The sequence below is a fragment of the Ciconia boyciana genome, chromosome 4 (assembly GCF_034638445.1).
Source record: "Ciconia boyciana chromosome 4, ASM3463844v1, whole genome shotgun sequence".
Classification (NCBI taxonomy): Eukaryota; Metazoa; Chordata; class Aves; order Ciconiiformes; family Ciconiidae; genus Ciconia; species Ciconia boyciana.
Genome location: NC_132937.1, coordinates 60,585,866 through 60,657,954, shown reverse-complemented (window position 1 = coordinate 60,657,954; position 72,089 = coordinate 60,585,866). Strand labels below are relative to the sequence as shown.

At 37.6% G+C, this 72,089-nt stretch overlaps 1 protein-coding gene across 5 annotated transcripts; it reads left to right on the top strand.

Moving 5' to 3' along the window:
* Positions 1-33,913: 33,913 nt before the first annotated feature.
* Positions 33,914-71,323, top strand: RASEF (RAS and EF-hand domain containing). 5 transcript variants are annotated; one of them, XR_012042225.1, is made up of 19 exons: positions 33,914-34,383; positions 46,096-46,242; positions 47,037-47,127; positions 49,932-50,027; positions 51,114-51,191; positions 51,634-51,749; positions 52,546-52,614; positions 53,525-53,609; positions 55,021-55,112; positions 57,973-58,207; positions 59,264-59,401; positions 59,489-59,636; positions 60,606-60,687; positions 61,981-62,095; positions 62,958-63,077; positions 64,093-64,169; positions 66,112-66,150; positions 66,641-66,781; positions 69,223-69,359. XR_012042225.1 is itself a non-coding variant. In XM_072860022.1 (18 exons), exons 1-18 carry the CDS (start codon positions 34,028-34,030, stop codon positions 69,362-69,364), a joined length of 2,226 nt encoding a protein of 741 aa, XP_072716123.1. In that variant the 5' UTR covers positions 33,914-34,027; the 3' UTR covers positions 69,365-71,323. The 5 variants fall into 5 exon arrangements, 4 of the variants coding, with proteins under 4 accessions (XP_072716123.1, XP_072716124.1, XP_072716125.1 ...); XM_072860022.1 differs by lacking the exon at positions 66,641-66,781 and having other exon boundaries at positions 69,223-71,323; XM_072860023.1 differs by having other exon boundaries at positions 66,641-69,366.
* Positions 71,324-72,089: the final 766 nt, after the last annotated feature.

Sequence of the window (72,089 nt, the reverse complement as noted above, 5' to 3'; positions counted from 1 at the left end):
CAGCTTTAACGGGATCAGAGTTTCATCCTCAGCCTCTTAAGGCTAACACACACAAACCTGCACAATCTTTAGTTTCTGTTGATTTTTTTTTAATTATTCATTTAAGAATTTTCAAGGATTAACATAGATTAACAGCGGGGTCATAGTTCCCATATAGCTTTGATCAACCATTGATTACAAAAACTCCTTGAAGCCCATTGTACAGTGATGAAATTGATACAGTGCTCATCAGTATGTTAAGATTTTCCAACAGAAGAATATAGAAAAGTAAAATAAATCCATTGCCAAGGCTTCATATTACTAAGAAAATACAATTCAGTGGCTGCTTTATTAAAATCAATTAATTAAATGTGAGCATAATGTAAAACTGGGGGGTTTAGATCTATAATGGCTTCCCAGAGAACTGCCTCAGAACTAGAAGATGACATAGAGAATTTGGTGTTTTGAAATATATATTATTAGGAGCTATTTTGTGCAATTTGAGTATATTTATTAACAAAATAGCCACATGTTTCCAGAGGAGATGTAGCTAGAGATATTTATCAAAAGTTACAAGAAGTCATTCTACATAAGCAGTAATAAGAGGAAGGTTAAGGAAAAATGATGCTATATTAGGTGGACCAGGAAAGTGATTGACAGACAATGATGTTATATTAGGTGGACCAGGAAAGTGATTGATAGACAATGTGGGAGAAATATTTACATCAATTTTTGCATAAGGTAGCTACAGTCAATTGGATAAAATAATTGATAACAGAGATAAATGGGTAAGTACTCAGCACCTTCTAGGGAAGAAGTAAGTCAGATAATACTTGGGATAACTTAGATGTTTGCAATTGATCAGGCCTTCTGTGCTTCCTCCTGGGCTACTTCTCTTAAAGAGCAGGCGGATGAAACCTCAGCCGTAAGGGTAAGCATTTATCATTGTGGTGGAAGAGGTACTGGAAGACTCTAAAAGCCCTTAAGTAGTGCTTATCTTTGAAAGGAGGAAAAAGAAGGAAGCCAGGAATTATAGCATGCTAAGAATAACTTCAATTCCTGGAGAAATTTTCAGATAAATCGTCAAATTTCACTATTAATGGTGAAGAATGAAAAGAAAAAGGTGATAGCTACCCTTTTCCAATTAATCTAACCCCTTTCTGCAATATGTTAACAGGCCTTACAGAAGGAGTAAGAACAGTAGATACCAAATAGGCTTTTGACACTGTTCTCCATGTTGTTCTCGCAAGCAAGCAAGGGAAACATGCTAGGTGTATATCTGCAAATGAATGAAAAAATGTTTGGAATCTGTTTCAAGAGTAGATGGCAGTGATTTGTTTTCAGTATAGAGAGAATGTTTTGAGCTCTTTACAGTCTTTGTTCTTGGTCCCCTACTGTTGAGAGTTTTCAGTGATGATCCTTATGCTGCTGTAGGCAGTTTGCTCCTTACATTTGCAGTTGACGCTAAACTGAGGGGCTGTGCCGGGACTTTGCCAGTCAAGATTAGATAACAAATTTGAGTATGTATCAGCAATGTCATGCTGCTGCACAAAAAGTGAAGAGCAAAGAAACCAGATAGCTTCTGACATCTTGACTGTTGAAATCTCAGAGCTGCTACTGCTTGTTGTTGTGGTGGAAGATGTATCAAAAAACAGGACACAAAGTAGTGCTACAGACTGATACTTCATATGCAATTGAGTAAATATGCAGTTGCACATACACAGGTATAGACAATTGATTTAACATGCTTCATATATGTATTATACCCAAAATAGGTAGTCTGCACTAGGTACCAGCCAAGTAAAGTGAACAAATCTTTTAGCAACAAAACCAAAGTGTCTGATAAAAGCAAGTATATTGTAAATAGATTGTCAGTTATATAAATTAACTAGTTTTCTTCAGAACATTAGCTGTGGCTGAATACTCCCTAATGAGAGCCTTGGGTTGAATAGTAAAACTATTTTAAGACATAGAGGATTACTAGGAATACTTCAATTAATTTCTGCAGCAGTTCATCTTTTGTGCAATAACCATTTCATTATATGCCCTTTTCTGTAAGTTTCAGATCAGTGAATTGAAAAAAATCTAGTCTGCTAAAGCAGTTATAGGATATATTTAGTAGTATTTGGTAGGATTTTATTTAATAGCAACATTAATTCTTAATTCTGGTGCTGGAAAATTGATGTTTTATGAAATTTGGACTACATATTCTTTCAGTTTTTTCTACTCATTGCCCATTTAATACAACCACATTTCAATATTGGCAATAGACAGGATCCTAGTGGCTTCTGTGGGAGACAGGTTCTTCCTTTCCTCTTAATTCGTAGACTTTGAGGTTCATCTTAAGTTTATATGTGGTATTCTTCCCAGTGTTTTACAGCAAACATAAAAAAAATCTTACTGGTTGCACATCTGTGTAGCAACTTGTTCCTGCATGTGCAGCAGAAACTGTGACGTGGCTGTAAAGCCCCTTTTGAACAGACTCCAGGCCTGGGCTATCTCGATCTCTTTCTTTCAACATTGCTCTTTCAACATTGTATATTCAATGGGCTCTCATTTTCTTAGGGGGCAGTAATAAGAAGGGAGAACAGGAATATACCTGGAAGAATAAGGAAAGTATTGATCAGCAGCACTCAGCCCATTGCGCATGCCTTTAGTCTACCTTCAGTGCCAAAAGCTACCAAGGGAGGAGAGGACCTGCAGCTAAAACTAACTAGGAGATGACAGAAAATGCTGTAAGGCAGGAATTTTCACTAAAGGCACTGAAACTGTGATACAGGAGCTCCTGTGTCTGCTACAGACTTGTTGTGCTATCTTCATGAAACTTCTCAAGAAGAAGTGAAGACTCAAGAATTCCCATATTCATCTCTTCAGTTCACATTTTATTTATTGACTGATAATGACACTTTTGCCCTCAAAGGTCACTAGGAAGATGTGTTCCTTACCTATCAAGTGTTCTGATAACACAGTCATAAAAAATACAAAATTACCTTGGTAGGTGGGTAGAGAAAGAATGTTAGTTGAAAATTATATATAATTTTAGATCTTGCTAATATATCTATCATGTGAAATGTGAAAGCAAGAGAAAGAAAGATGCCTAAAATATTTAACTGGAGTCCAATGAGCCAATTCAATGGAAGCATTTCAATTGTAGTACCTAGTGATTTGAAGATTGCATAGGTCAACCATTAATTGGTAATTGATTTTAAAATTATAGAAAATGCAATAGAAAGCTGTTTCAGCACTGTCTTCCATAGGAGAATAACAATAAACCTTTTATTGATTAGCACAATGGGAGTTTTATGCCAAAATAGAAGTTTTCTTCTTCTTTTTGGAAATTCATGTTTGTATCCTGTCTTATAGAGAAATGATTTGTGGCTACATGGTAAAGTTCTTGGCATTTACAGTTGCTTTTGTGCTACAGGAGTGAATAGGCTTCATAGCAGGAGTAGAGATAAGTCAGTTGCCAGGGGGACAGAATGTCAAGTAGAGAAAAACCACAGGGGATATCTGAGTGAGGCAACCACATAATACCTGGCTGCAGTTCTTAGACGCTGGCACTCAGTGGGCTGTAACCAGGCGAGAGAAAATGGACTTACAAAGGACTTCAGATTGGTTTGTGAGGAGCGATTAGGGACAGCCTCGCAATATGATTATCTGCTGCAAACCTGCCTTCTGTTGAGAACACACAGCGGAACTCAGGTCCCAAAGGCTTCACTGCACCAAAGGCAGTTGGGATGGGGGGTTTAACAGGCTGACCAGGAGGCAAATGAGGACTCAAACCCAGGCACTAGCTATCTTCACACATGCTGTAAATACACACTGGTTGTCCATGAGAATGAATGTGGTGAGGGCTCTCTCAGTGAGAACTAACCGAAGATAAACTGCCAGTGGACTGAGAGAGCAATTGCTCACCATTGTTAGCCCATGGCTCATGCCTGATAACTCCTGGGTATCAAGAGAGAGCAGTGTGGAAGCTACACAGTTCAATTTGCAGTCTGTAAACTGACATCTGTAGCTACTGTAAGATCTACCTTCACCCCTGAGAACAGCAATTCTGCAGGCTCAGGAGGGGCAAATAAAAGGAATATAGAATTAATTACAATTAATTTATTTTAAGCTGAATTAAAACTGCTTTAAACTTATCCGCAGATTTTTGAACTCTTAAAATTGAGAGAATCAAATATGAATCTACAAGCTTCTTCCAGTTATCACTTTATTTGTAACAGTAGACCAAGGAAACAAATGTGATCTTTACTGTCCATTATTTTCTTGTCAACAGCAGTGACTCTAATTAATTAACAAGTTATTCTGTCCTTGAATGTAGAGAACAAGGGCATTGCTATAATATTGCACTGAGGTATAACAACTTCAACCTATACTGAAGTAAAACTCAGCTGCAGTTAACCACATCAAAGAACAGCTAAAGTTTTGCTAAGGTGCACCCTGTTCACACCTACAAAAATACTTATTTAGTTTTGCACCATATAAAAACATGTACCTAAACACACATAAGGTAGTGCAAATACATATTTTTTCACATCTAAGTGTGTACTTTTTCTGTAGAAAATATGTCGTACACTAAGTACATAGGCTTATATGTATATACTTATATATTTTGTAAATGTGCTGCTAGAATCCCATCAAAAAGTGTCATAAAATAGTTTTTTAATTGTGTGGATATAAAAATGAGGATGAAGAGTTGTACTTAAAGAATAGAAGCAGGATAAATATTGTAGTTTGAGAATTCTTCCAAGTTCATGTTTAGTGAAGTAAGCTTTGCCAAGGCCTTCCTCTAGAATCATTCAGCACTGTTCAGCAGCAAGGCTGCTGCTTCTTTTTATATCTAGATATTGAATGTAAGAAGCTGTAGTGGTCCTGTGCTGAGAGGGGACACAATCTTGCTGCATGCAAGCATCTTTTGCAAACAGCCTACCTCTGTGGATAAGTAGCTGGGCAGGTTCTCAGCTGTACCAGAGCTCTGCTCGTTGTGCATGGAAGGAGAGTTTGGTGGTGTTACAGGAGAAGCCGCTGCCTGAGCACTCACACAGCATTCAGGGAGCAGCACACACACCACCCGAGACTTTAACTGCTAGACCAGAGTCCCTTCACAGCAGGCAGCTCCCCTGAGCTGACGGGTGCCCCTTTTCGACTCCTCACTCACACACACGCTCACTCTCGGACGCTTTCTCTCCCCTCTGGCTCGACCCGAGGTTTCCCGAAGCAGAGTCTCCAGTATGACATATGCCAGACAAATTTATTGAGTGGTACAGCTGTGAAAACAGCTCAAGCTGGGTGCCTCTGGAGAAATCCCTGGGCAATTATACCCTTACAATCTAAATTCCCCTCCCCTCAGGGGACAGTTCGGACCAACAGTAATATTAGGGTCTGGGGTCTTCCCGTTCTTCATTGGGTCCCTTCGTTATCTCTAGGCAGGCCGATTCTTCTCTTATCTCTAAGGCTGTAACTTCTGCTAAGGTTGAAGCTTCCTTATCTTTCTGGTTTGCACTGGTTTCGGGGGCCTTCCTTCATGTAGCCAAATAAAAGTTCAATGCATGGTCAGTGAATCTAGGTGAAAATTCACAGCTTGCGGCCTAAGGCTTCAACAAGCCTTGATACCAATGCTATGTATTGGATTCCATTTGGGCTAGAAAGTGACTACTACAACAGTGGCAGAGAACTAATCCTCACTCTTAATTTTCCAGGTCTAAAATCTGTGTACACCCTTGGGAACAGGATCTTTCTGTGAGTAGCTCTCACTTCAGGGGTGCAGCTCCCTTCTGTATGTTCTTTTTGCATAGTGCCACTACATGCTTCCTGCTTAGAGGACTGGAAGAAGGAGGCACAAATATTTACTCCAGTTGAAAGTTTTCAATGCCTTTTCTGGTTGGTTATGCCCAGTTCCCATGCCCTATATGCCTCCTAAGTAATAGGAAGGAGTTAAGTGGGAAGGAGTAAATTAGTCCTGTCATCTGAAGCCAGTAAAATTGTCAGCTTTGGGTTTTGTGGGTTTTGTTTTAAATTTTTTTTTTCTTCCAAGACTGGAAAAATAGCCATTACTTTTTGCATTTCAGTTTTCAGGGCATTTCTGCTAATGGATGCCAGATTACTGATGATGCTTTAAATATTCTTGTTGAAAAGCATGGTAAAAGGTAACTGCCATTCAAACGACCTTGTGCAGTGATATTATCAGTTTATTGTGACAATGGCAGTTCTTTCGGCTCAATGGCAGCTAAGTTTTATAATCTGTGTTAAGCTATCTCAATAAAGGTGTGCACATAGACTGTGTTTACATTGGAAGGTGGGTATTAATATAACTTCCAAGTAAAGTTTTCATAACTCTTCCCCAAATGGGGATGTAGCTTCTCCAACACTGTGCTTGCTTAGTCGAACAATAAAGCAGTATCCTATGCAGAATAACACCTCGTGATAACCTAGTGGTTTTAACAACAGGGTTGAGTCTACCTGAAAGCATTAATCATTGCAGCTGGTTGGAGGTGTGTTTTTCACACTCCAGAGACACACAGCTATGCCAGAACTTTTAAGTGTAGATCAAGCCTTGAGATTACAAGTAAGTGACTTGGCCTAGGGTTTGAGATAAGTCAAGAGAGAGGGCAAAAAACATTAATTTCCCTACTCTCTGCTGTATCTGGTAGTCCATTTACCTCCCTTGCACTGTCCTTAACGTCCACTTCTGAGAGGCCAGGTTTCCTTCCATCTGTGTTTATGAGTTACACATTCAGACTACACAAACATAGTCATAACATGAATCAGTTTTTCTTGGGTATGTCACCATCAAGCTGTTCAGATTTAAGACTGCACACATTTTTCTCTAAGAGGATTCTGTGCTGTAACAGAGCTAATAAAAACTGGAAGAGTAGAACTGAATGTATGAACGGCTTATTTCCTGGCTTTATACAATTTCAATTGGTTGATATGCCGTGTGACAACCTCAATATCAACCTAACTGAATTTTGTGTTTGGGAGTATGTAACATGCATTAGATTTGAATGATTAGCTAGAAAAAAAGTCAAACCCTGTGGAACATAAAGAGTTTGTTAAGAGTAAGAGATATGTTAACATGGTATTTGGGGAAATAAAGCAACAAGATGCACAAGAATGACAGAAGATGAGCTAATTTTTGCAATAATTCAGTGTTTATATATTTTTTATAATATGCAAGTCTAGGAAGTGCAAGGAGTATACGGTGAATCTGTGTGTTACATGTATATTGCTAATAAAAGCAAAATAATTTTTTTACATATGGTATTTTGGCAGTAAGGTATAAGAACGCATGCGCCATGCCATGATAAAAGGATATATTGGCTGTTGGTAGCTAAACAATAAACAGAAAAATCAAGGGCATGAATTGTGACATTTTTTAACTACTCAGACAAAGAGTACTCTGAAGCAGTCTCACTGGCTTGTCAATGAACTTCCTTCTAATACATGGAATCAGAAATCACGTAAATCTATTGGAGTTTTTTTGTGTGTGTGTTTCTGACGTTCCATTTCTTATTGCTAACAAGTGTGATGCAGAGCATAGAGAAGCTCGGCCAGATGAAACCTATTTTTCTTTTGTTTATAGTCAGTGGCCAGTTCTTTTCCTCAGATGTTTGCTTGGAGTGGGGGTGGGGAAAAAAAAATTGTGAATAAAGTTAAGGGTTATGTAGATGTTGATGTAGGTTTCCTCTGAAATGTAGTGGAGCTGAGTTTTAGGCAGAAACCTTGTTTGGCTGGAGAGGAGGCAGATGATGATCTAATAGCTCAGACAGTCACTTAATCATTTTTGTCCAGCAGCAAATTTCTTACTGTGATTTGTTGGGAGGAATATAGGAAATGCTGCTCTCTGACCTTCTTCCCAACAAGGAGTTTGTTCAACTACCTCAGAATGTCCTCAGTGTACAACGAGGTGCTTGGATGAACTAAAATTTGGTCACAAAATCCAGCCTTGACTCCAGCACCCGCCCGATGTTAGGAGACAGGAAAGTTCTCTGATGGTGTTTGGGCAGTAGGTGAAAATACTGGCAAGGGTCAGTCTCGTGAGTGACCTGAACGCAGCCTTTGAACTGAGCACAGTCTGAACTGATAATTTCTGCTTCTTTTGCATGCTTGGGATCTGTACAGGAGCATGGGGGATATCAGTCCTCCATCTTTAGACTGATTTTTCCAGCTGAAGAGGAAAGCCAGCCTATTTCTGTTCAAACTGACCATGGCTATCCATTTGTAAACTAATACATTAGCCAAACAGCTGGATTCACATTTTGCCCCATATGACTTAGTCATGTATGTCTTTTTTGTTCACATCTTCTTGGCAGGACTTTTAAAATTTTGTTTGCTTTCCAGGACTGTAGGAAGTGCTTTATTTTTTGTTGCTTTTTGGGGTGTCTGTGTGGGTACAGTAAATATAGAGTGGTTCTGTGCTTATTAACTACTCAAAAGATGAGCAGTACTCAAATGATCCTATTAATATACATATTTTTAAGCAAACTCCTGTAAGGAAATGTCTTTCTTACTTTTTTAAGCATGTGAACGGTTCCACTTTTTTCAAGCTTAGCTGTAAAATTATATTTTTTATATTCAATATATACAAATATATATGTATATACATACACATATGAATGAATACACATTAAAAGACCTACATTACCTTAAGTGCAAAAGGTAGCACATAATAAAATTATTATTTTAAACTAATGCCAATAACTAGTACATTTTACTCACTCAGGTATGTTAATTAGTAGGGTGAGACTGTAAGTTGCCTGTATTTCAGTTGAGAAATACTAGGTATGTGTGCATAGACACTCCATAGTGGTCAGCACATGGGTAGTAAGTGCAAAAAGGCTTGGACCTGCTGTGTTAGCTGTACCGATCGAGTTTGACACATGCAAAAGTTCCAGTGCATGTAAGACGTGCGGGCTCACTGCATGTGCCCTCTCTATGTTTGCAGAAGCCTGAGATGTCCAGAGGTCTGGTAGCCATACAGAGCAGTAGCTTTGATCAGGCTGCCAGGAATGTGGCAATCCTGTACAAATGGCCAAATTATTTTAAAATCTATGCAAAGTTTCTGAGAAGAAAAGATCTGTTGGGGGAAGATAGTACATGTGGATTACATGTGGTAGTCCCCTACTATCCAGTGCATCATGCCCTTCTTCATTTTAAGACCTGATGCTTTGAAACACACTGTTTGGTGGTGTCTTATATGCCTTATATGTCTTATAAATTTGAAAATTTACACAGTAATCTGTGTAAAAAGCGGAAAATATCTGATCTTTCCTAGGGGAAATTCATAGCTCCTGAAGGTTGTCTTTTGCAAAAATTTATGGAAATTTTCATAATAATGTCAGTTGTCTTCAGTTAAACAAATTGCCAGAAGCTGAGCACTCTGAATCAGTTTTCATCTGTTTGAAGCACATTGTTAATTGTTAGTACTTGAGAATTCAGCTTATGCATCATTTATTGGTAAGGATGACATACTTCAGATATTGTAGTAATATCATTCAATGAAAACTATTACCACTTGTGCTGCTTTTTCCAGAGAAGAATATATTTTTTTTCCAGAACTCAAGAATTTTTTTGTATAGTGCATTTATTCAAATAAATTACACTAGCAAGAAGAAAGGAAAGTAACAGTAGTCAGCTTCACTGTCTTCAAAGCAGTTCTTTAACATTGTGTGCAAAGAATATGTGCTTGAATTAAGATGATGGAAACAAAACCTTGCCCATCTATCTGATTTTCTTCAGCCAATAAATCATGTATTTTTTAAAGCTCTGAGGATGCTTAAATGTTTTCTGTTAGTTTAGCATCTGCCTGATTTTTTTATATAGAATGACATAAAATGTCTTTATATAATGAACTGCTGACCATTCATCTGTCCTTCCTATTTCATATCATGCAATACCATGTACTATCATAAATTAATATAAATCAAAGCTTAGGGCAGGGCTCTGCTCCTCAGTGAATTGGAATTGTATGTGACGGGCTAGATCCCTGGCTAGTGTAAAGGGAACTCAGTAGGACACGAACTGATGTTACAGGAGCATCTGACTCCCCAGACCAACTCTCAGGAGTTGCAACAACTCTCAGGAGTTGGTCTGGTTTGCTTGTGTGTATGGTTTTACATTTCTTCTGTGGCAGGCCGGGAGGAAGGATGTTCTTATTTGTTATAAAAGTCAGAGATTGCAATCCAGGAGCAAAAGCAAACTCTTCAGTATAGCTTCAAAAGTAGGAAACACAGTTATTGGTGAAATAATACTACTTTAATAATAAGACCTTTCTAACTCACATAATGGCAACAGTATCTTCTGTAGTAATTTTGACACAAACTTTAGTCTGTGTTTCCTCTTTCAAGGTTAGACATCTAAATTAGGTATTTACAGAACCACTTTAAGATTGGCCTGATTTTCACAGCTGGTGAACACAATCTGTGTAACCGCCGTGCATCTCACAGGGCAAACTGGATTTCACAGTTTAAAAAAAATAAACACTTAATTGACTTGGGAGATGTCTGCAGTGATGTTAGCAGGTGCAGGTAGAAGTCCTACAGCTAGCTCGAAATGTGAGAGCAGGGCTCCCGCAGGCAACGTTGCAGAGCAGAGCTCTGCCTACCCAGTGGCAGCTCAGTGCAGGGGAAGCTCTTGTGCTTCTCCCGCTCTGGATAACTAAGTCACAGTTATCCCAGGGACCTCTTCGCCACAATTGGTAGTACGTCCTTGAGGCATATCTGTACTGGCTTTAAACTAACTTGGCTAAGCACTGGGATCACCATACAGAGAAATGCAGCTCAGGCTAACTGCACAAATATATATTTAGATCCTTTGGGTGCTTATAGTGACTGCAGTTATGCTCCATGGTGCTGCAGCAATGCCCTATAGTTCATTCAGTGCTAGCTGAGGCACGGCGCACAAGCTGTGATCACAGCAGTGGCTGCAGACATATGTCGAGGACTTGATTGTTGAATTCTGCTTCCACTTCCTATATGTCTATGTATGGCTGCATGACAGAGTGAGAGCAGGTCGTTGCCAAGTGCAACAAAATGTGTAGTTATAAACAAGCCAGCCAGGATCCATATCCTGTAATTAAAGTTTCACTACTGTTCCTGACAGTTCTTCTCTGACTTCTCTTTCACCATTTTCAAAAGAACAGCTGTTCCTCTGCTTACTTGTAGGTCTTGTATTAAATATTAATCCCCTCTTACCTCTGTCCCTCACATTTTGTAAGATAGGAGTGACCATAATGATCTGCAAAATGGGAAAACAGATGGAACAGGTTATGCAGGACACGAAGAGGGGAATTCCTCTCATGCTTAGAAATAGCAGAAATGGCATCAGAGGCAGAGAATACAAAATAACTGATTTTGCCTCTTTTCTTCCTAAAATGGAATTAAAAGATTTGGAATAGGCAAAAAGAGTAATCATGATCATATGGGAGAAATGGGTTTCTAAAAATAGATTTTAAAGTATCAGAGAGAAGGAAAGATGTCAAAGGAAAAAATAAGAACAAAGAATAAACTTTAAAATACTATAAGAAGTATAAGTAAGATACAGTTCTGCTCAAGAGGAATGCTCTTCTCTTTTGTATCCTACTAGATTCAGGAAATGGGCACATCATAAAGTTTCCAGCACACAGCAGGTTCAAACTTATGATGAGAAATTTAAACAGGGACTTTCTTATCTAAGCGTATATTTGCCATGTGAGAGTAGCTATAAAACCTACCACCTTGTCCTGCGGGGCTCCTTTGGGATGAATGAAGAACAATTTTAAGCTGCAGTCTGGTTTGTGCAGAACACAGAAGGTGTCTAGTGAATAATTCTAGTTAGTGACTAACCATACTCCGTATTTTCAAGGCAGTTTGATCCCTACGAGGCTTGAGTTGCAAGTTCAGCTGCAAGTGAGGTCTTTGGTGGCTGCTGTTGCTCAGCAATAGCTTTAATAGCAAAACATTAGAGAAGCAAGAAAAGAGTTGAGACTGAAGCAATGTGTTTTGTCTTCTGTTTTGTTATAGATACTCTGACCTTTGGCAAGTCACCTTTTCTTAAGTAAAAGTAAACCAATATAAGATATTATTTACTTATCTCAGAGGAATTATAAAGAGAGTTTAAGTTGCATTTCAAAGAATTCACATATGTTATTGATGTGATCCTCCAAAGTATCTAAGGGTGAAAAAAAAAAAGTGCTCAGTGCAATGTTATTTTGTAATGGTATAGTGCAGAAACAGAGGAGGAAGGTTTCCTCATTCTCTGACTCTGAGCTGTGTTGAATCATACCACTAAAGGCACCTTATAAGGCCTTGAGGAAAGATGGTGAATTAAAATTGCACATCTGCTCAAGTCTAAAATTTTAAAGCTTCTATAAGTTTAATTTTGGAAACTGAATAGATTTTATTAAATATATTTATGTTTACAAGGAATTAGCTTGCTAATGGACTGTGAAGTAGTCCTTAAATGACCATATATGTCAACATCTGTTACTGCTTTCAAGGCTAACCATGTAACCTTCTTGTTTAATATATTTTTTGTTTCTCCTACTTCATTCCTCTTTTGTAATGGATTGTGTGTTGCTGTAATGTAAGTGCTGGGAGAGGGGCTGAGTCCTTTCAGGTTCTGAGTTACGTTGTACTGGACACTGTGGCTAAAGGGCCTGTTCAGGAGAGAGAGGGTGAGTGTTGATATGTAAGAAATTGGGTGCCATCCTGAGCGATTTACATTCACATTTTCATCCACCAAAATCTTCAGTGTCTAGGATTAAGGTCTATCAGGATGAAAATTTTATATGATTAGGTATCCTGAAGAGGTTTCCATCAGTCTGATCCCCAGAGAAGGAGATTCAGAGGCAGGGACTAATATTTGACTACCTGCTTCTTTCCCTGGGGTTGTTTTAACGGAACAGTTTCTGTTTTGCCTTTTTCTTCCCACATTATACCAGAACTGGACGATAGGAAGTCATCAGTTCTTCTCTATTAGTGTTTGCAACCTTTTTGATGTGTCAAGTCCAGTCTATTTAGGAAAAAGAAAGTGGAAACAATTTAAAACAAAATTTGGATTATTTTTCTTTTTGCATTAGTGATCTTGGATTTGATGTTTCTGTAATTTCATCCTTTTCTCCCCAGATTCAGAAAACTAGAATTATTTGGCTGTCATTCTCTAACTGCCAAATGCATAAGCTACATGGCTAGTGGCTGTCCAGATCTGCAGATACTGAACACTGGGAGAGTTCTGAGCATTATTCATGCACATTCATCACATATTTTGAAATATCTGAGGAAACTAACTGCACACAATGTAACTGGGCTCAATGTGGCAAGGAAGTTTTGATTTCCTGCTCTTGCCTCAATTAGTTTTAAAACAACTAGGTGCAGTTTGATTTATATCTACATTATTTGCATTGTATGCACATGCAACACACAACGTTATGTGTTGATATTTGCTATGCACTTGCAGCATTCTGTGTAATCCATAGGATTCACAGTAATGACTGCACTTCTTGTTTCTCTATAGGCCTATGGGCATGGTATTATAAAAATGGCATAATATAGCGCATGAGAAGGTCTCCTACATATTTTACAACACAGAGAACCCTAAAAATATTGTGATGGTGTCCCCCATTCATGTGCTAAAAACTACACTTCGTTGTAGAGTGTTTTCTGCAGACTGAATTTCATATATAGAAAAGACTAAGTTACGAGGTCTCATTGAATATCAGTGGGAGTCATTACATACAGCTTTAAAAAAAACACAATTGGGGTAGAAAGTGGAAAGTTATCCTCAGTGAGAGGATGTGAATGCTTCCTGTGATAATGAACAAAACACAGGCACTAAGAAAATAAAATAAATTACAATTGGAAGAACTTTTGCTGTTAAGAAAACAACATCTTGTTGCAAATAACTATTGGTTCCTTATTTATTTTGGTAGCTTAAACCAATGTATAGTTCTGCATTTTGCCTAACTAGTGGGGGAATAATGATGGCTCTTGATTTAGCAACAGAGAATGCATTCTTAGAGGTCTTTGGTCAATGAGAAGGTCATGGTTTGGGAAGATCTGCCCTCTGAGTCAGGATGGTCACCACGCTGTAGCAGGCAAAGCTTGTGAGGGGAGGATCCAGCCATGTTATGTATGTGTGTTAATGGAATCAATACATGTTGTAAACTTCAATCCTAACTGTTACTACTACGTATTTTACTTTGTTATCATAACATTTGTTTTTTGAAAAAATGCTAATTTTTCAAGAAGCAAGGACCAGGTAACCCTAAGGGGCTGCAGCGCCAAGCATATTTTGATTATAAAGTTGGGTATAATGCTAACTGTCTACCATTTATCTACAGACAAGTTGTGCAAGCATGAATGGCCCTTGGGTTTTATTGTTTTCAGCTGTCATTCAATGTTCTGGCAGGACATTTTAGGCAGGTATATTTAGGCATATACCTAAAGAATATGTTCATATTTCCTTTTGCCTTTATGTGCTGCATTTTAGGTGAGAGATATTGTTGTCCACTTTATTGTGACTCTGTGTCCTAAACTGGAGTATTTAGTTTTCAGCTCCTCTTCACAAGTGACAGATAAAAGCCTAGTGGACTTCAGCACCTATTTACAAATGATGAGGTACAAATTTGAATGCTGAAGAGAAAATGTTTGTCCATGTGTGAGTCTTGTAAATTTCAATATTTCAGCCATTTGAAAAATCATGTGGGTTTCTTTACTGGAGATGTCACTGTAGTGGTATGCAAGTCCTGAATCAACAGTTAGTCTTCCTGGTTCCAGTGACTGAAAGCATGGATCTTTTGAAAGATGTCCTATTTGGCAGAAGCTGGTTGCATCTCCATAATTGTCCAATTTTTTCAGCAGTTTTGATTTAGAAAAAGGTGCAGACATCAATTTTCCTTGAGACTGTATCTCAGTAGGCTAAGATAGTGATCCTCTGTAGAAATATTTATCTTGCTATGAACAATCAAAACATTATTTTATTACTCTGTAAAGATACTTCCATGATGAAATCATGATACTTTATTCAAGACTGCAACATTTTGAATTACTAAATCGCTGGGGAAGTAATTAATTATTTTCTATATAAATACTGACAAGCAGTTCACTGCTTAGAATATTATTTTTTCTCACCTTTTAAATGTACACGAATGAAAAAAACAGCTACACTATTTATTTAAGGAGTGAGATACTGTGACAACATCTACTTTAGTTAAGCTCTCCTTTTCTACTACAAAATCGTGATTCACTGAAGCTGTAACTTCTCATAATTCCTTCTAACTTTCTGTGTGTTTCTGTGTAATTGGAACCACAGAAAATGATGAGGTAGCAGAGACTGCTTCTGTCCATCTGTCTTGGGTATTTTGATGGTGCCTGATGATAATAATCAAAGTGGTCCTTCCTCACACTCATTAACCACGTTGCAGAATGTTTTAGCTGAGCCTGCTAGTTACTCATGAAAATTGATATCAAAGCAAGAATACAGCATTACTTTCCTAACAGCCCTCTAGCATGCTTACACTCATGAAATTATTGGGCAGACAAATGCTGCTCAGGTTTATAGCCTCCAAATGGGAAGATGATAGTAGACTCCAGCAGGAAGGAAATGTTCTTGCAGTCTCTTTAGAATAATAAGATTTCATGGTGTTATTTGGTACGGTGATTTGGCATAAATTTTATTCTAGCATATGATATATATATATATTCTGATGCAAGACATACCTTAGTAACTATTCTGTCATTTTAGCTCTTAATTGGTCAATTAGTGCTCTAAAATCCCATACTGTTGTGACATAGTTGTAAGCTTCCCAATTTTATTATCCATCTTTGGTGAGATAATTCATGAATGAACACGCACCACTGGGTTTTTGTCTTATGATATAAGACTGACATTCATGAGCTGAGAATTCTCATGAGGCATGAGAATTGCAAGCAAAGCTAGTGGATCTCACATTTAGAATTCAAATGAAGCAACTTATTTATAGAACATTAACTGTAACTCTTGGTTGCATATAATTCATTTATATTCTGGGAATCATTACATTTTCCTTATCAAAAGTGAGTGTGTATATATAGAATCCTGAGGACAAGGTGGAGGAGGTGGCTTAGTATGAGAAACTTTCTTTTCTACAGAGATTATCTCATTGCTTTAGTGACCTGAAAACATTACTCTTTCTTAATTTCATGACCTTGTGCTCATAACAGACATACTTTGGAAGTAATCAGTTGTTTTGATATCTACAAGTATCTTGATATTTGTGGCTGTAAAAAGTGACTGATACAGGAATTCAGGTTTTGGCAGGCAGCTGTCGCCATCTTCATTATCTTGCTCTGAGCTCTACAGCAACAAGCAAAAGAGGGCAAGGCACTTGTCTGAGGTTTAATATGCTGAAAGTAACTAATATTCTTTTTCATTTCCTATCTTTTTTGCTCTAAGAAATATTTTACAATTTTGTTTCTTTTGTAGAATTTTCCTTGCTAATTATGGGCATTCAAACATGGCCTATGTAGCATAACCTTCGGTGTAAAGAATATACAATGGACTTCACTGAAGAATAGATATATGCTAATCACACACTGCGATTGGCACCCTTCTCTAAGTAAGAACTATGCCAGAAATCCTTGGTTAAGGCAAATATTATATCACAGTGTTGCAAATATGAACATTGGAAAGGCACTTGATGTGCAGAGATCTGCAGATATTTGAATGGTTCATTCTCTTCATTACGTTTCTTTGGAACAAACCATTGGCATAGCAAAACTCTGTGCATGCATGGAATGCTGCCTTAGGAATTAGACTACTTGTTCCTCAAATGCACAGACTCATTCTTTGAATGAAAAATTGTCAGTGAGTCAGATTTTCTCTGTGGTCTTCTTCCTTCTATTCTCCGCTGCCTATGCAGTCCCAGCTGGCATGCCCTCACACCGTCCTTGGATGTAACGTGGGGGTCCTCATTGTGCTATCCTATAGGTCACCATTGACTTCTTCCCTAAATATGACCTAGATTCTTCTTACTTTGAAAGTCCTGCATGCATGCCTGTGACAAAAATTTTCTTGGTTCTAGTAAAGCTTTACAGCTGAAGAAGAAATGTTTTATGGCTTGAAGTTTATTGCAATTGCTCTCCTTACGGTTATTACTGCATTAATTTATTTCCTATTTAAAAATAAAAATTAAAGCTCCACCTGCCATATATTGTCTTAGTAAAATCTTCATATATATGAAATAATTATTGGTTTATAATGTATGGAGTTGAATCAAAATACATTATTATTCATCTGTATGTTTAATGCTTTTTCATAAGACAGATGAACTCTTGTATGTAGAAATTTAACAGAAAAGTAATTTTGGAACATTTCTCTAGATGTGTAATCCCTCTTAGAAAATTAATTTTGTATTTATGTATGTGTGTTAGAGAATAAAGAATAGGAAAAATGTCAATAATAATTTCTAGTTATATATATCTACATATCTAGATATATAAAAGTTTTCTATATTTGTAAAGAGTGTTAGTAAATGTCCATGACTTTTATTTTTGATAGCCTGTCATAAGGTGCAAATATCTCATCCCAGAAATGAAAGCAGAGGCTAATAAACTTTTCTTAAAAGGGAGAGAAATACTTCTCACAGTTTAAACAAACTGTTACTCTTGGCTAAAATGACTGATAGTAATTTCTTATTAAGAATAGAGATTACAGAGGAAAGTTTTGCCCTTGCCAGTCATTTGCTCACAGGAAAGGATGAGCCCTGGCTGGTCACTGGATTCCTGGAGGACTCAGGCAGAGCACACAGCAATCTCTGGTCATTGATTCAGTAGATTTTTTTCTTTAAGTATGAATTAGTAACAAATTAGTAACATTTTGCACATGCATCGACCATTTCTTTTCCAATGGTTGTAGGCAGTGATTCCAATATTCTTTTTCTTATTGCTCTGATCTATATGTGTACTAACAGGAAAACAGATGTTTTGCCTATTTGAAGTATTTTCTTCCTGGAAATCTTAAAAACATTTTGTCCTTTTTGATTTTCATATTAAAATTATTAAGTATTTAATTGGGTTTTTTTTAATAGTGACATTCTAAATCAAATTTTCATTTCAGAGAAATATTCAAAGGTGTTGATAGAGCAAACATCTTATAATTTTCTTCTTGAACAAAATGATAAATACTAATTGTTTAGTGAACATGAAAACAGAAGACGGTAGCCAGCATATAATCCACATAACACATGTGATAATTTTCCTTTAAAAATCGTCTTTCAGAAAAACGGTTTATGCACATGTTGGTTTTGTATTACCTAAATGTAGGTGATGTTTCAAATAGTCAGACATGTAAGCATAATCTGCATTCTCATTCAGGCACAACGTTCACAGATTTCATTCAGAATTTACTATGCACTCATACCTGTGATGACAGGAACAGCGTTAGTTCAAATTTCAATGAATATTAAGATAGTGTTGTATGGAAAGTATATAGGCATGTGTTTTCTCATCCTGATCTGCAGTTTCTCTGGTCTCATCTGAGCCCATTCTGTATGTTTATGTATGTGTAAATGCATGTAATAGATATGCAGGTATGCATGTGTACATGAATGCCACATACATACTAAGTTTGCCATAGAAATGAATGAAAATAAGTGGTTCCAATACAGACGGGGTTCAGGGAATTTTTGTAGTGTGTTTGGTACAGACTATTTGATGATTAGCTGCTTCAGTTTCTCTTTTGTATGATGGCTGCCCCAAAACTCAGTGAGAATTCTGGTTGAAAGAGATAAATTTTATTGGATCAGTTCCTGAACCAGCAATGATTTTGGATTTTTTTGTTGGAGTGGGGTTTGAATCTTACAACTGATGTGAGAACTTTTGCAGGTTTTATATTAAAAAAAACCCTTCTAGATGTTTTTTTTTTTTTAAATTTGTCAGAAAAAAAAAGTTAATTGTTGTTGGTGTACTTGATGTTTGATCAGAAGCATTTGTAATTAGGACAAATGCCACCTTCAGCATGTGTTTGCGTCTGTGTATATGTATGAAGACTCAGGTGACTGCAAAACCAAGGAGAGCTACGTGCTCTAGATGACTAGCATATGTGATCTGTAGCATGCTAGCATTGTCAAGGCTCTGTTTATGAGATCTCTTCAGATTACCAGCACTGTTTAATTTTTGGCTCAGCCTCTGCAGAGAAGGCACACAAGCAAAATTCCGTGACATGCTCCAGAACAGATATTAGAGTTGCAATGCAGGTCTGTTTAAGCATAATTTAAAGCCTGATTATAATTGCTGGTTTTGAGAGCTGGGGTCTGACAGGCATGCTTTGGTTTGGTCTCACAATGCTGGAGGAACCTGTAAGCAAGACTGGTATTTCCCTCTTTTTTTCCTGAGAGAGGGCTCTATCCTGAAATGCTGGATGTAATGTTCTTCCACTTCAGGTATTCTTTAGCCACTTAAACCCCCCTCTCTGTGATTTCCCTGTCACGTTGCTGGTGCTTTTCTTTTTCCCTTCTGTAGAATCACAGAAAACAGGTGTTGAAGGGGCCTCTGCCCCAGGCAGGATATCATACCTAGATTATTCTTTAGGGATGTGTCTTTTAATCCCTACTTAAAACTCCTGTGGTAGAGCCTAAGCATGCTTAGGGCTCAAAATGCTTGCAGACTGGGAGAGTATTAATGGGGAAACATCATCTGTGATGTTACCTGTTCTTACACTCGTTCCCGCTCATCTGCTGTTGGCCAGTCAGAGGTAGGATACTGGGGTAGATGGTCCTGATGCAGACCTTCCAACTTTCTTGTGTTATGTTCAAATGTCCAGCAGCGATATATTCCTTACTGCTAGAAGGATTTTCCTTGTGATCAACAGGTTATTCCCCACATCCTTACAATAGCCTCTTATACTGAATATTGTTATACCTTTGCTCAGTGTTCCTTCTCCTAGACAACCTTAGTTTTTTCAGACCTTCGGAATAGGGTCATGTTTCCCAGGCTATGGTCCTTGTTATTCTCCTCAGGATTCTCTCCAACTAACCCATGTAGCAAAAATTGGCATCATTCTCCCATTGAGACCTTATTAGTGCTGAACACAGTGGAACTTTACGTCAGGTGTCTCTGAGGCTGTGCTCCTCTGTATAGATCCCAGTGTGATGTCTGCTCTTTTGCTGATTGATGCCCAGATGATGATTCACACACCTCCAGATCCTTTTCTGAAAAATTACTACCTAGCCAGTTATTTCTCAACCAGTTGGTGCAGTTAATCACACCTGCCTAAGTGTGGTATCTAATTAATGAAGATGATGTCCTAGCTAATTTGTATCCTGTTTTTTCTGCAATTCGCCCAAGTATTTTATAACTAAGCCTGCTATTTCACTTGCCTGTATCTCTTTTAATCTATGTTTCAGCTACAAGTTTAACAAGAATATTCTTTACTCCAGCAGGGTTATCATTGAAAATCTGGATAGTTATGTACCTGTGACAGATCTCAAGTTTGACTTTGAACCCTAGGAAAATACTTTCCAGGTATGGCTTTTCAAGGGATTTTTTCACCTATATAACAATAGTTTCCTGTTATCTATTATTTGATCACAGGCTGGTCTGCAGCTAGTTCCCTCAGTGATTATGAGGCAAATGTCTTTCCCCACATAACTTTTGATTAAATTTCTTGCAACTCTTCTGATTTAGAAAGTCTAGAAAAAGAATTGTTTGCATATAATTATTTATACTATCAAGGCAGTTCCATTTTTTTTTTTAAATTGAAAACATGTATCTCATACTGGACTTTAGATTTCTATTTTTCAGTAGTAAAAAGCTACTCTGTTTGTTTATAGATTTGAAGAGAAAAAGGGAGTGCCATACACTTATTATTGGTCCACTTGTTTACAGTTGTGGATCTTTGTATTCTGATTATAACAAATTGAATCTATTTTTGATGAGAGAATTATTTACATTTTAAAAGATCATCTTCTCTGATGGAGTTGATGTGTGTCACAGGTTTCAGAGCTTCATGTTGAGACAATGGTTACTGGCAGGTATAATGGATACACTCTCTTTTCATGATGATTCCATCTTTTAAGAGGCTAAGTGCCTGCTAATTAAAATACCGAGTAAAATACAGGTAAAAGAACCAAAGGGCTTTTCAGTACATTTTCAATTTCCTATCCTGAATCACAATGTATTAAGATTCCAGACTGTTTCATAGGTAGCTATAGTAACATATATTTTTGTTACCTTTTATGTTTCTTTAATAGAGTCCAGTGCTATAAGAATAGCTATTCTATTTCTGTTTGTTGTTGTCCAGGTATATGTAACTTAATGTGAACTTTTCAGTTGATCCTGAACTTAGTATTTTTTTTCTGTGATGAAAATGAATTAAAGTGCATTTGTGTTGACTGCATGGTTGATTTTTTTTTTTTTTTTGTAATTATACTTAGCTTGCTGCGCATAATAAATTATCGGGATCATTTTAAGGGACCTTCATGCCTATGACTGCCTTCTACTTTACTGACTCAAAGGAAGGCTCTCTGTATTTGAAAGAATCAGACCAAACGTGTTTCTGTTTATGCTATATCACTTATAAATTAGTTAGATAGCATGAATGTTCTAACTCTAAAATAATTACACCAATTTTTTTTGCAAGGGTAGACGCTCTAGTTTGACACTTAAAGAGAAGGAAAGAAAATTTTATTATTTATTTCAAATATAGGAGAAATGTGATTTCCTATATTTTATCAAGCAATAATTCTAACCATTCAAGAGATTTCAAAAAGAGAGATGCTTAGCTGTGATCTTCTCATGCATATAGCGTATAATTTTGGGAGCTGGATTTTGACATGATCACATGTCTAGAATGGAAGGTGGAATCTACCTTGCATTGCATTTGACAAGGGCTCAAATACTGGAAAGCTGTAGGTTTCTCCTTGCTTTCCTCTCTGTTCCAGCTTTCTGTGCCATTGCTTCATCAGTTACTAAAGAAAGCTGACTCTCTTCTTTCCTTATCCATGTGGAGGAGTGGGCCTTCCCTTCCACCTTCTCCTTTCCCACAGCCCTCTTACTCTCCTGTGGAAGTCACTAAGGCAGAAGTTGTCAGCTTTAAACCACTTAGAGAAGTACTTACACATTTCAAAATGTTTTTATTGCAGCTGGGCCTAGGATTGTTCAAATTTGGATTTACGGAGCTCAATATAAATGTCTTCTGGGGGTTATCCTTAATATCTTTCAATTTTATTTTTTATAATTGCCCTGCTTATTCAGCACATACACGATAGGGTTTTATTCCATGGCCTCACCTTAGTTTCCAGGTTTGTAGATTTTACCTGTATCTCACTATCTGCTGTCATTTGTTCTTGTTCTCATTTGTACTTTCAGTATTGCTGCGAACAAGTAGCTGGAATTTGTTTCTGTAAATTGGATTCTTAGATACATTGCACTTTTTGGTAGGATTTCTGTCAGCATTTAGAAAATTACTTTTATTCTCTCTGAATGTAAAGAACAAATAACTAAGCAATACTAAGTGCCACGTGTTGCCAGTTGTATGGTTACAATTTATTCTGAAGTTAGCATTTATAATGGTGAACTCTATGAAATACATGCTTTTTTTTTTTAAAGCTACAGTGGAAGCACAAGGCAGAGACTTGCAATTTTCCCTGTTAGAATTACTTCTCATGGATCATTCTCTTGAATTACGGTGGTGTTATTATAGCAGAAGTGGTAGCCCTGCAGACTTGAAAATGTGTACCTTTTTGACCACAAAGGACTGCCTTACGCTTTTGCATGCTTTCTCTTTCATTTCATTTTCTCTTTCATCTCTTTCATAATGAATAGCGATTCCAAAGAACAAATGTATTTTCTGCCCTTTTTTTATTAAATAGCAGGATGTAGAAAGTATCCCAGTTCTCTGCAGCCTAACCAATATAGTCAAAGGTTTATGTCCCTCAACAGAATAATACACATGGTCTCTTTCAAAAATGTATGCTTTTAAATCTTCCTATTTTCCACAAATGAAAGAGGAAATACGAACATATAGCCTTGAGCTAGCTATCAGCAGCTAACATGTAGCCAGAGCCAAATGTTACCCTTGCTGCTTCCTTCGGCCGCCAATCAAACCACTTTGTTTGGATTTTGTCAGCTGAGTAAGACTTGTGGATTTTAAAAATTTAACATATAGGTGTCCTTGTTGATCTGGAAACCACAATTTTTTCTTCATCAAATGCTGCTGCTGTCAGTAAGCATCTTTAGAGATAATTTAATCATAAGAATATTTACATCAGAGTTCACCCAATTAATAGTCACATTCTGTCAACTGAAAGAATTCAAATGAATGTAGTAATCAGAACTGATTTTAATTTCTCAGTTGTTATTAGTTACAGTTTTACATTTATGTTTTCTATGGAATTCTTTACAGTACTACTACCGAACCCCATTTTTATTGAAAAACAGACAAGTTTTCTTTTATTTGTGTTATTAACTGACATATTGTCACTTTCTAATCTGGTTCCTTGAGTTAAGTGAACAAAATTGAGTACTTAGACATAATTAATGTTCATTGAAAATGAGCACTAATTATAAAAATCTTAATTGAAAACAAGCTGTTACAGCTCACTGCATGATGCATAGGCTTTGTAGTATAGTATGTCTTCATGTTAAAATAGCAATTAAAGTTACACTACCACCCCCCGCTCCTGCATGTGAGAATGATAACTGTATTCCCAACTGCAGGTTACACCTGAGACAGACTGGTAAATTCCTCGTTGCCAGTTATGTTTCCTAAGTTCTTAGATGCTGTGTTTTGAATTACAGTAATTGCTCTTACTTTTTAAATTATGGTATAAAACCCTTTTTTTTTTCAAAAACCAAAATCATGTTACAGCTCTGTTTCTGTCTTTATTTAAATATAATAGAATAAATTTCATTTTTAAATTTACCAGATACACCTGGTTCATTTTGCATTTAATTAATTTGAAATAAAATCTGGAAGAATAGCTGGTACAATGAATTGTCATATATGCCTCTTTATATCAATTAGTTTTGGTCTGTGCTTTTTTTTTTTTTATTTCTTGCTGCTTAAGCTGCCTGGACAGAAACCTGACCCTGCTGAAGTAGTGGCAAGATTCTTGATGGACCTGTGACTCATCTTGCATTTATATGGACTGGTTCAAGTTCAGTTACTGAACCTGTACAATTGCCACAGAACAGTTGTTAGAAACACTTACCACTACTTGCCATTATTGGAAACGGGAACTGTAAAGAAAGGACTTATTTTTCTTTATCCTAGTCATTGATGTATTTATGTATTTTTAGATCCCTTTCCAGACATGTACCACTCGACAATTCTTCTTCAGAATTAATTGCCACCCCAGTGTCCTGTGAGAAAAGCAATAGCTCTTACATCTGTACTAGTAAATAAATGAGTATGCCTGGGAGTATTCCTGGGTACTGAAACCAATCCAAGTGGCACGGCATGTGTCTGTGCAGTCTAACTGCATGCACACTCCATTTTGGAAACAGTCTCTGAACCATTCTAGCTGCCTGGGAATTGTTCAGCGACTGCTAGTTAGAACAGGCCAAATTTGTGCCAAGAAATAGTCTAATAACTTACTAGCAGAAGCAGCTGAATTATAGTGTCTAGGAAGTAGCAGTGACATGCCACAGAAGAGGAAAAGTAGCTATTTCAGTTGGGCACGTGGACAAAATGCCTCTTCCTAACCTTGAAAGTTATACACTAAAATTCATCTTTAGTTAAAAATTTTTACAAATCTTGTTATTATTTCCAGAGGTTTTTCCTTTCCCAGCTTATACATAATTTCCCTTTCTTTCCTTCAATTTTTCTAAAGCATGGAAAATGAAATTCAAACTTCATCAAAATTACTAGGATTCTGCATTTAATATTTATTTATGGTTTTCCAAAAGTAAAGCTGACTCAGCCCTTACAATGACGTTGGTCTGTGTGCCTATAGAACCCATGAAGGTATTTTTAAAGATACCTGGAAGAATGTAGGATTAACTTGTTTTTTGTTTGTGGGTCTCAGGGTGCACCTGTCGGCCAGATTTTGCTAGGTCAGTCTGGAGTGCGTGAAGCTCAATTTCTGCCAAGATGTCACTTTGGATGCAATTAAAAAACTCTGCAGTAACTGCAAAAGGTAAAAGTCTGGCTTTCCAGAAAAAATACCCTTCAGTCTTTGGATACAGCTGCAGCATTTCCTGTCAGATCCTGATAATCTAATGCAAATATGAAAGCATTATTATTCTCATTAAATGCAAAATATACTTTTAAAACCATTCACAGCTAACTTTTAAAATGCAATCAGTTTGTGTTACCCTTACAGGAATTTGTCTGCATTACAGTGTGTTGTAATCATGTTATAGTAATTCATAATGTCTATTGTTAAAGTATTTATTTTATAAGTTGTACATCACTTTTTCAAAATTACAGCTCTCAAGGACAGAGTATTTTACAGCATTATGATGTAGCTATTTTAAGTGGTGTCTTTAATACTATATAGTACAGAAATTAATGAAGAGTAAATTTGTTTACAGAATATTGGGTTTTATTTAAACACCATGTTTTTAAAAAAGTTTATCATGAAACTAAGTATGATTATACACATCTTTGACACTGTTGCAATGAATCATTTAACAAATAGTTTGTTAATTAAAATTAAAACTTTTTCTGTTGTTCTGGATTGCCTGTAAACAGTTTCTCTTTTCTTTTTTTCTTCTCAAATCCATTTACTCAAAATTATCCACTGGATCATCCTTACTTTTAGCTTGAAAGTTATCAGTTCACGATGACTATTTGAAATTAGAGCTGTCCTCACTTCTGCTGAAGACAAAGTCACATGATATGCTTTTCCTCCCTGATCAGATGGGTGAACATGATGGCCCATTTGTGCTAAAAAACCCCCAGCAGTCAGCAGAGCACGTTGTGTTAGCTGTCACATAGCTATAAAGTGGTATGAAATACAATATGACTATATCCAACAGCTTTTAGCTGTGTAGTGTAGTCAGCTAAAGCGCTTAGACCTCATCGCAGCTAAAGCCTAACAATGCAGCCGGCTGAGCAGCAGTTGTTATCTTTGGGTTTCAGAACTCAGGTGCTTTAGGAAGAGGATCAGCCTGCCACTGGAAGCACTTATTTTACCTACACAGAATTAACTTTCCATAGATGTTCTTGACTATTTACTTGATGTTTACTAATATGTAAACATCAGTATACTCACTTTGTAAAAGATTTCTGAGCAATACGATTTGTGGAAGAAGATTCACGTGTAGAAAGATAATGCATTGGAAATAGCTATTTTGTAGTCTTCTCCAACTGTGTAAATATTGAAGATCTGCAAGATAATACACATATCTAAAGGATATATTAAGTCTGTTAATGGATTTGGGCTCCTAAGAACATAATATTTTTCTTTATGCTTTGGAGGCAGGTGGGAAGAAACCTAGTTTTAGTGACTTTTCAGAGAAGGAAACATCCAATAGAATTAATTGTTCTGATTTAATCCTTTCTGATTTTATATTATGTTGCTGAGATGCATTGTCTTTTCTGTAATTTGTACAATGAGAAAAGAGGTTCTCCTAAATTGGTAGAAACTCTGGCAGATGATTTTTCAAGTCTTTTGTCTAAGGCTATGACAAAATCTTACTCCTCTTCAAGATTAACAACCACAGTATTTTCTCATATATTTCAGAAGAATTAGTGTGGCTTTATAACTGTGATTCTTTTATTGTTTGTTTTACTTTTCAGCTCTGAGTCATGTAACCTTTAATCCCCTTTGGTTTAAAAACCCCATAATTTCCTTTAACACTTTCCTATTCAGAAGATCCTTCAGGGATGCTTTACGACACCTTTTTTCTTGTCCAGCTCTCCATTCTTTTATTGCAATATTGTTTGGTTGTGCATTGTAATAAATAATTATTTAATGTTTTTGAATGCACTTATTTATCACATGATACAGAATTAACCTGGCTTAGGTGGAGAAGAGTCAAATTAGTTGTGTTCACATTTATTCAGCACTTAAATTTGAACTATTTTCAAAGTAAGTACTATGTATTCAGGAAGTAAATTCTAAGAAGATTATAATCTCAAATATTATTCTGACCTTTTATAAATAAAAAGGCCTACACAAGCTATTTTTCTACCCTAGTAAATTAAAAATATTAGACCTCTTCTCCGGCACTGAGGCCAGTAGGCATGGCATTGTCCACTTCATTATTATTAAATGACTTACCTTTCAAAACAGGGTGGCCACATTAAAACTGGCTTATCCTATCTCCCAAACAGTGTTCATTAGGACAGAGAAATAATTTGGGAGATGGTAGTTGTCCTGCATCCTGCCAGGGGATTGTTCTAAACAGTTTAACAGTGTAGGTTGTTGAGTTTCAGTGCCTTTGCCTGAGATCTGGCACTTTTGAAATTATTAGTTGCAGCCAAGGAGACTGAGAGACACCATCCAAAACTGCTTTCAATGGGGCCTCGACCAGTTCCGTTTTCCCCAGGAAAGTTACCTAGAAGCCTGAAGTTGTGGGCATGTCCAATAGTCCTGTGGGCACTGAGCAGCTCAACAGCCAAAATCCTCTTGGTAAACCAGAAATGGGACATTCTTCCCCCATTCTTTAAGGGAAGATATCAATACACAGTGTTTGCCTAATATGAACAGGAGAAGGTTTCACACAATGAAACAGTGACAGCCACTTTTACCCAAGATAAAGAGAAAGAAGTACTGATTCTGTGTGCCTTCTTTATAGGGCAGCCTGAAGGTAAGAGCATTGCACACAAACTTAGGAGATGGACTCAGTCTTCCTCTCTGTCTGAGCAGATTCAGATATTTCTTGCTCCATGTAAGAAATCCTGTCCTTTAGGCTGTCTTATAGTTGCTCAAGTGATTGAATATATACCATTGAGCCAGAATCTGTGAAAATAATGTCAGACTTTTTTTGGCCAGATAGAGAGAAATGAAGGATGGATTGGTGATCCACTGGCATAGGGAAAACTGGCATCCAGCATGTGCTCCAAAGACTTTTTTATCTAGTTATAATGCACTGTAAAACACAGATACTTGGAGCAGTGGCTTTGAGCACCTGGATGCTTCTCAATGCCATCACTGTCCCCAGTAGCTTTGTGGTTAGGACACTTGGCTGAGGAAAAAGAAAGGTAACTTGAATTTGCTTCAGGCAGGGCAGTGAATTAAACTTGGTTCTCCTGCTTGTGGGGAAATGTTCCAACACACTGAGCAAGACAGGGAGGTAGGAAGAGAGTAAAACAGTGACCGTTCTGTTTGCAAGGAAAACCTGGACCTTGCTGTGTTTTTGAAAGAGCTTTGGCACCATTCTACAGAAAAAGGTCGAAGCTAATCCTAACTGGAAGGAGATATGTCTGTTTGACCTAACATTGTTCATCTCTGTCCTGAAAAGGACACATGTATCCTCTGTCTTCAGCACTGCTCATTGTTAACTAGACTTGGGGAACTGCATTTTGAGATATCCATTTCTTCAAGAACAGAGAAGGTTCATCAGTAAGTGTAATTTGGTTTTGACTATTAGAATTGGAAAAAGTATGTACACTTTCAAACACAAGGGAGGCTGATGTACCTGATAGCTTGTGTATCTTTCAGTTGAAAAAAGATACTATCTTAACCTAAAAAGCTTGTTTTGCTTGTCTCTTTAGACTATGCTGTCCATTAGAGCACTACCAGCAACATTAGAGCACTACTCTTCGTGGCTTTTGTAGAAAATTTAGGAGCCTGATCAATATGGATTTCACCATCTGTGACTGTGCATGAAGGAATATTTAGTCCATGGTGAAATTTGAACTCCTTGTAATGAGCAGCATGTAATAATATAATAAATGACTTTTCTATTGACATGTTATTTCTCTGTGCACAGAAGAACTGTTTTTCTTTTCAGTTATTTTCATGAATGCACTCAGAGAATTTTGCTTTAGATTAATTTCTTTTACAGCTATGGAGAAAGAAGTAGTAAAAAATTAAGCAGTGGTCAGGTTTTCTCTCCACAGAGCAATGTAATTACTGCTTGTTGCAGCAATCCAGCCTTACCACAAGAAAATGATGACAGAATGGATCTAGCAGCTTTGATTTCTTTGAGCCTAGTGGGACTGAACAGACAAGGGAAGAAAAGCCCCTATTTTCTGAGGCTGCTTGTGGATCTTTCCATGTCAAACAGTCTCTCTTGCCCATTTGTTTCTGAGGAAGTGTTACTTCTATACCTGAAGGTAGAATTTAAGATTTGGTGACTTCTTTTGCATTTCACCCAGCCAATTCTGCGTTTCTTCCATCTTCTTCATTAAAAAGCAAGGTATAATCAAGATTCCTAATGCCTTAAAAATAGGACAGAATAAAAAAAAAAATCAAGATGTCATGAAAATCATCAAGAAAGTCTTCCTGTAAAAGATGAAATTCATAAGCATTTATTGCTAGCTGCTTATGTTATTAAAAACCATTACAGAGTCTGAGAATTAGCAACATGACAGCGTGTCTTTAGAATAGTCTTTTTCTGTTATTTCTGGGGTCAGAGTGCTCCTGTTAGTGCAGCATGAGGGTGACTGCTAGTACCTCCAAACTAGGCCCAGCAGTCATTATTGGTCATTTCAGCATCTCCCTGGCTATTCAGTTATCATACAGACAAGCTTTTAAAAAGGCTGCTAGATGTTCATACCTCCTTTTCTGTCAATACTTAATAATTGCTGCAAAAGCACCTTGGGTACTTCACTATTCTTTTATTAATGGTATATTTTCTCTCTTGCAGGCTGAAGATGCGTCATCTGTATGGTTTCCGCTTCAGTCATGGCCTGAAGTCCATTAAAGAAATCAATAAAACAGTGAAAGTCTTTCATAACCTCGCTGTCCCAACTGCTAACATTTCAGTTGAATGAAAAATTCTGTGTATCCTGAGAGACATTTTTGGCTTTTAAATGTATCTCTGCTTTGATGAAGAGCTCTTATGTCACTTTGTGTCTCATTTTTTTATGACATTGAAGCATAAAATTGTGTTCTTTTTGCGATATTATGCAAGTTACTTAATTTCTTTGCCTCGGACTAAGTTTTTAAAGATACAGATTATGCCTTTTCCCCTTCAGAGGTTAAAATGATGCAATATATCTGAGAAATACAGTCTACATGATGGCATGATGGCTTTTACTAAATACATTACCCTTAGTTTTTAATTGAAGAGAATAAGAGTGAGTCACATTCAGTAGTACTAAAAATTATGCAGCAGGGAATGAGAATATGTAGCAATGGTCTATAATCTGTCCAGACTTGGCATTTAAGTATGTGCACCTATCCTATATGCTTCACATGGGGTGCATGCCTGGATATAACTGGGTAAACAGCTGAAAATACCATCAAAGTCATTAAAAGTGCAAATAAAGGCACAATAGGAGAAAGGCAGAGAAGGCAACAGCGGGGGGGGGGAGTCATGGCCCATCTGCTGGAGACCTCCCAGAGCCACTCCACTCTGCACGCCATGCTCTCACCATGCCCTTCACCTTCACTTCCTGGTGGTAGGGAGGGAGTGAGGTTCATTAACAAATACGGGTACAAAAGGAAGAGATGGAGTGCCAAATTGGGATTGTGATGCTTTGAGATATACGGTGGCTTGCAGAGGTGGTAAAGTTTGTGTCAGCGAGTTGAGAAATTGGAGTAGGTTTAATTAATTAGTTTTCATAGTGCTGTGGCTGCTATGATACCTATGTGTAATACTAACAGTTTTCAACGAGGTGTTTCTATATTACTGGTTGATTCTATTTTATTTATGCTCTACTTTCCAAGTAAACTGCACAGTTTGTGCTAAATTGCTTAAACTGCCCAAATGTAAAACAGTCTGAATAGTGTGGCTTAAATCGTAAATAATGCCGAAGGCCACATGAGCAGAAACAAATTACTGAGTAACTGTTCCAGTTTATGTTCTATTTCCTAACTTTCAAATGCTTGATATTCAAAGCAAAAATTTTCCTTTAGTAGGTATTCAAATAGCATTTAAGGGTTCTGTAGCTTATCCCACTGGCCAGCTCAGGTTCTCTGCTCTTTTGCTTCCTAAGGCAATGCTAGGTCTTGATGTCATGTGGTGCCACACCTTGCATTTCTTGTTACCCTGTCTCTTCTAATCTGCTCCACTTAACTTCTGTGCCTATAACAGTGTCAAACCTCACCTTTTCCCACTCAGTACAATAGGACACTTTAGTAGTGATACAATGAATCTCTTCTTGCTCACATGTTATCTTAGGCCTCCCTGAAGTTCCTGAGCATGATTTCATGTTCTGTTCCACCTCTTCAGCCGAACAGGTGCTCCAGCTAACTTCTGTGTTTCACGGCACAGTGAAGTAAAGCAGATAGATAGACTGAAAATTGCATGTGGGGTATATCTGTATCTGTAGCTTTGGTATCTTACTTATGAATTTAAAACTCCTCCTGTACCATATCCACGCTACTAGACCACAGAAACAGTGCTTTGCTTTTGCATATTTATTTAGTTTAGAGCTGGATTTGAAGGGACAGATCCTTCTAAGAATAGGCACATAATTTCAGAACAAAGCACTGTTTTACCATTGCCTGCTGGGAATCCTGCCCTCACCAGTCACTCTTAGGTCTCACCAAATAAATCACCTTTTATTTGTTATCTCTGTGCTGTTGTGTTAGAACCATTTGTCTGAACCATGGCCTGCCAAGCAAGCACTGGTTGCATGGCATTGTGTAACACTGCAGGCACCATCTGTTTTGCAGGATATACCTATGCCATGGCAGAGCTAAATGACACACCATACTTCATGCCAGTGCCTGAGATTTGTGTGACAAAACTTCTGTAACAGTGGAAATAAGGGGGATGTCAAAGACCAAATTCTCTTTTATGACATCCACTGAATACACAAGAGATTAGCTGCACATGAAGGCAGAAATCTGGCCCACATAGGCATCACATGGGCAAATATTGCAAGACTTTTATATGGCTTGATTCAAAACTGAATGTTAATGTGATGTTTTCCATTTGTTTTCAATGTCACTTATTATTTACTTGTATCACATAGGTAGAAACATAAAGCTTTCAAAGAAAACAAAGATGCAGACCTTTGCAGCAGGAGTGTCAAACCCCAAGTCATATAAAAACAGGGTTACATAGAAAAGCTTGGGAAAAGATGATCCTAAATCTCAGAGAAAAAAAAGATGGGGGCTATAGGTCCAAAGTCTATGCCCTCTGCTAGCAGTCCAAGGTAGTCACTACCACAAGAGATACACAGAACACAGTGAGTAAGAGAGTGGGCAGGATAAGGATTACTGAAAAACGTCAACTCATAAACCTGCAGCCACAAAGGCAAACAAGAAAGTGAGCACATTGATTTGAGTGGGAACTCCCTGTCTAGTGAGACATGTTTGGCCCCGGATGAGGCTGTTCCTATTCAGCTCAGGAGCTTGTCAACACTGAAAGCCAAATGTCCCGACTCCTAGGAACTGACAGCTGGCGTGTGTAAGCAAGATAAGTTTGTCTCTTTTGATGGCTGAATAACCCTTCATAAGCCCCGTAAGGGCTTCATGATACTCTTTGGGTACAAAAATTTGATGGGCAGATGAGAAACCATGGAACAGAAAGAACAGTTGTTAAATCAGCTCTGCTTTACTAAAACACTACATTTTGCTAGACTCAGAATCTGAAGATGATACTGCTTTGCTACTCTTAGTAGTTTTACAGTTGTGTAGTGGAAATGTAGTGACAAAAATGTATAAAATCATAAACGGAAGTCCTTCAGTTATCTGATATTTTTAAGCTAAAATTTATATTCCAAATTACTTAACAGCTGTATTTCTCTAGAGTGCAGGGAACATTTCACAAAATGTTCTATTGACTAGAGAGAGATTGTTGGCAGGATTTTAGGCTGAGTCTGTCTAAGCCTGACAAAATAGTAATCAAAACCTGTAAAATAATAATAATTTCCTTTGAGGGCATTCCACACCTCTTAGGCAGAGGAGCACTTTATAGTTCCCATTTACAGTACGGGCTTTATTCTAATGAGGCTGAGCTGGGCTATTTGTGCTTTGCCGGATCACGTACTTAGCCTTGGGCTATGTTTCGGTCAGTAAGGAAACACTGTTTTGATATTTGGAGTTGTATTCTGTTTAACTCTGTCACAACTTTGGTATACACAATTTACATTTGCAGACAGACATAAACAAGAATAAGTGCACGGAACTAAAAAAACCCCCTCAGCTGAAATTTAACTGCTTCCAACAAAATCTGAGTTTTGAGTCTGACTTCAAGAAAGTGAGAAGTCTTGACTTCTGTCAAGAAAGAGAGATGCTAGTTCTATACAGAGCACTGAAAATCTGTCTCCTTTGGTTTATTGATTTGAATCTAGCTTTTGCATTTTCAGTTTAAGCTGGTATTTTAACAACGCACTTTTCTAAATTACTGGTGATGGGATAGCAGTAAGCACGTACTCGGCAATGTGTAACTCCGAGACTACTCATGGCCAGCAAGAATTTATTTAGTGAAACTTTGGGTCATCCTGCGTTCCTTGTCTTCCATGAACATAAGGAGCACTTTTATTCTGCTGGAAAACAGAAATGAGATTTAACACCTTACGGTGACCGCATAGTATTGGGACTCACATTGGACTGCTGCAGGGGGGTGGGACGTGTTTTTAACGTGTGGGGTTCCTAAGTAGCGACCTGTGCCGTCAGCAACATACTGGGCCGAGAGGTGCGCAAAGGGAACACCCTGCCCTTGCACCTGCGGCTGCGGGCGGGAGCCCGGGGGAAGAGGGGACCGGCACCTGCCGGCCGCCGGGTCAGGACCTTCCCGCTTTCTCCCGGGGAGGCCCGCAGCGCTGCCCGGGTGCCGCCAGCCCCCTCGCCACGTCCAGGCGCCTGCCCCAGGCGAGAGCCGCCACCTGCGGCCCGCCTCCCGGCCGCGCCCGGCCCCGCGGGGCGCCGGGGCGGAGCAGGCCCCGTCCCGCCCCGCCGAGCCGACGGCAAAGTTGTGCCGCCAGGTCGGGCCGCAGCCGCCCGCCTCGCCCCGTCCCGTCCCGTCCCGTCCCGTCGCGGCCGCGGGCAGAGGATCCGCGCCCCCGGCCTCGGCCGATGGATCCCGAGGCGGCGGGGGACGAGCTGTCCCGCCTGCGGGCCCTCTTCCTGGCCTGCGACGCCAGCGGCTCGGGCCGCATCGAGCGGGAGGACTTCGCGGCCCTCTGCGCCGAGCTGCGGGTGCAGCCGGCCGAGGCCGAGGCCATCTTCCAGCGCCTCGACAGCGACCGCGACGGGGCCATCACTTTCCCGGAGTTCGCCCGCGGCTTCCGCGGCGCCACCCGGCGGCGGCCCGGCGGCGGCGAGCCGGAGGGCGAGGAGGAGGCGGCGGCGGCGTGGGCCGTCGCGGGGCTGGAGCAGCCCTGGAGGGACTTCGAGCTGCGCCTCGGGGATGAGGCGAGGTACATCCCCAGGTAAGGCCCGGGCCCGCCGGCGCTGCCGCCCGCCCCCCCCCCGACCGCGGGGCGGCGGCGGCGGCGGCGGGAGGGGCGGTCGCCCCGGTGGGAGCGGGGCTGCGGCCACGGGGGTGCCGGGGCTGAGCCTGCCCGCGGGGAGCCTGGCGGCGGCAAACCGCCCCTGCCGCCCTCCGGAGCGGGAACGGCCGTCCTGGCAGCAGCTTGCGTGGTGCTGATGCAATACCCTGCTGGGGAACGGCCGCGCCGGCCTTCGGCCTGACCCCTCGCCCGCTGGACTTGCAGGTGTACAGCGTCCTCCCCGCATCTGCTTCCCGCTTTTGAGGCTTTCCAGCTCTGTGTTTCCAGCGTGCCAGCCGCTTGCCTGCTTCCTCTCCGCTGCTCTGTGGGGGACACACGTGGGAAAATCAGGCCGGTGAAACGCACGGGATGCAAAGTGCTGCCGACTCCGCAAATGGAGCTTTCTCCCCCCCGCTGTCCCCGGACCAGCCCCCAGCATCTTTCTTGCACGCCTGTCTTTCTTTTCCCGGTAAAGGCAGACCAACGCCAGCTTTGCCTCCAGATTGACGGTGTTCCTAAGTACGGCTCTGAGGCTGAGGAGCTCACTGAAGTCCATGAGAGCCTTTGACTTTCATGTCAGTGGAATGAAGACAACTGATGGTAGCTTGGTTTGGGATTAAACCCAATTACCATGGGTCTGGCAGTACCGAGCTGGTTCCAGTTTAGAGAGGCACATTTTCGTGATTCGCAGTAATCTGCCTGCAACCTGAGGTGCTCAAAATTAATGTGAAAATGTTGGCGTGAAAAGTACAGAGTGATTCTGCTTCATTTAAAAATTGTAATTTAAGCTGGAAAACAAGCAATCTGAGTTTAAGGGCTTGGCAGCTGGTTAAGAGGCAGTTAAAAAAGAATACATACATGAATATATCCAGAGAGATTGTCAAGTTAGTGCTGGTCCTGGCTGTGAGGCACACAGAAGCGAATAAAAAGCACATTAGTTTTTGTGTAACTTTTGTAACAATCGAGCCAAATGTGCAGTTTGTTGTTTTACAGGAGCATGTATCAAATCATTGGCAAATTTTTATCATACCACTCTCCATATAATGCACCTTAAATTCTTATCTACCCCAATAATTTGGTTCTAGCCACTTTTAAAAATGTGTTCGGATTCTGAGATGAAAAGTTTCTTCAGAGAAATTTTGAGTTACTTAACTTGCTGCTCGTGTTCACAACTGGAGTCGATTGTTCTTTTCTTTTTGGACTGGAAGGGTAAATGACATTCGTTAGTCTTACTGGACTGCTCCATTTCAGACAGATCAGTAACTTCATACAGGTCTTTCTTACCTAGTTCATGATGCCTACCTTGCTACATACTTGCTTTCTACAGAAAAAGAACAAAAAAGAAAAAGCTGTTTGAAAATTTGCAAAGTGATTAATAACTTAACCTAAAGCCAGACAGAAACTCAATAGGAGATGGAAAAAATCTGACTCATGAACAGTGGTGGCTTGTGAAAGCATCCATCTCCTTTTGGTAATAAGCCTATCTCAGTATCTCGGTTACTATGTTTGCGGCAGCAGTTTGAATATAGTCCAGTTGTTTGTCTAAGAGGATAGCAGGAGGGAGGTGGAATAGCTTTTGTTGGCATGACTGTGTAGGCACTTTCCTTTCGTTTTGTTAAATTCATCATGACACAACGTAATTGGTGTTATGATTCTTATACATCAAAATTGCAAACAGAACTAAATTTTGCTAGTTAAAGACTGTGTATCAGGTGGGCAGTATTTGATGTAAATGCTTCCTGTTCATGTTCAGCCTTAGAAATAGCTTTGAACATCCTTCGTAATTGGCTGTATTTATTAGGTGTGTGCCAACGTCAGCTGAAGAACAGTGTGCCCTTTGTTTTCTTGTTCTTTCTCTTTCCTGTCCTGAAGTGCTAGAAGCAGTTCTGTGTTACAGCTCAACTTTTTTCCATTTGTGGCCTGCATCTTTTTTTGTTGAAATGTATGTGTAAGTTTTTTTTCATGTGAGTAGTCCCACTAAAATCATTCGACTACTTGTGTAAGGAATGAATAGATTGAAATTGTTTGAGGAGTCTGGGCATAGGAGAGATTTTAAGCAAAAGAATAGAGCAAAACCATGTAAAGTACAAGCTGGTACTTAAAAAAGTTATTTATCTTTTTATTTAAATTACTTAATTTTTTTTTAGTTGTTTAACACTTCAGGTTTTTTTTAGGGAAAGGCAGTACTTTGAAAAACCGACCTAGCTTGGAACACACCTGCATCTTCAATACTGTAAAACAGTTGGTGTCCGTATGTTCTGGTTTATTACTCTTCATGTATTTGCTGTAACATTGGTGTTGAAAACCGTGAGAATACAAAGGAGAAACTCCTCAAACCCAGATGAGTGGAGTTAGTTGTCCATATTTTTTATCTAGATCGTGTGTGCTTTTTATCTTGATCATTTTGGGGTTCAGTCCCTCAAAAGGCTGTGCCTTCTAGCCCCACTCTAGCAAAACACTGGCACATGTGCTTTGATGCTATTGTGGTTTATACAGAGATAAACAAGGCATAGCAGATAGAAGTAGTGAGATAAAACCAGGGCTGAAGTCAGGAGAAAATTACGCAGTAAACACCTGTGGTCTCTCATTCCTGAACTTGATTGAGTGCCCATGGAAATCAAGCGGAAATTTTTCACTGATATGAATACACATGGTTCAGCCTCTGTTTCTGCAACTGAGCTTTTAAAAACCGTAAATAAGCCTCCATAATGAGGTGTGAAACCCAGTAACAGATCAATATCCTGACCTAGTCCTCAGTGTAGTAGCAGACATTAGATGCAACATTGTTTACTGCCAGGTGCTGCTTCGTTGCAGGTACTAGAATAAGCATATGCTACAATAAGTGTGTTTTGAATTTAGTTAATTTTAAAAAAGATAGTTTTATTATGGGATGGGTCCTGCTTCCCTGTAGTGTGGTGTATTGGTTGCACAGTTCTGTTAGCTTATACTTTAAACCATCCAAGTCTGTACTGGAGCTGTGGTTCTATCGGTTGTAGTTAAACATGAAGAGTGACATCAAAGAGTTTCTTTTCAGCCTTGCTCCTTCCCTCCCCATCTGAACAGATTTTTGGGACTGAATTCAGTTAGATTTCTTGGTAAGGTGGTCACTGTGAGTCAGAGTATTGTTTGTCTTAGTCTTTACACGTGCTCAGTGGGCAATTGTGCCTGTAGCACAAAAAAAGTGGAAAGTCTTTCCGGGCTGATGACCTAATACAATGTGTGAAGTCAGATTTTAGTGGAATTGCGTAGAGGGTTGGGGTTTTTTTTGGCATTCATTTAATTTAAAATGCAGCTACCCTTCTGTATTGTTGTATTCAATCAGGTATAATGAGTAATTACACACAAAAGATTGCAATGCCTTGGGTTTATATGTAGTGAATTGCCAACTGGAGTATACCTGTGTGAGCTCTAGGAGATCTGTTTTATTGAGAACTCAGGCATGTTCATTAGTTTGTTCCTCTACGAAGTATTTGCAGTGGTACAGGAGTAGACAAAGTTAAGAAACTTACCTGTTTGGTGGTCCAGGCAGTGAGTGCTCCAGCATACTGCCCGCACTGGAAGGGTTTAGCCCTTGACCACGCTACTGAGTGTTGTGTTCTTTTTTAATATGTGGACAACCTCAGATCTGTTTGGATTTCAGCGGTAAGATTGAAAGGTTCCCTCCATACTTCTAATAGGCATGTGCTCCTTTAAGCATGTGGGAAAGTCTCCTAAAGGCAATGCTTTTCCATTCCTCAGCTTGAACAGAGAATGATCCAACATGCACTGACACTTTAAGAGAAAACCTGTACTTATGAATGCTATGACAGTTATTTGTGTCTGTAAATTACAGGCAAAAAACTTCCCGGAAAACAGATTTTGAAATTTTAATGTCAAAGACCTTCAATCAGAAAGAGCAAAGATTTGGGACTGTGTGTGCTGTGTGCGTTCTTGTGTATTGCAGGATCACTCTGGGATCATTGCGGGATCCTGTTAAGCCCTACCAGGCAATTTTTGTGTGATATTCAGCAAATTGGATAATCTGGTTGGAAAATGAACTAAATTAATTTGAGCATGAATGGGTGGATGAATCTGGAGAAGAAAGTTTGTATCCCTATTTTGAGTTAAATTCTTCTGAGAGTCCTCATACTTCATTGCTTTGCTTTTTAGTCTTGGGGTCTGTTTTACTTGTGTGCCTTGTACTTTGGGCCAAGCTGACTGTTCATCGGACTCCAATTTCAGCGCTGCCAGACTGTGAGATTTTATGCATCGTACAATTCCAAAGTTTCCTAATGTGCTTATGATAACAGTTCGCCCCCAATCATGTCATCTGGAGCTTTGTGAAAAATGTGGATCTGGGGGACGTGATAAAATGAGAAAAGAGGGCTGTTTTTAACATGAGCTACTTAAACTGTGAAGACAGGCAATGCTTATGGGATATACTGCTGTGCTACAGCAAAGGAGAGGGGCTCTGCTGCATAAAAGAAAGTCCAAAACCTGTCACGCTCTTGCTGTCGTGAGCCAGGATAGATTTTTGCCAAAGTCAATACAGAGCACAGCATCAGCTCTTCTCAGCAATTTGTGTTTCCTTCGAAGAGCTGATTAGCCATGATATCAGCACTGGAGAGATTTCGTTGGAAGTCAAAGTGTGTTCCCTGGAGGGGGGATAAAGGCAAATCCTGAGGAAAAACAAATGCTGGGTCCCTCTTTGTCACAGTGCTGGTGAGGGGATCTCTGCTATAAGAATGATGTCTTTTAATACATCTCATGACAAGGGTTTGACAAATGTGCTCTGCTGGAAGTGTGATGGATGCCTTTCTGGGAGCTAGAGGACTTTCTGAGCTACCTTAGGTTTTACTGCTGTTCTGTTTTCCGCTTTAATCAGAACAGCATGTGTGCCAAATAAGTTAAGCACTGTAGGATTCGTTTTCCTGGTATTTTCATGTCACACGATCATTTGTTATAACTATATCCTTTGGAGTGTTCTCCTTTTCTACAGACTTCATCTTTCGCTCCTTGTCCCACAGTCTTTTCCAATCCTGCTCCACTGGCTCCAAATCACACCTCTGTCTTTAGGAAGGGACCGGTATCTATTCCTTGGAAACATTAAAAATCCCTTCCCTGGGAATCAGCCCTTGGCCAGGCTCTCTCATCTGGGGGTTGCAGATTTGTTCGTCTTCTTTTAATGCAGCCTGTTTCTGAAGGGGCAGATACAGAAAAAGAGAAGTTGTTACTAAAAAACCCCATAGTGCTTCAGGTTGAGAAATACCTTGAATTTTACACCATGTTAATGTTTCATGTAATCTGTTCTTCCTCAAGGCACTTAATCTAGGAGAAAGTGTTAGGCACTCAGCTGTGACAAAAGTAGATCCTTTCCAATTTTTAATGGATTTGGTCTATCTTTTCTGGTGGCTGATATGATGGCATATCCAATGTGTCCACTTTTCAGAAAAAGGTATTTCTTTATCTCTTGGTGGCACACATAGGCTATTGGTCTCTAGTGTAAGGACAATCATCACATGCATAATGCTTGATCTTTGTCTTTCTCCAGTCACCCAGCTCAGACCTTCCCAGCTCAGACCACCTTGTACTTAATCCCTTCATGCCCATACCAGAGCTGCTACAAGTGATGAGAGTAATTTTACAAGGTCACCTACACTGGGAAGAGACCAATAGAATCGTGTTCTAAAACTTAGGAACGGGAGCATATTATCAGCGTGAGAACAAATTTAAGTGTAGTGGTGATTATCTTTGCTTTTAGTTGCACCTACAAAAATAGAAACTATATTTTTCCAGTGCCTGAAAGATGTCTGGGTCAAGAAAACAAAGAGAAAGTGTTTGGGGACCTTAAGTCTGCAGGTAAGAACATGGATAAGAAAGAAGGCAGAAGTGAAGACAGAGGTCAGTAATAGGCAAGAGGTGGTGTTGAGAAAGATATGGATGTACACAGAAGGACCTACAAAAACAGTCCTGCTGGGGAATGCTTTGGTCTATTTTTACCTCTCAATACAACCCTCACCCAACTGAGCCTGACAGCCCGTGCACAGCTCCCGCCTAAGTGAGCTTTTACCTTGTTTTGCTGCTTTGTGCTCCCCAGAGTGCTCTGCATGGCGGGGGACTGAAATTGTGCTGGTCACCTTGTCGGTCTCCACCTTTCTAAAGCAGACCCAGGTAAACATATGCAAAATAGCAATGAAAGAAACACTAAATCTTTACCACGTGAATGAGAGAAGGTGTTATTATAACATCACTGTCACATCTTTGATTTCCTCCAGTTTTCCCTTAGCTTATTGCACTTTGTGCGTCTTTGGTGGAAAACTGTACTGAAAATACCACCCTTGGGGTCAGGCTAAGGGGCCCATGTAACATAGCATCCTCTCTCTGGCAACTACATAAGGAACACATATAAGGTACTGAGCAACTGTAGAGTTATTCTTCTTTGATAAATTCCATCAACTCCCTCTGAGCTGCATTCAGAGTGTGGATCACTAGGCAAACAGTCACTGTACGTTCAGCAAACCAAACTAATACTATGTATTGGTATGAATTAGCATAGCTCTATGGGTTAAATGAAATTATGCCACTTAATATAACCTAAATATCTGATATCTCTAATCCCAGTGTTGTTTTTATTCTTTTTTTTTTTCTGTCTTCTGCTCCTCCTGTATTCTACCATGGTATTTTAAATCTAACGTATTACAAATTGCATTATCATCAGGGCAGTTTTATTTTCTTTCTGTAATTCTCTCAGGCGCTCTCTGAAACCATGTGAATACAGTAACTTTGCTTAAGTTAACTCTTATGTGAAGTTGTGCAAATATTGACAAATTACACTTACTAATTACTAATTTGACAGACGGTTTACATTATAAAACCTTTGAGATGAGGTAAGGTAAAGCCAGAGCAGTACTTGGTCAGAATACTATACTTTTTTTTGGTCAGAATACTGTATGTTTTTGGGTGTTTTGTGTCTGTACTTTGTAGAAGCAGCAGAAAGGCGTGCATGGTAGATAGTGTAACCATAGTGCCAGATGGTCCAAAGGGACAATTTCCTTCATATCATATATCAAAAAATGCTCTTTCTATGCATTAGTATTTGTGAATGTTTACAGTTGTGTTAATGTGGAACTTAAAGGGGTGCAGCTAAATTCGTTTAAATGTGATTTCAGGATTTCAAGGAAGACCAGTTTTAAAGGGCAAACCTGAGCGTTTCTGATGAATTTTGCTGAAACTGAAGTAAGAGCATTCTAGCTGCCTTTTTGTCCAGCAAAAGGACAGACTATTCAGAGTTCAGGAGTAAGCTTGGTGAAATAAATTTGTGAAATCTTCCTTGATAAATGATTTTGAGTAACTAATGAATTAGCAGAAAGAAATTGCATGTCTTCAAGGGAAACTGGAGGCAAACAAACAAATTGGGCAATATTCATTGCAACTAATCTGTCCTGCTGCAGTGGTGTCACTGATATTTACCAAAGCATGTGAAAACAGAGGAGTGATTGAAAAGATGGAAAGAGACAATTCAGAAGAATTCCTCTTATAATCATCAAATACTTACTGCATGTTGATATAGAGTGTATATAGCTGCATCCTTCTAAAATCCTGTGTATCTATAAAATATTACAGTGTGCTTGCTGCTAATTCATCACGGATACTTGGACTGATTAAATCAATAGCAGTCTTCCCAATTCATGAAAGTGTATTACTTCTTGCTGAAGGCATAAGTGATTAAGCAGGGTCCTATCAATTTTGTTGCATGAGTTTAATTTCTCCTCTGTTTTTTTGTTGGTGCAGTAGTTGTTGAGTCATGTTTTTAATTAGGACTACCCATAAAGTTGCCATAGAAGCACTCAGGTAAGTGCCACTGAGAATTTCAGTGGCCAATTTTAATCTAAAAAAGCCTTCCAGGCCCTTTCCAGGACCCTGCACAGTTGTGGTTGTATGAGTATTGTTTTGCTTCTTAAGCCTAAGTACTGCATCATAAAACTGGGTCACTGAGATATTTTGAATCCATTGGGATGGTAGCTGGTCACTGGGCTAAGGAGGAATAATAAATATAAAGAGTTTTTTGTATCACAGAGGGAGAATAAACTCTCATAATAAGTACTTTGTGCTTCTGACTGCTGCATCTTAAAGCAGACGTAGCTGCATGGCAGAGGCTTAGCAGCATGGAGATACTGATTTCTGTCTTCAGTTCTGGTATGTGTATTTGCATACACTTTGAAAAGAAGCTGCAAGAGGTAGTGGCTGTGGCATTCTTGTAAAGCGAATGAAGGTTGCAGAAACACATTACAGTATTCCACTACAAATGTCTTCTGCTCCTGGCACAAAACATAATAAGCAAAGGCCAGACTAATTGTTGATTCTCTACTCCCGTCAGCGTATGACACTGTAACTTCAATTTTGCTACTCCATTAATAATCTGTGTGGTAGAAGGCCTCTGGTATTAACATTATGCATGTGCTATTTTCAAACATAGGATTTGTAGTACAGTTTGAGGTACAGTGTAGTTTTATGGATGTAGCTTCATTTGATTTAAAGGCAGCAGCTGATTAATCCTGCAGAAGATGAGGTGAGAAAGATAGAGTACCAACATAACCCTGTAATCTTGTGAAAAAAGTTATGTAGGTCCTTAAAGATCCAACCCAAGTTCAGTGACCTGTGATTTGGAAGAAAATCAGGAAAACATTTGCTGAAGTAACAAGTATTTTATGTTAGCATCAAGTAACAATTTTCCTGCTGTTTGCTTGCTTTCTAGGAAACAAGGTTATTAGTAAGCATATAGTTGGTGAAATTTAAAGGAAATTTAAAGGAAAAAGAAAATATCAGAACACAGATTTCATGTTTGTGTTTCGTATTTCTAAAAATAATATATGATGACCTAGATTGTGCTGAACATATCTGCCTTGGAAGATCGATAAACTCTGTCCATCTCGCTGTGGCTAGTGCCATTTCTATTCTACATGTGACTCATTTTTAAAGGACTGTGTGTATATTCACACTGTTCGAAGAAGTGACATTCTTCAGCAGTATAATTCTGGATACGCGCAATGTCTGCTTCTATCTAAAATGTGAAACTATTCTGGAATAGTTTATTGGCTGTTTTGCTGAGCAATTTGCAGCTCTGAAGGACAACTGCTGAAGTGCTAGGGATTTATGAAATGCAGCATACGTTATCAGCTCTCAGTCCAACTGTCAAAAATAAATGGAATTTCAAATGGAGAGACTACGGAGAGGGTACATTTTGTAATGTTTGAAGTACAGCCAGGCTCCAGCTTCAGGCCTACCCAATGTTAATGGAAGTGTGGTAGGAATTCTGTAAATGGTATCACCTTGAGACACTGAACTTATTGTTTGTCCAGCTGGGTGTACTTGGAAATCAGTGTCTAAATGCCACAAATCTGCTGTACACTTGAAATTTAATTGAGATCTGATGAACCTAAACCTCAAACTTATTTTGTGATACACGCTATGGTCAGCACTGTTCCAAAACTGTTGTGCATTTAGTGCAGAAATATCACATTTGTCTGTATGTTGTAATAGTACAGAGTGAAAGGAGGGCAGATTTTAAGTCTACAATTTATTTTTTTTTATTTTCCCTAGTTCTTATATTTTTGATGGTGCTGATAATGTTGGTGGTGTTTTAGCGCAAAGTTGTGGCTAAGGAAAATGCCCTTAACAGTTTTTAAAATGAAAATTATTAACTGAGTAAACATACATTTGGGGAGTTCTTTAATGATATTTATACATCATTTGTAGCATCTGATGATCAGATAAATCTGCGCATTATTGTGACTATTTGTGACCCTTGACATTACTCTGTTTAAAATATATTTTGAAAAAGAAGTTGTGTGCATACATTGGAAGATATTCAGAGCACTACATTAAGCTTAACTTCTGGAAATGCTGAATACAGCTAAAGCATTAGCCTTTGTAAAGGAAACCCTTTGCAAGACAGAAACATGTATGTACACAGAAATGCCCCTGGCATCAGTAAATCTGTATTTCTTTGTGTTGCTGTTATGTTTCTGTATATTGAAACGAATGTCAGCATTTCAGCTGGAAACAGATTTTACATCCTGAAATACTTCAGTTGTTTAAAATGTGAATCTGAGCCATAGTAACAGTAGTGGTACTGTTGTAGTAAAATAAGTTATACTTTCAGTGGGGAAATCACATAGACGAAGCAGAGTGCTGCAGGTGTTGATTAAGCTGTGGAATTGCTTCACGTGGGGAAAAATGCAGAGAATATACAGTGATTGTTGATATGTGTATGGTGAAGGTATTAAATATCACTGCCTCCATAGAAGATAGGAAAACATTAGCTGTCTAATGAGGAGGATCATTAAATCAGAGTTTAAGCTTTCCTTTAACAACAAAAAGAGGTCATGTATTCGTGATATGTTAGACTAGAACTTGCAAAACATTAGTTTTGTTTGCATTTCTGCCTCTGATATGCAGTATTTCCTCATTACTGGCCTGCTTCTTCCACCTTTCTAGACCTGTTTTTCCCTTTTCCTTTTTTTTTTCTGTTTAATTTTTAAGTTCTTGACCTGTTCATGTTCTGGCATATAGTCTATGTGCCAATCAGCTTCAATTTTCCTTGAGACTGCTAAATTCTGTTATAGAAATTTCTCTGGTATATTGCCTTACAGTAATCCAGTTATTGGAACCTAGCTGGCGGGTAAAATGGTGTTACTAGTGGTATGACCAGAAATCAGTGCTTTTTATGTAGTAACCTGCGTAATAATGTTTTGGTGCTTATGCTATTCTTTGTTTTTGTATCTTGTCAAGATTCTTTGCTTTGACAATTAAAACTCTGTACAATCTGTGTAATGAGTCCAGATCAAATGGAAATCAGAATATACTATTCCTGCATTGGGGCAGCTTTTAAGAAGCAGTATAAATTTCAGGAGGGCATTTAATAATGAAAGGATCTACAGAAACTTTTTTCTTTCTTCTGTACAAGATATATCTGTTATCTTTCACATGGGAATCACACACAGAATTAACTTCTTGTATCAATGAATGCTTTGGGGTATAAAACAGGGCTGGCATTATGAGGAGTGCAGTTGTCTGGACCAGAATAATTTGTTTTAAACCAAAGAGCTGTATTCTCATATCCCCTACAGCTCCCGCCCTGCCACACACTGATACAAGAGATGTAAATACTAGAAGAATACTAGAATACTAGAAGCTGAGGGAGCATCAAACTTTTTTTTCTCAAAGGAGGTATGATTGCCTCCCTCTCCCCTCTTTAAACATGCATTTAACTTAGGTGGTTGGTATTCATGCCCATTTTCAGTTCTTATGCAGCCTCCTAAAGTTGTAAACTTCTTCATGGATATGATTAACATTAGAGTCACCAACAAACTTGATATACATCATGGGTTACTCCACTGGCATGCTCTTCAATACACCATGAATAGAAGTACAAAAAATTTACTTAAGCTAAAAAGCTTTTTTCTACAGTAACTGTATTAGAGAAGCAGGAAGGGTAAACATCATTTAGAAGATTTCAGACATACTATGCTGAATATTCAAAGCCCATATCTTACTTGCTAAATTTTAAGAATATGCAAAAAGGGGAATATCTTCATTTGTAATACATTTTTCAAACCTGTTACAGGACATTGTTCCAAGTAAGCGCGTTAAAATGGTATCTCTCTTTTTCAGACAAGAGCAGGTCAGTGTTCTGTATCAGAACATACACATAGCGGAACCAAGATTAATCCAGCCTTATGAACATGTCATTAAGAACTTCATCCGAGAGATCAAACTTCAAAGCACAGAGATGGAAACTTTGGCCATCGCGGTAAAAAGGTATAGTGAGTTGTGTTTCTAGTTCAGTTATGCGGTTACTTTTTTCTCTATCACACTTTCTTGGGTTGAACTACTGAGAGTTAATGCCAAAGTATGTCATGTCATTTCCATAAACTGAGTTCAAAGGTTAATTTATATGCACACACATGTGCACAAGCACATATAGCAGCTTGCAAATGATTCCCTGTTCATATTTTGGATAAGTCCTGGGCCAAATTTTTGCAGGCTCTATTCTTATGTTTAATGTCTGAAAACATTTTGACTCCTCTTCCTTGGCTGTAACTTTGAGTTTTAGCATACACGCTCATTATACTTTCATTTTAGAAACAATATTTTTGCTTCTTCAGCTTCAAGGGGTGTTATTTACCTATTATAACTACTTGTCATTTGCCATCTCACATGATTATTGCCAAAACCAAACAGATTAGCTCAGGACAGAGATCTTGTGTGTGTGGGTGATGCAAGTTGCTGTAGTTATCCTTTTGAAGTTTCTTCATAGGATAACCAGAGGGGTCTTTTATCTCTGTAACTTAATTTTCAGAATGCAGATGTGATGTATTTCATACTAATCATCAGCTGTCAGCTATTATTTAAAATCTAATTCGCCTGTATCTTCAAATTAATTTGTGATTTTGGCTCCCAACCATACCAGTTTCAAGGTCTGGGCAATGTTAAACTGTTTCCGTGTCTGTCTGTCTAATTTGTTTCAGCTGAGGTAGGTAGATGTGTTTCACACAATGTCTCTGTCAAGCCAGAGGGCAATTCCTAAGACAGTATTTACTTTTAAATTTTAGAGCTCAGGATAAAGCGGCAGTTCAGCTCAGTGAGCTGGAGGAAGAGATGGAACAACGGATACAGGCTGCAGAGCATAAAGTTAAAAAGGAAGTGAGTATTTTATATTTACAGAATTTCATAATTACCAAACTCTCAGTGGTCTTAAGCGGGATTGATGGCCAGGTGTGTTTTTGATCCTGATGGGCTGACTCAAATCCATGAAAGGCAGGGCCTGGATGAAAAGAAGCTGTCCACGAGATTGAAAATATATTATCTTAATGCTTTCTGAAAGAGGAATGGCTGCTCAGATGTAATAAACCACAAAAAAAAAAGTCTTTCTCTTTTGTGAGAAAATGCTGGCCTAGAGGAATTTATTTCTGAGACCAATATTGGAAACAGATTGGAGAAAATGACCTTTCACCATAAAAGAATGGAATCTAGTTCTCCTAGTAGATGAATTTATGTAGAAATTAATGCTTAGATCATTTGTTCCTCATTTGTATATCTGCCCAGAGCAGTGATCTTTCTTCCGCTATTCTCATCTTGCAACTGTATTTTAGAGAGTTATAGACATAAGAGAGAGTAATTGTGATGACAGTGTGTGACGGCCTGGACCTCCCAAAGTTGATGGGAAATTCTGTTTCAATGTGCTCAAGTTTTAGCCATTGTTTCAACTGGCTTGCAGTCTTGATGGAAAAGTACAAGAATCCTCTTCCCCTTACCCATTGAAAGATATATTAGAGCCACATGTGGCTGGGTAATTCTAAGCAGAAAGTAGTGCAGTAAAACCACCCTACCTGTGTTGTCTGCTTCATGTTGAACTGTTACTAAATTCTCATAAGATAAACCAAACTTTATAATGTGCATAAGAATAACAGTTTGTAAAAGTGTTCTAATGTGGACATAAGAAATGCATTAATTAAGACGTATAGAATGGGCATAATTATTGCTTTGTAGGACACACAATATACTGAATGTCTATATATTTGGTATTGGTTCTTTCACCAAAGCATTTGCAGAATCAGAAGCAACAAAGTGCAGTCTGCCAACTTGCTGATTTTAAATAGTTCACGGTAATTGATCTGTGAAGGTAAACGGTATTCTGTTAGATTTGCTTCAAACAGCATCTTTTACAAGAAGAAACACTCCTACCAAACTGTAAAAGTCAGCTATTTTCCTAGAAACAAAATATAATGACATAAACATGTTAAAGATACCACCCCAGCAAAAAAAGCTAGTATCATAATATGTTTAAGTAATGATAAGGCAACTCTCAGTAGAGGTAAACTTTCCATTTCCAGAGAGACTAAGCATTTATGTTTAGAAAACAAATACATTTGCTCTGGAAAATTTCTGTTCTGCAAAGAGTGGTAGGTCACTGAAAAAAGCCCTGAAGACTCTTTTTCACTACTGTAGAAAGATGACTGGGATGTGTGTATTTGCTCACTCTGAGAACATCCACAGTTATGTACTAGCATTATGTAAAAACACATCTGCTATGTATTATCCACATCTAGTTTGTGTTTCATTCTAAAAAGTCCTCAAATTGTCACCGAGTTGCATGGATTGCGATTTCTCTGTTCACACCTAGCTATAGATATGGAAGATGGGCTGTAACTTGTTTCTCACAGTGCTCTTCTCATTTTCACTCCTAAATGTTCCCTTTAGCTCATAGCTCCACATACTCCACCTACTAAAACGCCCTGAGAGTAAATGTAAGATATTTACTTTGTGGGATTGTACTAAGTCATTAATCTTAATGCCTGTACTCAAGGCTATTGTTTGTCAGAGTGATCTCACTCATGCCACCGTGACACCTGCCTCTGCATGATAGTATCTGCAGGTTAAGCCTATCCTATGTTTCGTTTCTTCAAGGGAAGCAAATACTTACCAAACAATACTTAGGACTCCTATATAGGTGCCAACAGTAAGAGAATCCAGCTTAAGCTGATTACTTTGATTATTGTTTTAACACATGGATTATCATTTAACACACGGATGTCAGCATCACCTTCAGGAAAGCACTGAATTCTGGGCAAAGTCCATGTCTGTCTTTTATGTGTGAAAACTCAACCTGTCTCATTGGCACCATGTATCACTGCTGCATTCTGGTTTCTTGTGTTGTGAAACTGTGCACTGAAGTCCCTGGGGAGTGACTGGAGTGAGTTAAACACATAGTCATCTATAGCAAGTGGAACATACCATTCTCCTCATTGTGCTTGATGTAACTTCCTTTCAAAATCTCTGTTTTGATTAAAACAAAACTCAGAATAGTGTATTTGGTTTGATATTCAGACCAAGTATCATATGAAACTAAAGATGCTGTCATCAGTATACCTTTTACTAAACATGGGCCTGTAACATTCCAACACTTGCAAGCAAAAAAATTTAAAAGCAAGCCAGAAATAAGTAAGTAACTGATGGTGGCACAGTAATGCTATTACTGGCACATTGTACGCCGAGCCATAGAAAGCTGGTTTGAAAAAAAGGATGTAATGCCCTGATTTCTGTGTGAGTGTGTATGTATACATCTATATATGCAATACACACCTAAATTTATGTACAAATAAAATCTGAACACTTGTCTTTCCGTTTGGTTTTTTTTTGTTTGTTTGTTTTTTTAAGACATCGAGAATGTTAAGCACAGGAGACTATGACATGAATAACAAATACTGAATTGATCCATATCTTTGCTTCCACCTTACCATTTTATTTCTATTAATATTTTATAAGAGGACTGCAATTACAGAATCAAAATCTGTGGATCTTAAGGAAGGGGCAGGTTGACGCAATGGAAAGACAAAATTACATACATTAATCTAAGGGGAAAGTGTGCGGTTTCCAAACTGGTGAATGCATTTTTAATAAACATTTGAAACCTGTCTCAACTTTTAATGAGATTAAAAATATTGCAGGAGAAGCGAAAAGCTGAAGAAGCACTAAATGAGCTGAAGCGCCAGTATGATACTGAAGTTGGGGATCTTCAGGTGGCAATAAAAAAACTTAAAAAGGTAAGTGAGTTGAAGTCATGGTGAGAGTTTTTAAAATGTTTTAAGAGATGCTGACCTTACGAAGTGCCTTCCCCAGGGTGGATGATCATAATTGTAGCTTTTTAATTTAATGTGTATTAGTAAATGGCAACTGCAAATAATTTTTTAGGTTGTGTTGTCATTCTGTGCTGTTGTATTCATGCTGTGTAATTTACCGAAATACTTAGGAAAGGGACCAAGTGCTAGCCGAATTCTGTTGTTGAATAATTTGTTGTTAACATCATCAAGTTGTTAACACTGCAGTCTTGTATTTGATACATTAGAAATAGTCTAATATATTGCCTCTAAGTATTTGCAATTTATAGATTTAGATGAAATTGGCAACCCAAATATAGTAATTTACAGTAATATAGTGCCTTTTAGCAGCTAGTGCATTGCTCTCAAATAGCGGTAGAGGTGGGTTTAAGCTGTAATTTTAAACTGGAATTACTAGTGGAACTGGTTATTAGTAGTCTGAACCTAACTCCAACCTGATCTTTTCATTTGATACCTAAGCATAAGGTAAACTGATATGAATATTGGTCAGGGTTATTTTGTAATTTGGGTTTAATTTTGACATTAGTTTTTGCTATAATTTTTACCAGAATTATAGCGACCAGTGAGGATATATTTTTGTTTCTTCATATTGAATTGCACTTAAAAGAGTATTGATAGAAATGGAAATTTCTTACAAGAAGCGTGAGAGCTTGTAGTACAAATACTACACAGATGAAGTAGTATATAATTTTTTTTTTTTAATGTTAGTGAGGATACACCTGTTTATATCTTCTCAATAGCTGGCTTCCGTGTCACTAGTTATCCACCTACAGAGTGCAAAATGCTCATTAAACATTTTTTAAGTATTGATTTAAAAAATTGTATAGAAAGCCAGTGATTTTTGGATTAATGCTGCCTACTCACACAGTTGGGAAAATGCTGCGTTTTAAAAACTTTAATAGCTGTAAAATGTTTTAGGGGTTATTTAATATGATTTCCATTACTTTTTATGTACTTTGAATCAGAACAATCAATAACATACATTAATTGTGCATTTTTTTATCCATCTAGCTGGAGGAGCAATCCAAAAACGTAAATCACAAGGATGATGTGGTTGAATTGAAAAAAAGGATACATGATATGTTGCTGGTAAGAGATGATTATCATTAACATACAAATTTAGCCACAGTTTTAGCCTCTGCAATACAGGGTTGGTTTTTTTTTTTACATTTAGTACTGGTAAGCTATGAAATAAACTTTTAAAGTTGTTGGTAGGTGTATAGGATCTTTAACTGTTCTGTATAAATGCATACACATTCTCGGTATAACGTTTAGAAATGGCTGGAGATGATGTAGTCTCCTTTTTGTGTAACTGAAATGTAAAAATAAAACTTCAGTGGTTCTTGCATGCTAATTTACTGACTTCTCTGTTGATTTAGAGTTCTTTAATTTTCTTTCCCCCTCTGTGCTCAGATTTTTTATTGTTCCATTTTTATTTAATTGTGATGGTTTTTATTTTACCATTATAATATGTCAACATTTTATGCAGGTGACTATGACAGCTAACATCTAATATCTTCCTTTTTTTAAGGAAAATCAGAAACTTAAGAAAGATCTGTTAGAAGCACAGACAAATATAGCTTTTCTACAGAGTGAATTAGATAGCTTGAAAAGCGAGTACGCAGATCAGGCTTTGAACACTGAGAGGTAAGGTACTTCTACATGATAATATTTTCACCAGGGGAAAAAATCTGTTGTCTGATATAGTTATTATGTATGCAGTTGGTAACTGTTATTTTATAAATTTGCCATAAATGACAGGTACACATTTGAAACCATGCAAAGTATGCCATGACTACTGTTCACTTCTCTTGTCAGGTTTGTGGAAGAGCAAGTTCTGGATATGATGCAAACTCTCCTAATCTTGCAAGGAAGCCCATTGATTTTACTGGGACTTTAGTCAGGAGTAAAAGTTAGAGCATGAGGGAATTTTTTTCCTCCATGACTTACACTCAGATGAATATCTTATGAATATTAGGGAGAATAGTTTTGGAAGCCTCCACGTCAGTCTCAACCAGTTTTTTCTAAAGTGAATGAAAGCTGCTTGTAGATATTCATTTAAAGGAGCGTAAATTACAGTTTCATTATGTGGTTATCTTCAGATAACACAAATGATGTTTCAAGGGGAAAGGAGGCAGTCCATATGGTTATTTTGTAGATCTTTTATTTTTCATTCACAGTCGTTGTTGAGAGATAATGGCAGAAATAAATGAAGCTACCAAGTGATTTTACTTTGCATAAAACTGCTTTTAACATATTTCAGCAGAAATGTAAACATAGAAAAACTATATTCAGAAATATATTCAAATGGTATCTTTTCCCCACTATATATTTATCACCTCTTATAAATGTTGACTGTTGAGTTTTGTCCTCTACCAAAGCAATATTATAAAAATAAAAAAGGATATCCTGTAAAGTATAACTTCTTGGGGTTTTTTTGCAGAGACCTGGAAATGATCCGAGAGTATACTGAAGACAGAGATAATCTGGAAAGGCAAATTGAAATACTTCAGTAAGTTCTTAGTAATTCAGGTTTTTATTAACAAACTTTGTCCCAACATATTCAGGGGTAAGTATTTTTGTATGCAAAACAGATGAGATTTGGGAAAAAATACCAAGCAAAAATACTGAAAAGGCCTCAATTCTCATAGAAGGTACTGTGCTCAACTCTCATAGAAAGTACTGTGCTACTAACTCCACTGTGTTACTGAGTCACTAACTCTTCATTGTTTTTTCTTTTTTTTCTTAGCCTCACTGACTTTCATTTCTTTATGATAGACTGAACGAGATTGGAGTCTATCCATGCTATTATAAAAATTATTACTCGGCTCCTTTTTTTAGTTGACTTCGCTTCTCCAGTAACTCCCTGTCTTATCGTTATCTGGATAGTACTAAGTGTGTGCAATATTGTACAAGGGGTGCACAGATTTTTGCTTTCAAGGAGGGTCACAATGAATAGATTTTTTATATCTTAGTTAATTTCTTTATCCTAAACATATTCTTTCTTTCAAGCAGCTGAATCACACCTGTCCTTAGAGTCATCTCAGCAATACTTAAAGAGCAGTTACTTCGTGTTTCAGAAATGGCTGTACCAGTTTACTACCCTGTAGCTGTTTTTCTGTAGCTGACATCCCTACAGTGTCTTTTTTCCCCTCAGCTGACCACAGACCATGCTACAGAAGTGAAACAGGGCTTCCTAGGCTGCTACTGGAGGCTAAACTTCACAGTGCTTTTTTCACGTACAATCATTTGTTTGAGTATACAACAACACATTTCTAGTTCCACATTACTCTTTAGTGTTTATCTAAAGAAAATAAAAAAGTTTGTTTGATATGTATTTTTTCAAATTTTCTTTGTGATAAGTTACATAATTTTTAATGTTTTCTACTCTACTCCTGCAAGTTAAACTGTTTCTTTGTTAGATCAGCTAATAGAAAGCTGCATGACAGCAATGATGGCTTAAGAAGTGCACTTGAAAACAGTTTCAGCAAGTACAACAGATCATTGGTATGTATTTATAATTTTGTTATGTTGTACTGGAAGATTTAAGAATTAACACACCAAATGCAAATTTGTTTGTACTTCAGTGGGTACTCAGGAAATTGAGTTTTATTTGGGGGACTCATTCTGGGAATACACTTGTGTAGTTGCATTTTGTTGGATTTTACTTATGTTTTGTGAAATAATGGAGTTTTGTTAGATCACAACTACTTTCTACGGTGCTTTGAAAAGTAGTGATTTTTTTAATATGCTATGGCCAAATGTATCTGATGAGGTGAATAATTCAGCAGTTTCTCTTGCACTAAAGGGAATATGTTTGTATTGTGTATATGGGAATGCTTTACCACTGAAAACACACTTTTTAAGAAACCCGCTTTCTTTTAGTAGCAAGGTCTTAACCTAATTTGAACTTTTGTCCAGGCAACTCACTGGGAAAATGAATAGCAGGGACTGCTGATAATAGGGACCTTAGTCAGACCCTTTTGTGCTATCACAACTCTATGGGGATCTGTTGTAACAGACGTAACCTGGCATCCTCCAACCCAGAGAAAGGAAGGCTTGAAAGTTACAAAAAATCTGCTCTACACTGCCATTTTGCAATATTGGGAAACCTGTTAAACTCCAAAACTAATGATTGGGCAAGCCCTTACATCATCAGGAAAGCAACTAACTGTTTTAGAAAGATGGGGCCAGAATAATGGGCCCACAGAGACAATACTGGCCAGGAAGGAGGAAAATAGGGGTCATTGCCTGTTTCCAGCATACCATACCTATGAACGTGAGTGCCTTTTGCTGATACAGGCTACCAGAGATTCACTGCAGTGCAACAAGAGATACCATTTCCTTCTGCCATGCCCTGAAACGTAAGGGCGGCGGATTACAGAGAAGACAGAGGATGTTGTTCCCAGTGAATAAACGTGTAGAGGGACAGCAGAATGTACAAAACACTCTGTCACGTGCTATCGGTTGAGATCTCTCCTTCTCTCCACTGTCTCACTCAAGAACCAGGAGGTATCTCTACAGAAACTAGCTCAGACAGTGACATTTCTCTTTTCACTTTAGTAGTCAACGTGACATTTTTTTAAATGTTACTTTTCAAAGTTTAGCATTTCAGTGTCTTCAGGTGTAGTCAATGAAATAATTATCTTGGAATTTCTGTTGTCTTTTGTGGTTGAGTATGACTAGCAGGTTCAATATTAAGGCAACAGTGGAGCTTTATGTAAGCTTTACATAAAAGCTTTATGTAATGGGCCTTTTGACATCCAGTCCTATATAAAGGATGAGGTTTAATTAAAAATAAGTAGTTGAATATATGTGAAAATACACAATAGTAATTTTGATGCTGCACACTTTTTTTCATGACAAATCTAGATGCTTTCATCAAACTTATTATGCATTTGTTATGTATCTGTCACAGCGGTTAGCAAACACCTCACCAGGAAGTACCATTTCTAGAAGCAGTCCTAAATTTAATGGTGGACAGTCTCCTCTAAACCCACGGTATGACAGGTAAGCCAGGTTTGCTTTTATTAAGTTCAAGAAGACTAAGGCATCACGCTTGTCTTAGAAGAGCAAATATTGTCAAATAACAGAGAGAATAGTTCTGTCTGATTCAGAAGGAATGTGTGACCATAGCATATGATCCCAAAGTATACTGAAGTCAATAGGAATCTTTTCAATGACTTCAGAAAGCTCAGAAAAACTGTTTTCAGTGCAAATCATGAACTTATGGAGAGTTCAGACAGGCTGTTGTTTGGTCTTGTACTGTTTTGATTCTAGTTTGATTCTCAATCTCCCCTCCTTGTCTCCAAGAAACTATAAAAATCTACTGAGGACCTCTGTTAGCTAACTTACTCAGTACTTTGGAAGTAAAACATTTTTGGTCATATCTTCAGCCTGTATATCTGGTTTTCCTGTGTAATAATTATTCCAAAGGTATGTGGGCCTAATTCTTCAAAAGAATAAACATCCTTATCTCACACTGACATGCAAGAGTAGTGAATGCACTTGGATATTAATGGGGTAAGAGCCACAGAGAACAGTGTTATCTAAATGCAAATATCAAATGGTCAGAGCTATTTTGGTTTTGTAATTACTGGATGCAGGTCATTGATCAGAGCTTCCTCAGATCATTGCAGAGACTCTCACTGAAGTCACTGGGCATTGGATCCAACCTCAAGTGCTATAGATCATGCTATGTTTTCAGACTTTTTTTTCTTAAACAGCTGGAACTGCCAGCAAAAATGTGTGTCCTTACTCAGTTGATAGATTGTTTTGTCTTATTTTTCTTTCAGTGGTACTTCAACCTCTAGCAAGATCTCTGTTAGAGTTCTTAGTAGTCTGTTCTACATTTTGCCAGACACATGAATATCTTTGGTAGGGATTAAGTTGGCTTCTGCTTCATACTAATAATATCCCATTCATTCAGTAGTGTTACTCGTATTCCGCTGTCTCCATGTGAGATGTGTTTGCTGGCTGTAAAGTTTTGCTTGTCACAAACTGATTCCTTCTGCTGAATGCAGATAAAACCAATTCCTCTCTGTCCCTTCTGTTGGGCCCTCTGCAACTTTTGAGAGGCATCCACTACTAAGTTGCATATTACATTAAGTAATTTTCTGAAGGGATAACTAAAACCTCTCTGGAGGCTTAGTGATGTCCTTTTCTATGAATATTTATTAGTACCTGCCACAGGGCTCAATCCTTGCATTCCCACAAAAGTGAGAAATGCAAGCTACTTTACAAGAAAGTTTATGTGGTAGGAATAAAACTTATTCCTAACAGGTGTGACTTAGTAGTATTGAAAGACAGAAAAAGATATGAATGTCCCAAAACCTGCTCTTATGCAGTACCTTGTCTCCTGACATCAGATCAGCATTAAGAGATACTGATTTGCATTCTAACATGTTTTAAGCAATTTACATTAGTAGGTATACTTTTTATTTTTTTAGCTGTATCATACATCTTGGTCTAAGTTGCTTTAAGCACATATGAAATTCCCAGCATTGAATTCATGCTTCAGTAGGGTTGAAAATTGACTAGTTAAGACCTTTATTTCAGGGAATGCCTGACAAGCTTACCTTTGTTATAGCATGCACCTTTCCTCTGTATTTAAGTGATTTGATATAGGCTAGTAGGTGCATGAATACAAATAGCATGGATGCTGTTATATTCCACAGCAAAGATCACACTCATTCATGTGATTATTCATTAGCCTGAAAGGATGTAAATTAGATGGTTCTGGATGTTGTTGCATGGGACAGTGATGCCTCTGTCACCCATATTTGGCCACTTGAAGGGAGGAATTATGTTCAGCTCAGTAACAGCTTCATAATTTGGTGATTCTCCCCAGTGTCCTCTTCTGTGGTGTGCCATTGCACTGGGAGCTCCCAGCCCCTCTGGCAGCAAACTGTCTGTACAAGGATTGATGCTGACCTTGTTTGTTGTAGCAGTTTAGTGCTTGACGTCCATTCCCACTACAACAGAGCCAAGCTGGTTCTCTCTTCAATGTGACTTGAACACCTTTTCTACCTCACTTTAATTTGTGCCTGTCCCTGTCTTGCTGCAGGAACACTATAATGATTTTAGCTTTAGTAAACTTTTTTAAAAGACAGATTCTTTTAAGATTCACTCTATTAATCTTTCTTTTCTGTAGTTTTGTTTACATAAGTAAAAACTAAATTGCTTTTTCTGTAAGCCATACTGTCATTGTTGCATCCATTTAAGTATTTTTATATATTACAGCATCCAGAATGAAAAAAAAAAAAGAAAAGGCCTTTGAAGGAAGGGTGAGGGGAAAGAAAGACTTTCTCGTAAAACCTTAAGTTTTGCATAGCCTAACAAACTGTAAGAAAACACGTTTCAGTGACTTCTTCCACCATTACTCATCTCCTGAACTCGGTTACCCCCTTTTCTATATTTATAGCTGTTACTTATTGGCTTGTGTGCCTCTGTGAGCAAATGCATTCAGTTAAATTAGATACAGAATTTAAAGGTCATTTTATGTGTCTTAGAATAGGCCAAAATTAGCTAAACCATCAGCTATCATTTTCTGCCTTTGATGTCTTCATAGTACGTAATTTTCTGAATCTTTTTTAAACAATTATTTTTTCTGTGTATGAATAAATAGACATTCTCACTGAGACTCGGGAAGTCATCATCAATAACATAGATTATATAATTTAATCTAAGCCTCCTAAGAGATATGACTGAAAAATAAATTATTTGGAAAGGCAAAATAGGCATTGACATATGTCTTAAAATGTATAGTTATCATTCCTCAGTATTGGCTATTCCAGAATGGCTCAGATTTTGTTGGGAAAAACAATTGTGGAATAATTCTTCCTCCCCCCCCCCAATATTTTCTTATTAGATCATCTCATTCTTCTTGTGTGGATGAAGATTATGATTCTTTAGCCCTTTGTGATCCTATGCAAAGGATAAACTGTGAAGTTGACAGCTTACCTGAGAGCTGTTTTGACAGTGGTTTGTCTACCCTGAGAGATTCAAATGAGTATGATTCAGAAGTGGAATACAGGCATCAAAGGATTTTTCAAAGGTCACAGTGTATGCAAGAAAGCTTTGGTGGTGATGCTTCTGATACAGATGTAAGTGCCAGACTTACTCCTCCTTGAGAAAGACTTTGGTTGGAGACAAAATTAGTTTCCTGTTTTTAAAATGAAATGAATCTTTGCCCATAGGCCAGTTAAAACTAAGTATTTGGGTTATATGTGTTTAAATAAGATTAGTGACAATTTTTTGGAGAATGCTTAAATAGTTACTCCTCTTTTAACTAAAGTGTTTGTTTTGACATTTTTGATAGATTTTTGAGGTAATAACTTCATTTTTTAAGTACTCATGGTTTTTGAAGGTTGTTAAACAGCATGCAGACAGGAGGCCATTTTCTAATGATTAAAAAGCAGGTACTACAGAAGTAAAATAGGTTTCTGTTCACTTGCTCTTACTGTGCTGTGATAGTGGATGACAAAATCACATATATGAGAAAAAGAATACTGTTAATGCATACATTGATTTACACAGTAAGTCTCAGGGAATGTAGAAATGTAGGAAGGTGTTATTGTATCCATTTTATTGTTAGTAAAATGGCGATCTTTACTGATGACTACATAGCAAGAGTAGTATCAAGAACAGCAGAACAGGGATTTTTTTAGAGCAGATCCTTTACTGTGCATTTAGTAGAGACATTTAATCTCTGCAGCTGAAAATGCTATGAATTCTGCTGATTACAGCTATGCTGTATTTAATTTAGCTTGAGTAGTAATAGCATAGAGAGTAATGTCTTGTAGGGAAATTCTTAATTTTTGTCAAATAAACTTTGAAATAAAGTATTTGTTTATTGTAGTTATTTTTAAGCTGAAATTTTCCATATGGAAATTAATTTACTCTATCTAGAAACTGTACTGAAAGCACGTATGCCAAAGAGCAAACATGTTTAAGGACAAAATGTAGGCTATAGTAAACAGCAAATGTGAATAAGAACAGAATAATCACAGTATTTCAACTAGAATTGCACAGCTTGCTCTGGTCATTTATATCTGTTTAATCCAAACTGTTAAAACAAATGTTTTAATCAGTCTTAGCTGTGCCTTTACAAAAAAGCATACTTTTCTCACTGGAGCTAACACACTAGCTTGTACTTTCAGGTTCCAGAGATCAGGGATGAAGAAGCATACAGTCCTGATAACAGCAGTACAGTATTAGACTGGAAGCCCTCACGACCAGTAAGTCGAAGCAGCTCAATTGCTTCAACAAGGAAATACATATCTGCTCTCTCCCCTCAGGTAACCAGTTCTTTAGGGAAAAAAAAAAGTGTGATATAGAGAAAATTTTTATATGAGTTGAAATAGACGGGTTCTTTTTATTTTCAGGCAGATGCAACCGAATGTACTCTGAAATACCCCAGTTCAGAGAAGGCTTACAAGATTGTTCTTGCTGGAGACGCAGCAGTGGGAAAATCCAGTTTTCTTACGAGACTTTGCAAGAATGAATTTCGAGGCAATACCAGTGCAACCCTGGGTATAGTTGTTGTTCTTCTTAAAATACTAAAGTGAATTTCATTGCTGTTCTGCAGAAGTGGGTGAAAAGATTACCCTCTGATTGCTTGCCAGATTTTCCTGAATATGCACACACAGTTTCTTAGGCTGTGAGATCTAATTGAGTACTAAAGCTTAGAAGTGCCTTAGTGCTGTATGGAGTGGATAATAGGGTACTGCTCTAATTTAGTTTCTCTTTGCAAAGCACAAAGCCTGTTCCTGAACAACACAAAACACCAGAAAAGGGAGTTTCAGTGTTATGAACTTAGAATGTGTGTATGATCCTTTTCACATTTTTCACTGCTTTCTTGTCTTCTCAGCTCTTTCTTCTTTCCTTAGTATTACATACTATCCTTTGATGTCTTTCATACTATTTTTTGTCTCCATTTCTTCAAAGTGTTATTGAAGCTTTGGTTTAAATGCAGCTGGAGGGATTTCTGACTGACTCGTTGTGTATATTATTATAGCTGTCAGCTAACAAACTTGTCTTACTGATTCCAAAGGCTGAATTTTTGTCTTCCAATCAAATCATAGTTATGTATTATTTTTATTGGCTCTGAGTCAGGATTTTTGTTCTAATTTATCTTTTTCCTCCTTGGCATTTGAAATAAAGTCCGTTTTATAAAACATTTTCTCTTCTTCCATACAACTATTTAGCAAAGTAAAGCAGGGAGAGATCTTCTTGTTTGCTGGTCATAATGCCAAATTTGTATCAATGCTTCTGGAAAAATGTGTGTGTAAGATATTTCTTTAAATATTTTTCTAAAGACATATTAAATACGTTCAGGGAATTATTGCAGTTCAAGGCTAAGTGAATGACTGAAATCTCATAATCTATTAAAAGAGATGAATTTTGAAATAACTGTTGTGTATGGCACATAACTTTTCATTTTCTGTGGGGTTTTTAAGGTTACTGATTTTTTTATTAGACTATACACATTATTCTTTCCAGGTGTGGATTTTCAAATGAAAAGACTAATTGTTGATGGAGAACCTACAGTGCTACAACTTTGGGACACAGCTGGGCAGGAGAGGTTAGTGATTCTCTGCACTTACATAATTTCAATTGTTTTGTTTCTAAAAGATGTTTACCTTTTTTCATCTAAGTGAAAAAAATTCCACTAAGTATTATGTGACCCTATAGTAAGTCATTATGGCCATATGTAAATGTCTGTAAACAGATGTGATTTTGCCCTGCTGAGACCCCAAGACAGGTGGAATGTTTATTTGTTAGCTTTGGTGATGCCTGAGGTAATCTTTTCTCTCTGTAGAGAGAAATAGTTGAGGTTCACCACAGCATTAATTAATTAAATCCCTATGTCCCTCTCTTGCAATACAAAAAGATGGAGTAGATGTACATTGTTTCTTCCATTTTTAGTCTTTAGCTTTCTTTGTCCTTACAGACCTGTATTTCTGAGCAGGCTTTATCTTAGAGATTCCCTTCCCTTCACCCTCCTCTCCTCTTCTTTCCTGGGAAGCCCTGATCCTGATTTGCATTGTATTTAGTGTATGAATACTTCTTCCCAAAGACTTTGAAGACCTATTGCAAAATTGTACAGATTGCTGAATGTACATCCAAGGTTCTTCAAGTTATTGTGTAGAGTTTCCTCAAAATCCTATGACATCCTTACTTGAGAGCCATTACTTCTTTACTGACAGCTTTTGGGGCTTATTAGGAGGTTAATCTAACACCTTGGAAGTCAGTTCAGTTTAATCTGTTCATTGACCAAGATTTGTACTGGGCTATACGTGTTTACTTTTGCCTGAATGAGTGATTATGTGAAGTAGGTAGTCAAAGGCCCAATCATTCTCCTCCCACATAATAAATCTGTGAAGAATATTTAATATATAATGTAAATACCTGGTTGCTGTAGAGTTGTTAAGTAGATTGTGTTATGTTAATGGCAAAGATGACTGTAACTGATGAATTCATTCCTGGGAAAAATGTATTGGTTTTATATTTTTTCAAATGTAGCAGAGTAACCCACTGAATTAATGAAGTTATATGTAAGTGAAAAAGCCTTGCCACCTAATCAAAAGTCCAGTGCAAAGCAGATTATTTGTAATAGATACTCTGTAGATTGTTTTGATACAAAAAATGTTGGTTGCTTTTAGGACAGAATCCTGTGGATCCTTATGGAGCATTTGTAGGCCTGCACCAGCAGTTTTCAAGAACTACTTATGAAAGAACCTATGAGAAAACTCATCTTGTAATGTGGAGGGAATCTTACTCAGTAGTGCAATAAAGTAATGCTGTGTTCTTAATTACGTTAAATTGAATTCTTTTTTGATAATGTGGCCTTATGCAAATCTTTTTTTTATGAAAGATTCAGAAGTATTGCTAAATCGTACTTCAGAAGAGCAGATGGTGTATTACTGCTATATGACGTAACATGTGAAAAAAGCTTTCTTAATGTGCGAGAATGGGTGGATATGATCGAGGTAAGACCCTTAAGTATATACAACTTACAAACTATGTTTCACTGCATTGTTAACCTTATTATTTATAAAATTTGCTTTTCTGTATATTGGAACTAGCCAGACTGCAGTCTCATAGAAGTAAAAGCTACATGGAAGTCCTAAATGTAGCCTGATGTATTTAGTTAGTGTTAAAGCTGATACCTCATTTTGTATAAAAGGGTATCACATAATCACACTCTTCCCATTCACTTACTTTTGAAATGAACATGAAAGCCCATTTCAGATACTCTCTTGTGGATGGCTTGAGTATTCCTTGAAGTCTTTGCATTTTAAACAAATTTTTAAAATGTTAGATTCTGTAAATTAGCTATAGTTCAAGTGAATTTTCAGTATTTCTTTCTACTATTACTTCTTGTTTATTTATTTGAATACAAATTTGCATTTAATGAAAAGGTTTTTCTGTCGTACCAGAGATGTTTAGTAGGAGGGAAAGTGATAAGCAAAATCTTTAATTCATCTTCTGAAATTTCTTTTCTTTTAATCATGGTATAGGAGTTGGTCACTTTTCCCATAGTAATTTTGTCATATAGCATTTGGATACAGTAACTGTTTCCATTAGGTTTATTTAACACATGAAATTCCTTGTTGCAAAACAGGGCTTATGGGAATGGAAGCACATCTTTGCAGGCTGATGTTTAAGCTGGCTGCTTAAGTATCGGCTAGCTCATGAAAAGTTCTCAGCATGACTTTCATAATTTGTCATTTTTTGTGATAGTGCACAAGTCTTTTTTCTGTGGGAAGGAAATCAGTATGACATGATGATCCTAGTTACTTTTTGTACTCTGAGTGTTCTAGCAATAAGGAAATAAAATCCTCTTTACAGGATGCAACTCATGAGAATATTCCAATTATGATGGTGGGAAACAAAGCAGATCTCCGTCAAGCTGTTACAGAACAAGGGCAAAAATGTGTGCCTATAAACTATGGAGAAAAGCTGGCTATGGTAAGGTCCAAGTCTACCTCTTTAGAATAAAATGGTTTTAAGAACTTTAATCTGAAAACCATGTGAGAAACTAGTAAACAAAAGTAATTTTCTGATCATTTGTTCAAATCTAGTAATTAGGATTCATGGATGCTTTTCATGAAAACGATCCTGTTTTAATGGTGTTTGCTGGGCTAAATCACATCTCAGTGTTCACTGAGCTGAACTGCATTATTGTCTGGGAGGGTCTTCTTAGTGTTTATGGTGAACAAGTGGATGGACTAGGAGCCTGAGTTTTTCTGCTGCCAAAGAGAAATTGCCAGTGCAAATATGAAGCACGCTAGTGAGCATATGAGGCTTTTCAGCTGGCTTGTGTCTGTCCAGCTTTTGAGTGGAATATTTTCATCTTCAAGAGACTATATTGTATTCCTGCCATGTCTGCAGAAGGAAATAAGGAAGTCTCTGCTATAAACAGAAGCGTGGACAAGTTTTTTGCATGTATTTATATGGGGGTTAAGAGATGGACATATCCCATATTTTGCAGAAAAAATATAGAATCTTTAGAGTCTTGAGTTGCTGAGTGCTTGTGCAATTGATTGATTATACTGGGGCAGGTATCATGTCTGTTACTTATGGAATTATATTTCTGGTTAACCTAGAATACCGGATGCTGTAGTTTACGAGTAGCTAACAAGCTGGATTCAGTAACTTGTCCTAGCAACTCTCTTCCTATTTTGCAGTCTTGTGAAAAAGAAGATTGAGTTTGGACATTAAGCCTACGATGTGTTTTTTATTCAGTTTTTAAATTCAGAATATACTGAATATAAAAAAGATACAATTAAAAAGCTATTACTGTTTTTTTTGCAGTAGTAAAGTGAATATATTGGAGAATGAAGAGTACCAGAAGAAATCCTGTTCATTTAAATGTGTGTCATCTTTCTTTGTGTTATTGAGGAAACCATTTGTAATTGAATATACATATTCACATGGGAACCATTTCAGATTAGTTGGGTTAACGTTTTGTTTTTACTCACAGACTTATAATGCGCTATTCTGTGAAACAAGTGCTAAAGACGGATCTAATATTGTAGAAGCAGTTCTTCATCTTGCTCGGTAGGTACCCATGTTTCTATTTTCGAATAAACACATCTGAGTATATTTTATAAAAAGGACATTATGTGTGAATATACATACAAAGACATACATGTGCATTTAAAATTGTACCAACATCAAATTCAACAAACAAAATTTAAAAAACAATACCATGTTAAATCTTTATAGATAAATGCAAGTGAGGATATGTTCTCAGTTTAATCAAGTAACCTTTTTTGCTTGCAAATGTTACAAAGCTGTCTCAATAATTAATATTTAAATTAGACCTCAGTTATGGAGCTCACAATTTTAAAACCTGTTTGGTGAATGAATTACATTTTTTAATGGTATGTGGATTTACTGTCTTAATTCTTTCTTAAATTAATTTCAAATGCGTGTAATTCTATGTATAATTAATTCTTGATTCTTTCACGTATATTAGTATATATTCAGTTTTATTACTGACCATTCTAATCCCACATATTTTCTTTGATGTCCCTTTCTCTAAATTATTTAAAAGGTAGAAATTCTGATTATATCCATTTAGCAACCTGGTATTTCTGTGATAATGTGTGAGCCAGACATTACATTTCTACTACCTTTCCAAACCATTCTTGGTTACAATATAATTTTGAAGGGCTGGCGGTACGTAATGAATCCTCAGCCTCTGATTTTTCAGTTTAATACATGGAGTTCAAGGCCAGAATTACAAACCATATTCATGTGATTTTTGCAGCAGTGTAATTCAATAATCAAACTTTTTGACATTTGGTCAGTATTTGGTTATTCATTGTTAAAATACTACTGATTAACATGGCTTGAATACAAAATACTGGCTTTCTAGAGAGGATCATTGTATCTTCACGTGGCACTTTCAAGAGCATGCGTATTTCCAGGAAAATGCATCCGTCCGAGATGCAGCAAGAACGTAGGCATTTATTTGTCTGTCAGTGTCAACGTGAAGTTAATTGCTGCTTTGTTAAATGACTCATTTCCAAGAACCTGACCATGAATGCAGTAGTGGATTATGAAATTAGAGAACATACATAGCACAGTTATATAACATTAATCACGGTTGGAAAATAATGTTTAAACGTGATAACTTTGTTTAACTGTTTCAAGGATAAAAAAATGTTTTGGCAGTTGGAGCCTCTCTTTTCAGAATCTCAAAAAAACCCCCCAAATTGGTATTTTTCTTCACAAGGTTCATTGGTCCTCAAATGGTCTAGACATTATCCAGAACCTTGGTCTGGAACGGTTGGCTGCAATTTCTCTACTCAATTCTTAGTAATTTCTATTCTTTGAAAGAAGCATTTCATTTTGAAATAAACATTTCTAAATGAACATTTCATTACACTGAATAATAGTGTTCTGAGAGGAACTTCATGAATTTATTCTACTAATATAAGGAGGACTTATATATATATATGTAAAAAAGGAAGAAATTTTAGAGCTGGCTTTTCACATTCTAGGGGGCCCACAGTAAGAATACGGATCAATAATCACTCATACATACACAACTTTAAAATCTGCATTTATAATAAAACATCCAACAATGTGCGCTTTTCCTCTGAGGGTAAATTTATACTTGAAATTGCAGTTATTTAGTTTTATGCTTTCAGCTATAGCATATTCTGTTTCTATGGTAATATACTGAAGCAAACAAATTAAAGGAAAATGCTCAAAAGAAAAGGAAAGGGAAAACAACATTGTGGAGTTATTACATATCAGAAATTATTATATTTCTATCACAAACTATGATTTGTATAGAAATATTGATACAATTCCCAAATTGGAAACTTATGAGACATGTTGATTCAGTGCTCTAAAACCCATAGTTTTAACCATGCAGTAGATGATGGTGAGCTCTGTAAGATATACTGGGAGAGATGGAACAGTGAACATGAATAGAAATATATTAATTGAGTGAATTTTTTTGTTTGTTTGGTTGGTTTTTTTACAGCGAAGTGCGAAAACGAAGTGACAATCAAGACGATACGAGGTCAGTAACCAGCCTGGCTGGGACACCTGTCAAAAAATCAGCACTCACGAAAAACTGTTGCAATGTTTAAGTGACAGATACTTTTCCTGACCTAAGTAACTTGTATATTTTTTAAAAAAATGAAGGATTTCAATAATGTATTCTTTTTATTGTGGATTTATACATTTGTGTATTTAGAAATAGCACATCATGGTAAAAATCCAGACTCTACTTTCTGCTCATGCATATTTGTGCACTTGCTTTGCCCCATAGGCTCTGGCTTCACTTTTCTTAAGTAATATAAGTCAGTGAAGTGAGCTCAGAATCAATGCCACAGTAGCCACTGCATACAATGTTGTAATATATATTATCTTCTTTACCTGCCTGTTTCAGTATGGGCTCAATATTTCTTACATACACAACATGATAATATCATATATCACTCATAGGAAAAGAAAAAATTACAGCTTCAGTTAATTTAATCTCTTTTTGCTCATGTCTGCTTATCTAGTTTTTTGAAGGCCTTAAGTTATATGTTGATGAAACATTTCCCAAGAAAACCCCAAACCATTGAAAGGTTGCTTGGATCCAGGTAAACCCTAAGTTCAGGGCATGAAGCAGGATGGTTTCTGTCTGGTGAAGACAGTGGCAGGTGCGTGGGATTCTGGTGTAATTTTGCAAGAGTTGGTGAGTTAGAATTTATTTAATTTTGGGAGTTGGTGTTTGATTCAGAACTGAGAAGTAGACTTTACATCTGATCCTACACAGCTCAGAAGTGAAAGGAACATTGCATGGACCATTACCGTTCAAAATTCCAGAGCGACTATAATACCTGTGATATGTAGGATTACTGAGATGAATTAATGATCCAGTACCTGCCTGTTTGTTTAGACTAGATCATTATTAGTATTACAGAGAGAGATGGGTTGTAATTTTTCCTTGTTTTTCAAATGTCTTCCATTCAGACACTAATTGAGGGATTGTAATAGTACAGAGGAGTCTGTTTTAATGTATATTCTTTATGCATTTTTCAAGTTTTAAACCTGCAGGTGAAAGAATTGCTGCATGCACAAGCATCTGTATAAACTGTTCATTAAAAGAAGTCCCTGAAATGAACAGGAGCCACTTACCTTAATGAGAATTCCTTTGCCTGATATTGTGAAAATTCTGAGAAACTCACCAGTGGGTGGTAGCTTTAGGTGTCAGCATCTCTAAAAACTGAGTTCTTATTGCTTGTAATAGTTCCCAGCAGTCCCACAGTGTAGTAAAAATTGTAGGTATTTCTACACTTAACAATCGTGATCCAATTCTTCTCAGCTTTCACTAATTTTGATGGGAATGGGATAGGGCCCCTTCAGAGCCAGCAAACCATTTCAGTCTTTTCTGTGTATATTAATAAAACATCTCCAGGCTGAAACCTAGCTCAGTAAGTCAACCTTGGATAAAGTTTTATGGATTGATTGGAAACCCATATGACTAGCAGCTGTTAGTGCATCGTATCAGCACTATATTTGAACACTGTATAGCCTGTGCTGTGTTATCAGTTTTATAAAATGTGGAGTTCTCAGAAACAGGAAGGTTCATCATTAAAAAAAAATACAGCTTTAAAGTAGGAAGAGCAGTGTTTTTAGTCATCCTTTCAAACCTCTAGATCAGAGCAGCTAATCCTCAGGTAACTATCTGAAAGCTTGTTCTTAACAAGACAGAGAAATCTAATGCCAGAAGGAATTAAGACATTTTATTTCACTGTATTGTACTTCAACCCTAGGAGAGAAAACATGTTTGGTGTTCTTTTAGAAGTACTAAGGGAATCTTCACAAACTACCTTACTCCACGCAGGAGACTTTAGGGTTGTAGCATCTTCCCACACAACAGTACAAGAGACTTATCTGGAGCAGGTGGTGGAGAATGAAGGAGATGCAGGTGTACCAGGAATATGCCTGGTCACATATATATTGTTTAATATTAACTATTAATAACGCATATGTATTGTTAAATATTAACTTGTTAATTATTTAAACAAGAAAATTACAGCTGTAATTAGCTTCTCTGAGGAGAAAACCCTGCTTAACTGAGCGCATTGATGAGGGCCTCTTCTGTGTTCTTTGTGGGTAAAAGCTTCTCTCTCTCCAAAGGAGTGAAATGGAAGTCGGTTTAATGTGGGTTGTACTTGCAGATAGTTCTTCCTGCAGCAGTCGGGAGGAGAGAGGGAGATGATCTAGCGCTTGGTTTCTGAAGTGTAAGCTTACAACTTGTAGGCATTTGCATTTTCTCAGGATGAGAAGGTCATGATTATAAGCTGTTACTTACATTCCAAAATATTGCTCCTTCAGTGTTATTAACTTCTGTTAACTTGTAGGGCTTAGACTGAGGCTCAGTGTTTTATGTGTGTCTCCTGAACCACAGTGTTTGACCAGCTCTGTGGTCTTGGACTGCAGTAAATGAGCTGAATATAGGTTTGCCTAAACCTTGTTGACACATGTGCATGAGCAAAACATTTTGGTTGGATACAGAGAATCACATAAAGTTGTTTGCAAGAGGGATTTCTGGAAGTGGTTTTGTCCAACCTCCCAGCACCCAAGCAGAGATGGACTGTTGCCAGCCCTAGATTAGGTTAGCTGTGGGTTTGGCTAGCCAGGCTGTGAAAATCCCCAAAGACAGAGATACGACCGCTGTTCTGGGCAACCTGTTCCTGTGCTTGCATTCCCCTTCTGCATAAAAATTTCTCTCCATGTCCAACCTCAGTTTCCCAAGTGGCTACAAATTTGTAGCCGTTTCCCCTCATTACATCATCTCCTGCTACCAAGAAGAGTTTGTCTGCGATCTTAGTAACTCTCCTTTCAATATCTGTATGCTATTAGATCCCTCCTTGGCCTTCTCTTCACCAGTATAGTAACATCATGAGGTATCTCTTGCAAATGCGGGTTCCACATCCCAGAGTTAGCAGCATGCGTGCATGTGCAGTAATTGCTTTCATATCTAAGATTCTTATCATACAGAGAGTGCCATGTGAATGTCCGTGTCTGTAGAGAGCCTGGTTGAAGGATATGAGTTCAGAGACCTGCCTTCACTCCTGTTTTTTTCTCTCTGCAGGACTGGGCCATTGATCTTTTGGGTACTTTGTTTTGTTTATTTTAATGACCAAAATCTCTCTTGTGTTATTTGGCCAAATTATATAAATAGAATCCTTTTTTTTAGCTCTGTATTTTATATGTGTCATGTAAATCAACTTTAATTTGAAACAGTGTTGTTTTTTTAGATAACATTCAAGGTTGGAAACTGTTAACAAAGTTTTACCTTGGATTAGTTTTATGATTAATGTCTAAATTACTAAATAAGCACTACCAAATGGGGATAGAGCTATAGCTCAGTTGGAACTGGTTTTAGAAATCCTATGATGATCAGCTCCATCAAGTCTGAATATTCACATAATACTATGTAGAATTCTTGTTAAAGCAAAAGAACTTGGGAAAAAAATTATTTAAATTTAGAAATTAAAGCATGTATTTATACATGGAAATAATGAACATATAAAGCTTTCTGTTGTTTTGCTTTGAAAGGTTACCTTGCCTTCTACCTAAAATGTAAAATGGCAAACATCAGCTTTATGCTCTGACATGGTTGCACTATTGTACTTTGAATGTTCTTGTGGTTTTGTTTAGTACATAAGAACTATTCACTTAATCGCACAAAATTATTTTTTTAGTTAGTGGATGTGTTCCCTTAATACATGTATTTATTTGTAAAGGAAAGGCCTTTCGTGTTTTTCCTCATGATGTGTAAATAAATTATTTTTATTCAGTTGACACGGAAGTATTATTTTATCCTGTATTGTTTTTGACCCTTTTTAATTGTGGCATAGTACCCATTTCTGAGGCAATTTCTGTGAGATGGTCTGAAAATGTTTTGATCACATAAGTTCTTGTAACCACTTTGTGCCTGTTAAGCATACATTAGTGGCTTAGTAAGACAAACTGCAGCTTCTTTTAATTGTTCTTAGAAGTACAGTTATGGCCTAACATGGTTTAAGTACTTTTCCCTGTAACTATTTTTGTATTGACTACAAAATCCTCTATTATTTTAGGAAAAATAAATTACAGTTTTAAATCTTTATAGCCTGTTAAAATGTATTCCAAGGAAAATATCTATGGTCCACTCCCTCAAGGAGCATCATGTAGATGTGCACGCATGCAGATCCCCAGTTAAGCTAATAGGTTCTGTGCTAGTGCAGGCAATCTGTTCATATATAGATCCTTTTAAAGAGGCTTTCTTTTTTCCCCAATCCACTGCTGTAAAACAATGCTAGTTAACTTTTTAGGGAGAGGATTTCAGTGAAAGATGGCTAATTCATAAACTAAAGGGAGATATTTATTTGTACAGTCAGGGCACTTTATATATTACAGAGAAACCTACTTACAAGATGTTTCTGACTGTATTAGGTAATTTAAAAAGTGGACCAATATCTCATGTGCAGTTCAAATGCCCTTTACCACTATCCCTGCCAGATTTGGTATAGCATGTAATGCTATCCCTCTGACCCTGTTCAGGCTACTTATGGATTGGAGAAACTTTTTACAGCACCAGTTATTTTAGTATTTCTCTGCCACTGTATTACTATCAGGCCTAATCCTTTCTTGTTGGTATCCTTAGGACTGGTAACATCAATATTCATAATTACTCTTTTTTTTTTTCACCTATCTTGTTTTGTGAGAAAACTCTTCTTATGGTAAAAGAAAATTTGACTCAGATATGTGGAATGTAGGTTCAAATGTGTTCATTTGTAAAAAGAAGTCCTTTTTCTACAATTACTGCTCTTTGAGTTATGGGTACAGATAGCTGGGTTTATAGGAAATTAGTCATTAGGTGGCTGAGTAACAAATAAACCCAAGCTGTGAAGGTTTCCCACTGAATATGAAGTGAAGTATTTAAAATAGAAGTGTATTTTCATACTAGTATGAGGAAGAAATTCAGTGCCAATTGCATGTGCCAACTTTTAATAAAAGTCTGTGTATTATATAAATAAGGCTCTAAATTGTGAAAACTTTTCAAACTTTAATTTATATACTGTTTACAAGTAAAACTGTGGTATTCATGCAGTTTGTTCCTCCTCAAAACTACAGATCACTGCATTCACTGTAATTTTGTACATATATATGTTTAAAAAGAACTATACATTTTCTGTATTACAAATTGCTATATAATAAAATATGCTTTGATAGCCATTTTTCTTCGGTGTATTTCCTTTTTGTCAGTGCTCATGAGCAGCAGTCCAGCATAGCATCTGTGACCTGTCAACTTAATGTCGTTAGGTTTCACCAGTTTCTGTGGCCAACAGCATACAAGATTGATGCAACCACTAGTATCTCTGGCTGCCTCAATGAGCAGTCATCAACTTGTATCTGAGCTGAGAGATGTTACTCACTGTAAGTCCCGAATAAGTCTTGAAATTACTCTGCTGTATCTGTTTACAGATGCCTTAGCCGCTCTGTCTCTAACCACCTAATATGTGATATTGGTAAAGTAAGAAAGAAAAGAAAAAAATAGCTGAAAGTAATAAGCCTATTGCAAATATGCTCTATATAGGGCTCTAGACCTCAAACAGAAAATACTTAGGGGTCCAAATGTCAAAGAAAAAACTGCCCCAAAACCCAAATTAAAAGCTGCTTCAGGTAAAACTGGCAACTTTAAAAGTTATCATAGAATCACAGAATCATTTAGGTGGGAAAAGACCCTTAAGATCATGGAGTCCAACCGTTAACCTAACACTACCAACTCCACCACTACACCATGTCCCTAAGCACCACATCTACACGTTCTACGAATACCTCCAGAGATGGTGAATAAACCACTTCCCTGGGTAGCCTGTTCCAATGCTTGACAACCCTTTCGGTGAAGAAATTTTTCCTAATATCCCAACTAAACCTCCCCTAGCACAACTTGAGGCCATTTCCTCTCGTCCT

Coding starts and splice junctions, on each gene's coding strand:
- RASEF (XM_072860022.1), top strand. CDS start 34,028: ATGGATCCCGAGGCGGCGGGGGACGAGCTGTCCCGCCTGCGGGCCCTC. Junction 46,243..47,036: donor TTGGCCATCGCGGTAAAAAG/GTATAGTGAGTT, acceptor TTTAAATTTTAG/AGCTCAGGATAAAGCGGCAG. Junction 53,610..55,020: donor GCAAGTACAACAGATCATTG/GTATGTATTTAT, acceptor TATCTGTCACAG/CGGTTAGCAAACACCTCACC.